Source organism: Hibiscus syriacus, unplaced genomic scaffold (assembly GCF_006381635.1).
Source record: "Hibiscus syriacus cultivar Baekdansim isolate YM2019G1 unplaced genomic scaffold, ASM638163v2 tig00117034_pilon, whole genome shotgun sequence".
NCBI classification, from domain to species: domain Eukaryota; kingdom Viridiplantae; phylum Streptophyta; class Magnoliopsida; order Malvales; family Malvaceae; genus Hibiscus; species Hibiscus syriacus.
Window position 1 is genome coordinate 7,231,236 of NW_024063533.1, and position 72,089 is coordinate 7,303,324.

Here is a 72,089-nt window from a genome sequence, read left to right on the forward strand (position 1 = left end):
ACCATCAACTGCAGCTCGAATTTTTCTTTCTATCTTATTCTTCATTTCTATAAATGTGATGTCTTTTTTGAACATCATATTTATTGGTTTTTCAAACTGAAAAACTACTCTAACCTCATTTTCCATAATCTGTCAATTATAATGGACAATCGTGAAAAAGTTGTTGCTCATTTTATCTACAAATAAAAAAAATAAATTTATATTAAAAAAATTAGATAAGATAATTTCATAAATCATTTAGTAATGATTACTAATAATAATGATTAGTTTGATAATATTTTTATTTTTTTTAAATATCAAACAAATTTGTTAATAATTGTTATAAAATTTAAGATTATATAATATAATATAAATTAAACAAAATATTTTTTTAAAACAACACTAAATATTTTTAAACACAATATTTTTTTAAATTGGAATAAAGTAAACAAATTAATTTTATATAATCTAATATAAAATAAACACTAAATATTTTTAACACAATATTTTTTTTAAACGGGAATAAATTAAACAAATTAATTTTATATACTCTAATATAAACTAACTAACTAACTAATTTACACATACACAACAACACAAAATGAACAACAAAAAATAATAATTTACCCCGTATTTATGCCTTCTTCCTTTCCTTTCCTTTTCTTTCTTGTTTCTTTCTTCGAATCAATCTGTACGTGGGAAAATATTGTGGAGTAATGCCCTGTACGTGTAAAAAAATTATTTCTTTAAACAACAATAAATTAAACAAATTAAATTTATATAATCTAATATATTATAATATAACTTAAACTAATAAACTATTTCTTTATTATAATATAATTTAGTTAAAATAACAAACTAACAAACTAATTAAGCACTAATTAACTTTTTTTATAATATAACTTAAACTTCAACAAACAACCTAATATACGTTTAAACACACTAACAAACTAATTAAATATTTTTTTACATTTAATAACTTAAACTAATTAACTAATTTTTTTATATAATCTAATATATAACTTAAACTAACAAATTAATATAATATAACTTAAACTAACAAACTGATAATTTATACTAACAAACTAATTAACTAAATTTCTGTTTTACCCTAAACTCTAAACTAACAAACTAATTATTTCATATAATAAACTAAATTAAACAATTAAAAATTGCCTCACGAACGATGTTTGAGCCTTTATCTCCCTTTATTCTTTTTCTTTTTTTTCCCTTTCTCTCGCCAAATTTTCTTTCTTTCTTATGATTCTACCCTAAACCCCTCATATCCAATATATAATGATCTTTGCACGGTTGGTAAGCTGCAATCAATTTGAGCTGTATAATTCACGTTGAAGGCTGTAAAATTTTCAACCGTTGAACGCTGCAATAATACAACACTAATTGCTGCATGCATCAGCTGATTTTACGCTGCAACAATGCAGCTATGATAACGAGAGGGGACAGTCTCGAAGCTATGGCACGAGGGAGCAGCTATGGCTCGAAGCTAGGGCACGAAGCTATGACACTTTGCAGCTCAAATCATGCTGCAATAATGCAGCAATTACAGCTGCATGCATGAGGTCTCCTGAGCAGCTGCAAGAGGAATCACGCGAGGAACATGAGGAATAGGTGCATGCAAGAGGTCTCTTGAGCGGCTGCAAGAGGAATCACGCGAGGAGCAAGAGTGCATGGCGACCTACAAGGTCGCTCGGAGGGCATGACGACCTATGCTTGGGGACGTTCGTTGGGAAGCTGGCCACGTAGTAGGTCGTATGGCGACCTACGGCCAACACTTTGGATTTCACCCTATTTGAGCAATTAATCTGTGGAGTGCATTATCTCTTGAATTAATTTATTTGAGAACATTATCTCGAAAGTTTTGCCCTTCTAATAGGCTATAATACTTAACTCTGCTGTGAAATTTGCATGTGAAAAATAAAATTTTACTATGAGATGAACATAAATTTACTTCAACTTCCATGTATTTTAAAATGATACTCTAATAAGGTGCATGGCAAGTAGTGAGTGAAGCGCACAAGGGGCTCAGAGGTTCAAGATTTTTCCAGTAACTCAAAAAATAATATTTTTTTGGAATTTAAAAAAAACAATATTTAAATGTTGTTGATCCATATCAGAGAACTTCTCAGGGAGCCCAATTAGAGTTGAAAAAAAAGGAGCAACTCATGAAGATGATTTCTAGTAGAAAACAGTATTTTGATTACAACTTATTACTCAAGAAAACTACAAGAGCATATAATTACTATTTTCAGAAAGTGGTCCCATTTCATGAATTTTCATTTTCAAAATTCCACCGACTCTTTTTTTCAATCCTCATTTATACAACTTTCCGAGATGAACAATGCAAAAGCCGGAATGGTAATTCAAACTTTACCATATTGTCAAGTTTTGATCATTCGATTTAAAATATTATTTTTTTTATAAATTTGAGTTGAATATAAAGTAATATCTGTTTAAAAACTTTAGAATTTTTGACAATAAATGTTCATATCCCTACAATGTGATGTTTAAAGCCCTCAAAATTATATAACAAATTTTTTAATAATTAAGGTTGTTTGATTTGTGCCAATTTACAATTAATAATACTGGAGAGAGCCCTTTTCCATGGATTATTCAAGGAGGTGAACCTTTGATCTTCACAAAGCATACAGAAACAAAGGCAAACGGTGACGTCGTTGCTGGATGATGGTCGGTGAACGGCAGTGATATGTATGAGAGAAGGTGAGCGGCTGGCATGGGAAGTTTAGGGTTAGGGTTTTATTAAGCTGAAGCTTAAACAAACCGAGAGAAATAAAGAGAACATTAAAATTTTACTCACGACAGATGGATCTAATTCAATACTAGCCCGATACAAGGAATAGATTTACATAACCCAAATGTATAATACTTACTACTTAGTTATCTGTCATAAACTAATATGACCCAAACAAACTCCAACTAATACAATCCAACAGTTCAATGATCACCATTCTCTAACATTAACTTTTTTTGTTTTCTTTTAATTTCATAAAAAGTCTTTCCAACAACAGCTGATGTGATGATACCCTAACAACGTGGCATGTTGGAGAGGATGAGCAACGTGGCAATTGGGGTTTGGGAAATAAGGGCGACTGTGATGGTATGACATTTTTCAGGAGTCAAGAATTGTTTGGTTTTTACTCAAGTAACGAAAATGGGAACGCTCTTGGAAGCAAAATTAAGGATAATTTGGAGAGATGATATCTTCAAGATTTCTATTGCAACAATGATGGGAAGGTCGAGGGCCTTAGTGATTTTAGGACAAAGGCGATCTAAATTTGAAGGTAGGTTTGGGACAGAAAAGGGAATAAAATCGACATGAAATAGAGGTTGGTGATATTCAACTACGCTGTGATGATTGATAAGTTTGCAATGTCTAAAGGTATGTGTTGTTCGTTAGTCTTTGGGTATGTGATATACTCATACTCATAGTCATATACATGTTTTCATTGATCCTTGGTGTTCTTATGGTGAAGTATGTTTTCTTTGGGTTGATGTTCAATAGATTATTACTAGACAGTCTTGTTTTGGTCTTTGGAATCTCTTGCTGATGGTATTAATAGTCATGCCTTGTAACCCGCCAATGTATCAGTCATGTTGGTTAGCTCATGATTGTTACATCGTGGCTTTTGCCTGTGATTTTTGCATCAATGTTTTAGTGAGGTGGGTCTGATCTCATTATTTATTCCGGTTGGTAAGTTTATAAGTTGGCGGTGTGTAGTGAAGCTTTGTAGGGGTAGTAATTTTTTTGGTTGTTTATAATTTTCAGATATCCGAATTTTCGGATTAAATCAGATTTAATATTCGAATTTACACACCCCTAACCCCTAATGATTGCTACAACTTTTAGCTATGTTCATTGTTGCTTTTAAACAACTTGTCACCAATCTTTTTACTATTTTACCTCTAGATAACAACCTTCAAAACTGTTTTGACTCGCTCAAAAAATTATGAGTTTTTCTATCTTCTCTTTTTTTGTTGTTGTTGTCATTTTTATTGTTGTTAAAGGAAGAACCACAATTGACTTTCGTTTCTCCTATTCGAATGTATAAATTTAGAAAATTTTGTATTAATTTGGAGCGTCTATCTTCAAATTATATCGATCAAAACAAAGTATTTCTAAGACAATGATCTCCAGCACAATAATGTCTTCTTGTTATCTCATATATTTCTTTAATTCTCATTGCAAACAATCTGTCTTTCCAGCAGTTTTATTTCTTACAGGTTCAACTTAATTTATTGGAAGCTTTAAATCAAGATTTAATATCACACCTCAAAACAACTCTCGTTGGATAACACCTCTACTTGTTATTATCGACAAAAATAGCAACTTCTTTCTTTATTTACTGGCTTAGCTATTCTTTACATACTGACGACGAATCTAAAGATAAAACGATAATATACATTTATATAAAAATTGGACCACAAAAACTGTTAAGACAATCATGCATGCTCTGTGAAATTAGTGAACTTAGCCCACCTGTTGTCATGATCTGTAACGTAAATCTTTAGATGCTGATGGGCTAATAACTGCGTCTGCAAGGTGTGTGTTGTTAATAATTAAGAAAGATTATGAATAGATACTACTATGTAATCACTCTAGACTATTAAAAAAAAGAAATGAGATAACTAAAGCTAGAGTAATTATAAGGTAGTATATATTTAGAATTGTCTTAGTTAATTGACAATGGATGTACACACACCATGCGACACAATTGCTCGAATTCAAAACCTCTAAAGAGAACAACACTTACTTTTATCATTAAAGTCGCTTAATGAGTTCCATATGCCTTATTTTTATATCTTTAACATATACAAAATGGACTTTTATATATATTCATAGGCAAACATCATTGAAAATATGTTTTATGGTGATCACCAACAAAAGTTAAAGTTAATTTTTTAATCATGAGTGTTTATCAAGCAAAACTTGTATTTATTCATGATCAATTGTATGCTGTTGTCTCACGAGTTATTTTTTAAAATGTTTGAAGATAATGATTGTAAATTCTAAAACTGATCATAATAGATATAAAAGAATATTATATATGTAGACACCAATTTTCTTAAAAGATAGAACTAGCAAGAGTTCATCTCTTAAGAGGACTCTTTCACCACCATATCTTTTAAAGCAACAACCACACCAACAAATGTGCAACAACCGAGCAATGAGTCTAGTTGCATTAGGATTCTATTGTTAGTTAGTTTTTTCCACTATAAATACATGTAATCCTTCCCATTTGTAAGACACGATTATCATACGGGATTACGCACACAAAAAAAATACCCAAAGCAAATACGCAAGAAGACCCAAATATTCGCTTGTAATTTTCAACAGAGAAATAAAAGAGGTATTTTTTACCTATATTGATTCGATTCTCGCTTGCATGTGGCTTGTTTCACTTCTTCTTTTCCGTTTTTACTTTGAAAAGGCCGATGAACACAAGGAAACCGAGATCTTTTCTCTTAGATCTACGCTTCCCCGAGGCTTATTTTGAAAAACCGGTTTGATTTTCGGTTAAAGGAGGGGAATAGCTTTTTAAAAATCTATATTAGTCCCTTTATTTATTATATGGATATTTTATTCATTTATTTTTATTATTCATGTTATTATTATTATACGTATATATATATATATATATATTTTAAATTATTTTCATTTTTTTACTATATTTTATTATTATTATATATATATATGTTTCTTTAATATTTTACTTATAAGTCTATTATTACTATATATATATTGTAATTATCTTTATCTAGTTATATATTTTTTTATACTTTTAATAGTTTATTTATATACCTATTATTAATATATATATTCTTAATTATTTTTATTTGATTATTTCTTTATTTACATAATATATCTTATAACTTTATATATATATATATATTATTTTTATTATTATTTTCATTTTTTTATTCATTATTATATTTTTTTTAAAACCTTGTGTCTTTATCATTATTATTATTATTAAACATTATATTATATATTACTAACCTAGAGGACCAATTTTTTTGTTTTATTTCTAACTAAAGTCTCTCCCGCTTTTCTCTTTTTGTCTTATTTCTTACTAAAGCCCCCACTTTCGGTGAAGTGAGAGGATAGCTTTTCTATTTTTAAATATTTGTTGTATATATATATAGCTTATTTATTTTATTAATACTTTGATGTATATATATTTTTTTTTTCATTTTTCAAATATTACTATATATAATTATTAATTTACTATTTTTTTCATTATCTTATTTATTTATTTTATTTATTTTATTTTTTCCCTTTTATTTTATTCTCTTTATCTTATTTGTTTTCTTAACCTTGTTTATCTAACACATTTCTCGATTTTTTAAGGATATTTTCAAATCAATCTAAGGTAAGTAATTGGGATCGTATTTTTACCTTTTAATTTTAACTTATAATTTTCTTAATTTAAGACAACTAAAAATTACATAGTACTGAAAGGGCAGTTAAAGGGTGCTAACACTTCCTTGACTGTAACCGACTCCCGAATCCGACACATCTTTGGTAAGACGCAGATCATGTAAGAAATAAGGTATCCGATCTACCTATTTATCTTAAAATAAAAGATCGGGGGCGACTCCAATCCACATTTTCCTAAGTCGAAGCCCAATTCTGGGGCCCAACAGAAAGACTGTTGCGACAGCTTGGCGACTCCGCTGGGGACACAGGTAAGTGAGTCAGGCTAAGGTAATTTCCAGTTGTCTTTTAACGAAAAGGGTAAGTTTAAATTTTAAGGTAACATTTCGATCCTTATTACTTACCTTTGATTATATTTTTTCGAGTAAATAGTTGAACTAACTGTTTTCTAGTGATTTCAGCTTTCCAAACTTTTTCATTCAAGGCTCTAAACCCGAGCTCCGAACTCGTTTTAAGTGGGGGTGAAAGTGACGCATTCGTGTGAATTTATTCACCGTATATGCCAAGCAAGTAGCCTTCGGGATTCATATACCTTATGTCTTCGTGTGAATTTATTCTCCGCATAGACATAAGGGAATGTGTCCTCTCGAGTTTAACTTAGTCCACACAAGCCTGTGATGGGTTTAGGACAAAGGGTCTGGTAAGCCCAAGGGGGCACCAGCAAGGAGAACTCGGGTACCATTTTTTTTAGAACCTAAACCGAGAGAATTTGAAGAAATAGAGCCTACCCCAAAACCACATTCCAAAACCTAGGACATTTCTTTCCTAACTATGTTTTTTTTTCTCTTATGTTTTTTTCTTGCCATTTATTTGTTTTTATTTATTTATTTATTTCTATTTATTTTTATTTACTAACTGTTTGCCTTTGTGTTTGTTTTTAAAACATTTTCATCATAACAAGAGGCCATTGATCCCTAAAAAGGTGTTTGTTACACAAAATAATCTGAATTAATAGATAAAGGTGTTGTAATACAAGAAATTAAAAACCCCGAGGTACGACTATGGTCCGAGAAGACTCAGAAGGACAATGGAGATAGTCTTCAAGGAAGCTATGTGTCAGAGCTGGTTAGCTACGCCTCTATCAGCCTAAAGCAGAACGACGTGCAAGAGCTTCGGGACATCTGGGACAGTTGGAAGAATGATCAGAAACAGAAGTTCAGCCAACGGTACAGTGACATTGTATTGTTGCTTCAAATCAAGACTGATGAGCCCTTGATCAGAGCCTTGGTTCAGTTCTGGAACCCGGGATACAGTTGCTTCACTTTTAATCAGGAGGACATGGTGCCCACTATTGAAGAGTACACTACACTGTTGCACTGTGAAAATATCAGACTGGAGCGAGCTTATATTAAACACATCAAAAGTCAGCCTTTCAAGAGTGCACTAGCCAAGGTTACTGGGGTTGACGAAAGATGGGTAACAGACCGAGCTTGATGTAAAGGCAGTGGGGAAGGAATTGCCTGGCTTCATATCAAGCAACTGATGAAGGACCATCCCGATGAGTGGAAGGCAATAGACCTGTTTGCACTGGGTCTGTATGGCCTGATTATATTCCCAAAGACTTTGGGGTACATTGACGCAGCCGTGGTGGAACTGTTTGAGCAAATTTCGAAACGAGTCAACCCAGCACCGACCATCTTAGCCAAGACCTTTCGGTCTCTCAACCATTTCCGAAGAGCTGTGGAGGTAGATTCATTGGGTGTGTTCAGCTCCTTCAAGTCTGGATTCACAGCCACTTCTAGAAGACTAATGGGGTTGCCTACCGCCGATTTAGCACTACATATTCCCCTTTGGGAGAGTTCATCACCATGAAATGACATGATGGCGCTTCAAAAGAGAAGTGGATGAAAGTCTTCACTCATTTTCAAGACCGAGATATTACTTGGAGAGTCCCCTGGTTGTTCCTCAGTGACGTTTTTTTTTTGATGTGGGGACTCTTACACTATGGCCTTACTTGGACTTTGGGGTGTAGTTGGGTATGATCCATTGTTAGCACTTAGACAGTATGGGGCATGTCAGTTTGTCCCAGCAACATGCAGACTAGCTAGATCAGAGTTTGTGTACCATGGTGACAGTTATAATAAGATGATCAAGGAAGCAGTCGATTCATGGAAAAAAGTATTCCGGATGGATGTTGTAGCTACCAGAGACATGCTTACTCCGGATTATATGGAGTGGCGAAGATTGAGAAAGAATGATAACATCCTGGTGCCAGACTTTGAAGATACCCGGACCATGGAGGAACATCTCAAACCTGCCCCTTCTGAACTTAAGATAGCCAAGCAGAGTTTGAAGCTGTGAATAACGAGCTGAAGCAGAGAGTTAAAGAACTTGAAGTTGAACGCTATCAATGGAAACTAGATGCTGACTCTCAGAGAGATAGAGCAAACAAACTTGAAAGAGAACAGAAAATGGTCCGTTTTGAGCTCGAAGACTTGAGAAAGGGGTATCAAGATAAAGTCAAGGATAACTCCAAGTTGAAAGTATCTTCTGAATATTGGAAAAACGAAGCTCATAGCCTGAAAAGAAAGTTCGAAGGGCTTGATGAGAGAGCTCTGAAGGAACAGATGAAGAATGCCCAGAGGTGCTTAACAGACAGTCAGCATCAAAACCAATGCTTGAGAATCCAGATGGCTGATCTGGAGAAACAACATGAGAGAGATGGCAAAACAATAGCTGAGTTAGAAGCTATTGTAGATGGGTTCAAGAAGAAAGTGAGCGAGCTTCAGATAGTGCTCTTCGACGGAGGTTTACAGTGGCGTTTCTATTGGGAGCAAGCACAACAAATGGTAAAGGCCAGAGACGCAGTCATCCGAGACTTCCTAGATCAAGTACAGAAGGCAGCTCGTCATCTACACGGCCTGGAAATGGAAGCTGGAATGGTCCGACAAGGCATACAACCAGTGACAGATGAAGACAGAAGACTTGTCAACCTACTAGAAGCTGTTCGGGGTCTAGAGGATGTAGTCCGAATGTACCTTTGATCGTTTTTATGTCTCTTACAAGATAAAACATTTTTGTCTAAGTAAAGATTATTTATAATAATGGACACTTTTCTGGATCAATGCCTCGAACATTTCATGCATTCTTGCATTTTGCCTTTTTGCCTTTTTGTATCTTCATCTACATTTTTAAGCATTTTCACAAACATGAAATTAAGTCATGAAGGACTCGACGAAGTGGATTTAACCACATGGAAGCAAGATTGTAACATTAAAGAGCCTGATCAGCTGATGGTAGGACAAAGCCGGCCAGGATGATCTAAGAAAAGAATCCCCATATCCTAAGGACTACGATGTTGAAGCTGTTAGCTATTACCACATAAGAAGCCCCAAACATTCATCTGAGAACTATAAGGCGCTGAAGCGCAAGATCCAAAATCTGATGGATTCAGGGGCATTAACGGCCAAAGAATGGGGCATGGCATATACCATTTGCACTTAGAGGATTGGTTTGTTTAAACACGTCTCTAATATCTCATCGTTTGCTTAATCTTTTAAAGGATTGAATTTATGCTACTGTCTAAGGTGGAGCAATTGAACAAATTCTAATATTTAGTTCTTCGAATATTAAATGAATTAAGGATTCTTTTAATTCTTCAAGAATTATAGATTTTTGACATATGGCAAGGTTAAACCTTTCTTATCGTATCTCAAACCCCAAAACAAAATACCTTGATTCTTTACCCAAAATAACTCATGGCCATTACCAAAAAGACCATATTTTGACATTACCTCCCTTTGAAATTCTTGAACATTACCTTTATCATTTTGATACACCCACACCTTTCTTTGAGTCAATAAAATCACACCATTGTCTTTTTAGACTCAGAATTGACATTTTTACACCATTAAAGCCCACAGCATCGAGTTGTTCATTTGAACATGAGCATTCTTCTAAGACATAACTTGGGGCATCTCACAGGGAGCTTGAACATTAAGACATCTGGGGGAAAAGAAGAAGAAGAATTCATCCGAAATAATTCTATCATGCATTAATTACATTGTTTTCATGTAAATAGAATTAATCCTGAAAATCTATCCCCCTGGGGATACCTCTTCTGCGAGGACTTCCATGTATGAAATGATGAACGACTTTCTTTCTTTATCCCTTCACAACAGGAGAAAAAATATATCCCTTGTGTCCCCTTTTGAGCCTATAGTATTTTTCTTCTGATTCAACCCTAACCAAAGGATCACCCTTCACAATAGGGGGTAAGGTGGAAGAAATCTGCTCACATGAGTGAAGACATCAATCCAAAGGAAATACAAAAAGGTGGGCCAAATACCAAGTGCGAAGATTCAATCAAGAACCAAAAAGAAAAGAAGCAAAAAAGAAAAAACAAGAACAAAAAAAGAAAAGAAGCAAAAATCAAAAGGAAAAGGGACAAAAAGCATATGCAAAGATTCCCTAAAGACAAATGGCACATCAAGCTTCAAACTATGAGATTGATCAAGCACAATCATTCTTGAATCACTGAATCACTTCGCTCGAAGATCATAGAGCATCAGGAGAAAGAGACATTTTGAGCAAGACAAGATCGAGGGCATCAGAATGAATTGATCATTGGTTCAATACCCTGGAACACTTATTTGGGCCTATTTATCCTTTTCTTTCATAACCATGAGCCCTGGACTACATTACGTGCCTTAAAAGTCCCTTCTAATCATACATGGATTTCTAAACAGAAGAGACTATCTTCAGATTTCATCCCGCCCATCAGGATTAATTTGCAAAAAAACAATGTAATTAATGCATGGTAGAGAAAAATGACAAAGGGGGGTTCAAGACGTAAATCCTGAATAACGTCTTGAAACCAAAGGAGGGTTCGAGTTGAAAACCTGAAAAGGCGGCTCGAATATAAAAATTGTGCAACTGAGGCGATCACACAAATTCCTTGATAAGGCATCGCACAATCCGAGTGCGACAACGAAGGTTGGGAGTCAGAGAACACTTCCAGCAGAGAAACATGCAAGCTACCCCATCAATCCTTTGAGCATAAAATGCCAAACCTTTGACCAAACACGATAATCTGAGACTTTTTTATCCGTTCCTTACTTAACCATTTCCCAAAGATAGCTTTGATATTGACACTTGTCAAATAGCTATAATTTATTGAAGGATTAACAATGTAATTAATTCTTTGATATCCGATGAACTCTAGTTTTATGATTCGTCTCAATTGTAAAACCGTGAAAGCGACAATATTTTCAAAACTTTTGGTTAAACATTTTTTGAAACTCTTTTAATTGATATTTTCATAACTTTGAAAATAAAAGAGAAAGAAAAACATTTTTTTTTCAAACAAGACAGTCTCTCTAGAGTGGATCTTGGTAAATGACATGTGACTCTTAGACACAAAGCTCGTGCTCAGAATCAATGCTGAAGCAAGAAATGAGGAACATTTGGGGCATCTTTGAAGATTCAACATCAAATATTGGGGCATTTTTGGATATTGGGGCATCTTTGGGGATTCAACATCCTAATACGAATTATCAGACCTTCTAAAGGTATTTCCTCCACATGCAAGAAGAAGCAGGCAAAAATGAGGCTCTATCCAAGAGATAAATGACATTCATTCATGTTGCATGCATCTTAGTCATACTTGAGAGCATCACATTTATCATTTTTAGCATACATAATTTTTGCAGCTTTAGAGTCAAGTTTCAACTTCAATGCGAAAGATACCTGATTCAAAAGAGTTTGTAAAAATTGAGAGTGGTTGCTTAACTCAGTAGCAAGGAGCTACACCTCAACTAATTTGATATATTGAAAGATCGACAGATCTTAGAATCAACTTCAGACGAGTCCGAGAGCTAATTCAGAACCGATCCAGTTCGCATTTTCAAGTTGGATTTCAACTTCATGACGAAGGATATCCAATTCCTAGCTCAACTTCACGGCGAAGGGGCCACCCACGGTTTCAACTTCACGACAAAGGGAATCGTGCTCACCATTGTCTCTCTTGAGATAGTTTCCCTTGAAACAAACTTTGTCTCTCTTGAGACAGTTTCCCTTGGAAAAAACCTTTGAAATTGTTTCTCTTGAAACACAAAAACCTTTTAAACATAAACATTGAAAACATTTCCTTGAAATGAATTTTGTCTATCTTGAGACAGTTTCCCTTGAAACAAAATCTTTGAATATGTTTTCCTTGGAACTAATTTAATCTCCCCGTGAGACAATTTCTTTTGGAACTAAGTTTTGTCTCTCTTGAGACAGTTTTTCTTAAAACAAAATTTGTCTCCCTTGAGACCGTTTCTCATGAAACAACAGATATCTTTGAGATCGTTTCCCTTGAAACTAATTTTGTCTCTTTTAAGACAATTTCTCTTGAAGCATCATCTGAACCGTTACACTCTCAGGCACATACTTGGGATGGTCGAAAGCATTTCTCAAATCAAAAAAATCGAATGTGCACATCAGATTTGAACATTTGAAGAATTCAAGATCAGGGATCAAAACTTGAAGATTCCAGAACTAAGATTCCAGAAAAACAATCGGAGATCGAGATTTCTCTCCCGAGCCCAAAAATAACATATGTTGCATATGCATTTTAGGCATACCTAAGAGCATTGTATCCATCTCATCACATATATGCATAACTTTTTCAGGTTTTAGCTAGAGTCAATTTCAACTTCGCAGCGAAGGATATTGAGCTCAAAGCTACACAATCAACTCGAGAGTAGATTTCAACTTCGTGACGAAGGATATCTAGCTCGAAGTCGAATTTCACAATAAAGAGGTCATCAACAATTTCAACTCCACGACAGAGGATATCGCGCCACTCGAGACAACACAAGTTCAACTTCACAACGAAGGGACGGCTGGTTGTCAACAAACCACTTTTCAGTTTCATTCAGAGTCAATTTCAACTTCACAGCGAAGGATATTGGACTCGAGACAACACAAGTTCAACTTCACAATGAAGGGACGACTGGTTGTCAACAAACCATTACCCAATTTCAGAGCCAATTTCAACTTCACAGCGAAGGATATTGGACTCGAGACAACACAAGTTCAACTTCACAACGAATGGACGTCTGGTTGTCAACAAACCACTTTTCAGTTTCATTCAGAGTCAATTTCAACTTCACAGCGAAGGATATTGGACTCAAGACAACACAAGTTCAACTTCACAACGAAGGGACGGCTGGTTGTCAACAAAACAATTTCCCAGTTTCAGAGCCAACTTCAACTTCACAGCGAAGGATATTGGACTCAAGACAACACAAGTTCAACTTCACAACGAAGGGACGGCTGGTTATCAACGAACCACTTTTCAGTTTCAGATCCAATTTCAACTTCACAGTGAAGGATATTGGACTCAAGATGACACAAGAAGGGACGACTGGTTGTCAACAAACAATTTTCCAATTTCAGAGCCAATTTCAACTTCACAGCGAAGGATATTGAACTCGAGACAACACAAGCTCAACTTCACAGCGAAGGGGCGGCTGACTGTCAACAAATAATTTCCCAGTTCCGGAGCCAATTTCAACTTCACAACGGAGGATATTGGACTCGGAACAATACTACCCACTTCGATTTCAACTTCACGATGAAGGATATCCAATTACCAGGCTCAACTTCATGACGAAGGGGCCACCCGCGGTTTCAACTTCACGATGAAGGGGAATCGTGCACACAAGCATCATCCATCTCTAGATTGGATTTCAACTTCACGACGAAGGATATCCAACTCAAAGAAGGGTTATCTATCATCAAAGACCTTCGAGTTCGATTACATTCAGCTCAGAGGTAAATCAAATTTACAGCATAGCTCAAGGCAAGAAGGGCTATTTGTCAGCGAAAATTGTCGAGTTCGATTCCATTTAGCTCGATGACACCTCAATCACACTATTATCCGGCTACAATCGAGGTTTTCAAGCCGAGAAGAAGATCTGGGTTAGCCGTGCCTTAGTAGCAAGAAGCCTTTTTTTCGTCAGCATAGCTTAAGTCAAGAAAAGCTATTTGTCAACGAAGACTTTTCGAGTTCGGTTTCATTCAGCTCGAGAGCATATCAACCACATTGTGGAGTCAAGGGATTACTTTCCAGTCAAATTTTTAGCCAAGGTCTTTAAACCGAGAAGAAGACCAAAGTGGACTACAACGAGAAGCCACATTCTGATTCAAATCATTTCAAGATGGACTCGACTTCGCGACGGAGGAGCCATCCGCAACTCAATTCGACAAGGAGTTATTCTTCAACTCCACTGAACGAAAATTTGTGTCTTTTTATCTTTGTCCTATTTTTCGTTCCACGAAAAAAGACAAAGAGGGGCAGTTGTAGACACCAATTTTCTTAAAAGATAGAACTAGCAAGAGTTCATCTCCTAAGAGGACTCTTCCACCACCATATCTTTTAAAGCAACAACCACACCAACAAAGGTGCAACAACCGAGCAAGGAGTCTAGTTGCATTAGGATTCTATTGTTAGTTAGTTTTTTTCACTATAAATACATGTAATCCTTCCCATTTGTAAGACACGATTATCATACGAGATTACACACAAAAAAAATACCCAAAGCAAATACGCAAGAAGCCCCAAAGATTCGCTTGTAATTTTCAACAGAGAAATAAAAGAGGTATTTTTACCTATATTGCTTCGATTCTCGCTTGCATGTGGCTTGTTTCACTTCTTCTTTTCCGTTTTTACTTTGAAAAGGCCGATGAACACAAGGAAACCGAGATCTTTTCTCTTAGATCTACGCTTTCCCGAGGCTTATTTTGAAAAACCGGTTTGATTTTCGGTTAAAGGAGGGGAAGAGCTTTTTAAAAATCTATATTAGTCCCTTTATTTATTATATGGATATTTTATTCATTTATTTTTATTATTCATGTTATTATTATTATACGTATATATATATATATATTTTAAATTATTTTCATTTTTTACTATATTTTATTATTATATATATATATATATATATGTTTCTTTAATATTTTACTTATAAGTCTATTATTACTATATATATTGTAATTATCTTTATCTAGTTATATATATTTTTTATACTTTTAATAGTTTATTTATATACCTATTATTAATATATATATTCTTAATTATTTTTATTTGATTATTTCTTTATTTACATAATATATCTTATAACTTTATATATATATATATATATATATATATATATATATATATATATATATATATATATTTATTTTATTATTTTCGTTTTTTTATTCATTATTATATTATTTTTTAAAACCTTGTGTCTTTATCATTATTATTATTATTAAACATTATATTATATTACTAACCTAGATGACCCATTTTTTTGTTTTATTTCTAACTAAAGTCTCTTCCGCTTTCTTCTTTTTGTTTTATTTCTGACTAAAGCCCCCCACTTTCGGTGAAGTGAGAGGGTAGTTTTTCTATTTTTAAATATTTGTTGTATATATATATAGCTTATTTATTTTATTAATACTTTGATGTATATATATATATATATATATATATATATATATATATATATATATATTCATTTTTCAAATATTAATATATATAATTATTACTTTACTATTTTTTCCTTATCTTATTTATTTATTTTATTTTTTCTTTTATTTTATTCTCTTTATCTTATTTGTTTTCTTTACCTTGTTTATCTAACATATTTCTCGATTTTTTAAGGATATTTTCAAATCAATCTAAGGTAAGTAATTGAGATAGTATTTTTACCTTTTAATTTTAACTTATAATTTTCTTAATTTAAGACAACTGAAAATTACATAGTACCAAAAGGGCAGTTCAAGGGTGCTAACCCTTCCTTTACTATAACTGACTCCCGAATCCGACACATCTTTGGTAAGACGCAGATCATGTAAGAAATAAGGTATCCAATCTACCTATTTATCTTAAAATAAAAGATCGGTGGCGACTCCAATCCATATTTTCCTAAGTCGAAGCCCAATTCCGAGACCCAACCGAAAGACGGTTGCGACAATACACCAACACATCTTTTAACAATCTACCTTAATTGGAAAGTTTGTTATTTTAATACATATACTGCTGAGTTGATTAATAAAAGTGTTCATCAAAAGTATCGTATATTTATTAAGGTAGTTTACATAAAAATAGTTTAATATATGTAAAAGTAAATTTTTTTTAACAAAGTGATTTTAAAATAATTTACAGTCATAAAATATTTAATAAGCCTCTATGTGTAGTTAATTAAAGGGTAAAGTATATAAATGGTCCGATCCCCATTATAAGATATTATGTTGTTGAGTCACTGATTATTAAAAGGTACATAATGGGTCCCCAGTATAAGACGTTACTTTGTTGAATCTTTCAATTATTAAAAGTTACAAAATGGTCACTTAACTATTCATTATGTTTCAAATTCGTCATTTTCTTTTAAAAAAATAACAGTCGTCTGAGTTGGACATTAACATATTGATTGATACATTATAATCGTTTGAGTTAAAAGGGAGCATAAAAGTAATGAAAATTTACAGGTAAATATATTACAATGATAAATATCAATCTAATATAATGAGAATTTTATCCTTTAATATAATAATAAAATATAAAAACCCATCAAGTGGTCTCAATGATAAAATAGAGTGTTATTCTTATTATAGGTTATATGTTCGAGCAGTTGTGTTTATAAGATGTGTGCATTGTCAATAGATTAAGAAAATTCTGAGCAAATATTACCTTATAATGACCCGGATTATTTAAAAATAATAATATAGATAAAAAAATATACACAAATAAAAAAAAGAGAAAATAACCTTAGTGACCGAAAATGCCTTATAATATATGATTTTAACCAACTTTTTTTAGATTTGCCAAAATGACCAACAAAATCGTAACGCGATCTTAAATTCGCAACGCGAACTCTAATTTTTCAACTCAGTTTCCAAATTCGCAACGCGAATATCCAGATTCGCAATGTGATTGTAAGATTCGCAACGCGATTTTGAAAAATATGTTGCGAGAGTTTGAAAAACGTGTTGTTGCGATAGTGAAAAAGTGTTGTTGCGATAGTGAAAAAGTGTTGCGATAGTGAAAAATCTAAAATAAGTTTACATTTTAACTATTCCAAATTCACGTGGAGTTTGAAACAATAAAGAATGTGTTACGATAGTGTAAAAGATTCCCAAGCCATTTGTAAGATCTTAGTTTGAAACAATAAAGAATGTGTTGCGATAGTGTAAAAGATTCCCAAGTGTTTGCAATGCTCAATCCCAATAGTATTGGAAACACTATTGGGAATGAGTATTTAAGGCTTCGATTTCCCACTTCCTTTTTGAGTGGAAGACAACAAGGGGGACTCTCGCGCACCGCCGCCGCCGCAGTCCCGTCCCGTCCTGTCTCGTGGTAATACATGTCTTCGACACGTCCGCGCGGATACTATCTTTTTAGAGAAAATTCTTAAGAAATCGCAACGTGAACTTGGACTATCGCAACGAATTTGGACTAATGTAAATTTGGAAAATCGCATTGCGATTTTGTATTATAGTATTGCGATATCGCGTTGCGATAGTCAGAATCGCGTTGCGATAGTCAGAATCGTGTTGCGATTTACATATTCGCATTGCGATTTTCTAAAATCGCAACAACGCGATTATGTATTATTGCGTTGCGATAGTCAGAATCGCGTTGCGAATCTGGAAACTGATTTGCGATACTGGAGATCGCGTTGCGATTTACATATTCGCATTGCGATAGTTAAAATCGCGTTGCGAATATGGAAACTGATTTGCGATACTGGAGATCGCGTTGCGATTTAGAGATCACATTGCGATTTTGTTGGTCATTTTGGCAAATCAAAAAAAAATTGGTCAAAATCGTATATTATAAGGCATTTTCGGTAAATGATGTTATTTTCTCTAAAAAAATAGTGTTAATTAAATTATATACCTACGTTAAAGAACTAATAAACGTTATTATGATGTTGAAACTAATAGCACCCATGGCCTAATGGATAAGGCGCTTGACTTCTAATCAAGCGATTGTGGGTTCGAGTCCCACTGGGTGTGGTTCTTTTTTTTTTTTTTAACTTTTTGTTTGATTCACGAAATCCAACGGCTAAAATCAGTGTAAGCATCGAAGAAGCACAACTGTAAGCCCCCGTGATGATATAGTGGAAGATGTTTGTTTCGGAAGAGGACATTTGGTGTGGGGTCAGGCATTGGCTTGTAAACCAATACGAAAGATAATATATTCATGTTTAGTTAGTTTGTACAATTAAATGAATAAATTTCTTCTTCTTCGTATTCGTTTAGTAAAGAATTTAATTTGTTCGTATTCATTCATTAAAATAATAAAAGAATGAGCATAAAATATAATTTTCTTTTAAATCAAATAAACATTCCTAAAAAATAATATAAATAAACAAATCCGAATGAGCATAAAATGTTTGTTTAGGAAGAGGACATTTGGTGTGGGGTCAGGCATTGGCTTGTAAACAAATGCGAGCGAAAATATATTCATGTTTCGTTAGTTTGTTCAGTTAAATGAATATAATTTTTTGTTTGTGTTCGTTTAATAATGAATATAGTTTGTTCGTGTTCATTCATTAAAATAATAAACGAATGAGCATAAAATGTAATTTTCTTTTAAATCAAATAAAAATTCATAAAAAGAAATATAAATAAACAAAGATAAATATAAAATTTAATTAAATAAACAAATAATCATAAACAAATGAACATAAACAAATAGATTATCGAGCGTTCATGAACGAATGGGTCCTTTATTCGTATTCATTCATTTAATTAAACGAACATAAAATTTGTTCATGTTCGTTTGTTTAAAAAATAAACAAACATAAACGATTTTTCCACCAAATAATTCATTAACCGTTTGATTCATTTACAGCAAGAGTCAGGCAGCAGGCTCGTTTACTTTATCATTATTATTATTATTTTGACAATAGGTGCGTTTACTTTAATGCTTATTAATTTTGGTTTTTTCGAATTAGTTTGTGAAACGTGGAAGATTTTATATTTTCTTTTATATTATTATTTAAGTTATGTTATTATTTTTTGTTTAATTAATCTCTATTTTTCGTATAAAAATAATATTTTTTATAGCATGTTATTGGTCTATTTTTATCGTATATATATTCTTTTAGAGGCTATTGTTGAAGTATCTTTTCACACATGTTGTAGAGAAAGAGCTTTATTAAATCGATTGATGATAGAGTTATACAAGTTGGACAGTGATGTTCTTGCTGGGCATAATATATCTGGCTTTGACTTGGATGTTCTCCTGCATAGAGCCCAGGTGGGAATCTCCACAAAGTGCTTTATTGTAGAAGAAATTTAAAGCTACATTTTATATATTCTTAGCCACTGGTATAATCATGGGCAGGCTTCAATCACCAGCCCCATAAATATATTTAAGCAAGAGTTGGCATTCAATGATATCTTTATGAGAGTCTCCTGCAGACAACCAATGTTTTGCCACCATTAAATTTTTATTTTCCTGATGTTCTAGTTATCTTTTCTGCATTATCAAATCTTTAGATGGCAATAACTGCATATAGTTGCTTCAACTTTCCTCATCCTATTCTTTAAATGCAATTTGCCTCTGAACCTATCAAATACCTGTATGATAATTTTCCATGGATCCTATAGCACTAATAATTTGCTCTTATTCAGGCTTGCAAAGTGCCAAGCAGCTTGTGGTCGAAAATTGGTCGTCTGAAAAGCGCTGTGATGCCCAAGTTAACAAAAGAAAATACCATATTCGGTTCTGGAGCCTGCCCTGGGATCATGTCATGCATTGCTGGTCGTCTTTTATGTGATAAATATTTTTGTTCCCGTGGCTTATTAAAAGAGGCATGACAACTGGTGCATTACACCCTTGATGCGATATGTGAACTTGGATAATGGAAACCTTAATTATTAAACATTAACTTTTGTTCTCAGGTTAGCTATTCTTTGACACCACTGTCAAAGACTCAGCTCAACAAAGACCCAAGGAGATTGCTCCACAAGATATTCCCAGAAGGTTCCAAACATCTGAATTGCTCTTGGAACTTGTAGGTTTTGGCAACCATGTCTTGTAGTAGTATGGTTTTGAATTTTTTTTTCCTAATGTCTAATTACATTTCAATGAGGTGACATCTAAACTTTAATAACATTATAGAGGTCATACCTTAAATTATAAAGGTCGTCGTTAAAACATGTTTTTGAAAATATAAATCTTAGCTGTAATTTGATATTAAAAAAAAACTATGTTGTAAATGAATTAATGACTTGCCAATTCCTGGCTAAGAGCTTTTAATGGACCTTACTGTTTGAGCTTGCGGATAATAAAACTCAGGGCATGTGCAGAAGCGCAAACTAGTCAATTGTAACTGGAAATTTGCTTCTGTTCTGAGCTATCATGCTTATAACTTGTGATGTGTTCAGATTGAATCTGGTGAGACTGATGCATGGTTATCTATGGAACTAATGTTTCATCTGAGTGTACTTACCCTTACCCGCCGGCTGACCAATATCAGTGGTAATCTCTGATAAAAAACTCTCCAAGTGAGTACTTCATAGTACCGTGGGTGCATTTGTTTCAATATCTGTTCATTGACTTGACATAAAAGCACATGTTCCTTTTCAGGGTGCTAGGGAACAAAGAGTAGAGTACCTTCTGTTCAATGCATTTCATGTAAAAAAGTATATTGTCCCAGACAAGTCTTCCCCTCACACTAAGAAAACAAAAGTTACGAAAAGGAGAATAACTCATGGTGTTGAGGATGGAAATAGGGATGGTATGGATAAAAATGATGTGAATTTTGAAGAGGAAGCCCTTAATGAACGTGGAAAAGGAAAAAAAGGTCATGACTTTGCAGGCGGATTGATTTTGGAGCCAAAGAGAGGACTGTATGACAAATATGTATTGCTACTGGATTTCAATCGCCTTTACCCGTCCATAATTCAGGTTAAAATAACTTCCTCATGTTTCATCTATTTACTATCAGATTTGATTCTTTTGCCTCTTGTTCAAGGTTGTGGTCATTTCTGCTGTTGTATACTTTTTTTAGTTAGTATGAGCTACTATTTGGTTCAACAGGAATACAATATATGCTTCACAACGGTTGAAAGATTTCCTGATGGATTAGTTCCTCGTTTGCTCTCTAGTAAAACAGCTGGGGTTCTACCTGAGGAATAATCTCCTTTTAACCTTCTGAATCCATTTTTGCTGGTTTGAACAACTGAATTGCCAAGTTCTGTCGAAACTTTATTACAGTCTGCTTCTTTACTTGTCTTATAGCTGTCAAAGTAAATTCTCCAACTGTCTGGAAGTGTGAATCCCCAGTAGAAATGCTCTAAGTTTAATGAGGGTTGTTGCCTTTGCCTTTTAGATATTTTAATTGCATTAATGTTTTCTCTTGTTATGGTTGATGATAAAGTTTACAATAGAAACATCAGCATGGAAGGCATTTTCTTTATAGTAATTTCAAAATGTTTGAGATCTTCAAAAATCGAAGTGTTTTGAGTTGTATCTTGATAAAACACAGAAATTCTGAGGTCTCCTACGGAAGCTGCTCTCAACTTAGTGTTGGGGGCAGCCTACTATCTTACCTCCCCTTACCCTATTACATATGGGAACAAGGGACAACCATTTAATTTTAAAACTAGAAATTATGATAAAATGAAATCTGAGATGGTTTAATGATACTCATGAGCAGTCTGCCTGATCATTGTTCAAAGAGCTACTGTCTTCTAAAATGCTTCTGCATGTTCAAATGAGACTTTAATCAAAGATGTGTCTTTATACTGTCTATTTGCTTCCAATCCTTCATCTGTAATATTAATAGATAATTTGTTTTTCATACCCTTTTGTAGTTGCTGAAAAATTTGGTTCAGAGGGGGAGAACGGTAAAGTCATGGATGAAAAATGCATCTGGTATCAATGTTCTGCAACTTGATATTCAACAGCAAGCACTAAAGCTCACTTCAAATAGGTTTGTGTGTATTTTAATTGTTGTTACTATTCTTTTGGGGTCATTTGGTTGAACTATATAAGACAGGTGTAACTATCACTGTTCCTTGAAGCTTCATAATCCTTTAATTTCTTTGAAACCTTTTATGTGGGTGCCAAAGCCTGTCCCGCTATAGATGGAACTTTCAAATTTACTTTCCAGCTTGCGGCATTTTATTGATGATTCTTAATTGTCATTTAGATGGAACCTCTTGCATATGACCTGATAATGTTTAATGTGCAGTATGTATGAATGCCTTGGCTTTTCCAATTCGAGATTTTATGCAAAACCTCTTGCAGAGCTTATAACACAACAAGTATGCTATTATGTAGCATACAAACAAATGCAAAGATCATCCTCTCAAGTAAAAAAATGTTGGTTTGTTGCGGATTCTTTTCTTGTGATTTGATCCAAGTTATATTTCTGTTGATTAGGGAAGGGAGATTCTACAAAGTACTGTTGATCTTGTTCAGAATAATTTGAACTTAGAGGTATTATCTTATGACTGATGCTTTGATATTCAGAAGCTATGATTAGGGCCAATGTCATGTCTATGTTACTGAAAGAATTATGCTCCTGAAGATGGGATTTTTGGTAATTGGCAGGTGATATATGGTGATACAGATTCTATTATGGTTTATAGTGGATTGGATGGCGTTGCAAAAGCAAAAGCAATTGCAGAAAAAAGTCGTCCAGGAGGTGAGGCTCTGAGAATGTTATTTCTTTTCACTTATGTGGACTATATCTTGCATACTCAAAATGATTAAATTCATAAAAGCTTCAATGTTACTGTGCTGTTCTTGCAATGTGATGCAAGCACATTGATTGTAGCTAGGAATGTGGTTGATAAGATTTGCTGCCAGGGTTTAATCCAATACCTTTAATAAAGAAGAAAATAGTCCCATCAATCATGTATAGGCTGTATTGTTATTGTCCTTTTTCTTTAGAATTTGATTGGATTGTTGCCAGTATTCAAAATTTTGATTTCCTTATTTCAAATGTATAGATTTCCCTTTGCGTCTCTAGAAAGGATTACAGCTGGCTTTAATGTTCCATACATTCTTCAAGGTGAACGAGAAATATAGGTGCCTAGAAATTGACCTTGATGGTCTGTACAAGAGAGTGCTGCTTCTGAAGAAGAAAAGTATGCTGCTGTGAAGGTGCAATTCAAGGATGGGATATCATGAGGTAATTTTGTTTTTATGAGTACATTTTCATTAACTATAAACTCTTTAAAGAACTGGAGGGATAACCTGTTAGCTATAGGTTATTGAGCGGAAAGGTCTTGATATGGTTCGTCGTGACTGGAGCTTACTGTCAAAGGAATTAGGTGACTTCTGTCTTGCTCATCTTTTCAGGAGGGTAAGTGATATCCAATTAATTTTAAATTTTAAGTTGTATAATTTTCTTACCATGTATCCAATTCATTTGATGGATATTACTTGAACCAATTTATAGGTGGCCCTCAGAATGAAGCAAAGTGATTATTCTACTGGTTGCTCGGCTGGCGACACTATTCCATATATAACACCCTGATGAGTTGAAAAAGGACGAGGGGGAATGGATGATCGACGTTGATTATTACTCGTCACAGCAGATCCATCCATTTGTTTCTAGATTATGTGGTTCAATACAAGGAACAAGCCCAGAACGGTTGGCTGATTGTTTAGGACTTGACTCATCAAAGGTAATCCCTACATGCTAGTCTGAATTTGAAGGACATCAAAGTTCTATCTTGCACACAGTTCGGCAATGATATATTATTATCTGTTGGTTTATTTCCCAGTTCCAAAGAAAATCAAGTGAGGCTTCAGCAATGACACTGGTAATGCTCTCATGTTCGCTGTAGATGATGAGGACAGGTAACGACTTTCTACTATATTTATTATTCCTTCACAAAGGAATCTCAAAATAACTTTCTTATAGTTGATCATCCTGGTTCCCGGGGATGGAACAGAGCCACACCCTTTAGAAATTTTAAATTCCCTTATTTATTAGGTATTTGTTTTGTATTTTATATAAATTATTTGATTTCGCACCCTTGACGAAATTCTTACTTCCCTCCCTGCTGGTTCATATACAAAAACTCTTACTGAAATTAACTAATTGAGTATTACTATGTAATGAATGTACTTCCCTGAAACAATATATGTATTGGTTTGCATCGCATATATAAGGGATGTGAGCCACTGATATTGTCATGTCCGAGCTGTTCAGGCACTTTTAACTGCCCAGCCGTATTCCGCTCGATCCTTGCAATCGGTCAGAAACTAGCAAAACAGCAACAAGAGGAATCTACTTGCAATTTCTGGCGAACGCTGTGCTGCCCCAAATGTTCAGAAGGTGTCATGGGTAGAATGTCTCCTGGAATGATAGCAAACCAGGTATTCTGTTGATCTTATGTTAAAAAATGACATCACTTGTAATATACAGTCATGGTAAAAGATATGTGCTTTGTCCTCCGTCAAGTTAAAGGGTGAAGTTCTGTTGTGTGACGGTTAAAAAACGGCTAAAAAACGGCGTGACCGGTTAAACAAGTGACCGGTTAAAATTTTGACCGGTAATGTTATATCATTTAACCGGAAATATTATCAAGTACAATAATATATTAGATAGCGCTTATAAAATGTAATAGGTAGCGCTTATATAATGTAATAGGTAGCGCTTATATAATAAAATAGGTAGCGCTTATATAATAAAATAGGCATTTAACCGGAAATATTATCAAGTACAATAACATATTAGGTAGCTCTTATATAACGTAATAGGTATCGCTTATATTGACCTATTTTTAAAGTAAACCGGTATATTTATACCGGTAACATTGCAAATTTACCTATTACATTATTATTATCGGTTACGATGTTTTTTAGATCGATACAATTTTAAATGTATCGACACTTTATGCTTGCACCTGGTTGGGCATTCATATTTCATTCTGGAAAAAAATATCGACACAAACTAACAACGTGTCGATACAATATTTAGACCTATTCTCTCATAAAACCGGTATATTTATACCGATTACATTGAAAATTTACCTATTACATTATACTTATGAGTTTCGATATTTCCGGGATCGATATTTTTTATAAATGTATCGACACTTTATGGTTGCACCCTTTTTAGTATTCATTCTGGACCAAAAGTATCGACACAAATTCAGCAAGTGTCGATACTTTATGCTGACCTATTTTATCATAAAACCGGTATATTTATATCGGTTACATTGTAAATTTACCTAATACATTATAATTATCGGTTTCGATATTTTTGGGATCGATACTTTTAATAAATGTATCGACACTTTATGCGTGCACCTCGTTTGTGCATTCATCCTGGACAATAAGTATCGACACAAATTACACAAGTGTTGATACATTATGTTGACCTGTTTTCTAATTAACCGATATATTTATACCGGTTACATTATTAATTTACCTATTACATTATAATTATTGGTTTTGATGTTTTTTGAGTCGATACTTATATAAAATGTATCGACACATATTTAGGTAGTTATTGTACATACCTAAATATGTACTGTGAATTTAATGTTTTACCCACCCTTTAACTACCACTACCAATACCACATCCTATTGAAAGCAACACGACTGAAACATATTCAATGAACCTTTGCTTACATCTCCATCAACTCCGGGACCACTGAACTTGCACAACAAAATTTTTGCCATAGATCATACTGATGCAGACAATGTTAAGCCAACCGAGGAATGTCATGAAGTATATAATGTTGATAAATCTGACAGATTGGTTGGCCAGCTCTTCTGTTCACGTGATCAAGCTTGGTACTTTTACAAGGGATTCGCACCGGAACATGGGTTTAGTGCACGTAAGGGAACAACACGGCTTGACGTGGAAGGGAATGTGAAGACACAAGAATTTTGTTGTTCCAAAGAAGGGTTTCGAGCATCAAAAGTCAATAATGTTAATCATCAACGTGCTCATACGCCAGTCACAAGAATAGGATTTAAGGCTAGAGTCGTAGTTACAACAAGAAATACAAACGATCAGTGGGTTATAAGTAAGTCTTATCAGGAACATAATCATGCATTGTGCACACCTGCTATGACACCATTTATGCGTTCTAATAGAGCTGTAAGTAAGGCTGATATCGATGAGGCAACAACATTGAAAGAGGTCGGTGTTGGCACGTCATAAGTAATGAACTATTTAACGCAGTAGGTAGGGGGCTATCATAATGTTGGATTTACACATAATGACCTCTACAATGCACTTCAAAGAGGTAAAGCAAAGGAAATCGTCGATGGGGATGTGAATGCGCTTATTGCCTACTTTGATTATAAGAAACATGATGATCCCGGGTTTTTTATGACATACTCAGTAGATGAATCAGGGGCATTGTATAATCTTATTTGGTCGGATTCTACATCGAGATCGGATTACACATGCTTCGGTGATGTAATTGCGTTCGACACAACGTACAAAGATAATTTGTATGGTCGACCAATTATGCCTATTGTCGGTGTCAATCATCACCATAACACAATTGTGTTTTCCACTGCCATAATCGCTGATGAGACGTCTCAATCTTTCGAGTGGGTGCTACAGATTTTTTTAGAAGCCATGATGAATAAATCACCTATTTCAGTTGTCACTGATGGGGATAGAGCAATGCAGAGGGCTATCAAATATGTTATCCCGTATGCTAAGCACATATTATGTTCTTGGCATCTTTCTCGCAATGCACAAGCTAACATTGGTTACCCAAAATTTACAGCAGCATTCTCAAAATGTATGGCTTCCTGGTGGACAACCAAGGAATTTGATATTCAATGGCGTTCGGTTGTTTCAGAATTCAACATCGAAAAACATCCATGGGTGATTGAGAAGGGAAATACACGGCACTTATGGGCACAAGCATATCTAACCGGTCATTTCTTTGCCAATATTCGCTCTACACAAAGGTGCGAGTCTATGAATGCTTCACTAGCGATTGCACTGAAACACAAGAAGACATATTTAGATATTTTTCGTGCAATTGAAGATGGAATTAGTAGAATGTGTATGAACGAGTTGAAAGCGGATTACTTAAGTTCCCATACAAAGCCCTTCCAGATCACAAAACTGTTCGACCTTGAAAGCCATGCTGCTGCGATTTTTACCCGCGAATCTTTTCGTGCATTCCAAGATGAACTTCTACGGGAGACATTGTACCGGATTGAGGCAGAGATTCAGTCCTTATCAGATGAATGTCAACATTATATTTTTTCAAAGTACAAAAAAAAATAGGAAATTTGAAATTAGTTTTGATTTTCGTACGAAAACCCTAATTTGCTCCTACAAAAAATTCGAGACCGTTGGACTTTCGTGTCGCCATCAACTTCACATTTTGAAGCACTTGGATTACACATATTTGCCCGGGACTTTGATTCAAAGTAGGTGGACTAATGATGTGAAGGCTTCTGCACCTAGTTATGTTGACTTGAATGTGTCTCTAGAAGTCATGCAAATGGCACGGTTCGCTGCTCTACCTTCAACGTCAAGTAGGTTATGCTACATTGCATCAAAGATAGACGAGTCTTTCAAAACCGCAAGAGATGAGATGAAAAGACTAATAGAAGAATTGGAAAACTCATTTGGTTTGAATGATTCAGTCAACCAGAGCATTGTAGTAAACAACGTTCGTGACCCTCAATGAAAACAACGCAAGTGAAAAGAAGTACCGAAGAACAAGGTCGAGAAGATAATTAGGCGAGTGGGTACTGCAACGGTGAGGGACATAACAAACTAACATGTCCTCAAGTCAAACTCAGTTTGAGTATAATGTAAATTATACAAAATTAACCCTATATTTACAAAATTTACTCTCTTGGTCTATTTTTATTGTGGATTACAAGACCATTTAATATTTCATCCGCATCATCACATAAATGCCAAAAAACAATCTGTAGAGTATAGTCTCCCGCAATCATGACCGGAATCAGTTTTGTAACTGAGATTATCCAGGTTAATCATGTTGACAGCATAGCCAATAAAACCTGGGGTTTTTCAACAAAGTGTCGATACATGTTGTATACCTATTCTCTCATAAAATAGGTATATTTATACCGGTTACATTGTAAATTTACCTATTATATTATAATTATGGGTTTCGATGTTTTTGGGATCTACACTTTTTGAAAATGTATCGACACTTTATGCGTTCACCCTTTTTGGCATCCATTATGGACAAAAATTATCGACACAATATTAATAAGTGTCGATACATATTATAGACCTATTCTCTCATAAAACCGATATATGTATACCAGTTATATTAAAAAATTACCTATTACATTATAATTATGGGTTTCGATGTTTTTGGGATCGACACTTTTAATAAATGTATCGACACTTTATGCGTGCAACCCTTTTGGATCGACACTCTATGAAAATGTATCGACACTTTGTAGATTCACCCTTTTTGGCATCCATTCTGGACAAAAAGTATCGACACAATACTAATAAGTGTCGATAAATGTTGTAGACATATTTTTCATAAAACCAGTATATTTATACCGGTTATATTGAAAAATTACCCATTACATTATAATTATGGGTTTCGATGTTTTTTGGGTCGTTACTTTTTATATATGGATCTGCACTTTATGGGAAACTTTAAGTTTGGATACATTATAAAAAACGATTATAAATATACCGATATTTCTAAGTATGAAAACTTTGTTGTGGAGATCATAGAAAACATTTCTTTAATAACGTGTTTCGATACATTTACACGCAGATGTAAAATACAATAATGTACCGACAACGAAATTAATCCGATGAAAAAGGGTTATTTCTAACGAAATCCGGAACATTAGGCGCCTTCAACAAATTTTCCAAATACTCTCGTATGTTTCCGCCTTTTTCTGAGGACATGCATAAATAATTTCAATTATCAAACTAATGAGGTGCAATATTACTAACAATAAACTAAATTCGCATAAGCATGAATAAATTTGTGTCATACCTAGAGCACTGTCGTTCGAATGGGAAGCAACGCCAAAGGTATGTGGACATATGTAATTGTATTTCTATATAAACACATAAATTGTTAAAATAATCAATGTATGAACACCTGTTTAACTAGAAAAACAAATTGCATAAATGCAACTTATCGGATTATAAATCATTTTTTCCGTTGAATCATCGACCAAAAGTGTATTTAGCTCGTTAAAATCAGGACACGCGTTCCAAACATCATTGAGATCTTTACAGTAGGTAATATTATCGTATGTTTTGCATTTTGCTTGATCCTATTCACAAACAGTCGAACATAAATATGTAGGAATCATAGATAAAGAAAAGTCAGCAAACTATAATAACATTCATCTTACCCAAACGAATATAAAATGCTCAGAAAATAAAAGTAGTTTCTCAAGTACACGGTCGACGTTATGCCTGAGATTGTAATCAAGTTTGAATGATAACATTCAATTGTATATTAACGATTTTGGCTACAGTAATTCAATTGCTCAATAGTTCTAACCTCATCTTGGAAGACCAAATAGCAACAACAAAATTGTCCACACAAAATTGCATAAATTCAAATAATCCTATTTTGAGGACAACATCTACAACATGAAGAAAATGAGATTAAAGTTCTACGCTTATATGTTAAAATAATGGATACAAAAGAACAAAATTAAAACCTGCAGGCAGTCTTGGGATGTAGGCAATGACACCATTGAGATCAAAAAATTAAAAGTTTTCTTGAAAGCGGCGTTGCAGACACGATATACTTGTTTGGATCATCATCATCATCATCATCGTCGTCATTTTCATCTTCATTGACCTCTTGGTTGTCCACATCTGTTAAAACAAAATAAAATACATTTCAGAACGTATAAATGTTTAGAACCATAAATAATGAATTACCTAACTCGTTTGATGTCGTTGACGTAATTCGTCACACAACATGGAGACTTCATCGCGCAATGATGAAATATCGGCTTGCATTCCACTCACAAGGGAATCAATATGCTCCCGAAAATTAAACATGTATTCCATCACGGTCTTAATTATGCCATCCTCTCCAACTGGAGCTTCTTCCATCATTGCGTCTCCAATTAGTTGCTCGTCTTCATGGCCAATGGGGTCCATTTCCTCCCTCTCTTGATCTAATCAGACCTCTTTGACACGCTTCCAACCGAGTTTTTCAACAAAATCATATCCCACTTTTTTAATAAATAACATGTCAATCCTCCCTATTTTATTCTTCATATTTTTTCAGTTCATCGTATTTTTGCTCTACGTAGCTCTTCATCTCTTTTATTTCACCCTTCAATTGATCTCCTTCATCCAAGTGTTGATCAACCACCCCCTTGACCCCCGTAAGTTCACTCCTCAATTCCACAACCTCCTTCACCACTCCATCAAATTTTTCACCCGTCGCCATCTTAAGATCACCCCTTAACACCTCAACTTCTTTTACCACTTCACCCCTCAACACCTCTACTTATTTCAGCACTCCATCTATTTTTCCTTCCACTTCCCCCTTATGCCTCTCAAGTGTATCTTGGACTCTCTCAAGTTTCTCTTCGACTCTCTCAAGTTTCTCTTCGACTCTTGATTTTCTTTGCATGATATCAAATTGGATTTTTTTGATATCAGCCAATTCAGACATCAAAATGTCGAAGTTACTCTGTTTTCCCTCATCATCATCCCCCAATACAACCATATCTTCTTTCTTCTCCTCTGCCTCCACTACCTCCTCTACCTCCATTGCCTCCTCTACCTCCTTGCCAATAACCTTCAAAATTAAATTACAATATTAATACATTGATTATATTCTTAATATTATTTAATTACATTTATTACCCTTTTGTGCTTCCTCGGTCTATCCAACTTCAACTTTGCCATCACTCTAACCACCTCCTCCTTCCCCCATGCACGGATGCGTGCCACTCCGGTTCTTTCATAAGCCGGCACTGTCTCACAGCCCGACCAAAAATCGAACAGTGCAACCTGCATTTATAATAAAATTTATAATTTTATATAATAACTATACTATCATTTTATATAAAAACAAAAAAAAAGTTGTTCAAGTCATTTACCTCTAAGATTGCTATGCACCCTTTGAGGTATCTCTGGCTGCCCTTTTTAAAGGTGATTATTGATTCAATCAATCTCGAATGGACATATTCAACCCAATTGAATTCACCCTTCAAGCATTCATTGCAAATGAGCTTCATATAGTCCTTGTTCGTTGACGTATCACTCGTTGGACAAAGAAAGATACCGACAAGGTACAATAGAACTCTGGCCTTTTGCTCATCCCCCCCGTAAGATCCACTTTTTGTTTCCTCTTCAAGTTCAGCATATGTCACCTTCTGCTTCAAACCATATTTGGAGGCAAGTGCTTTCCAGTTCTTACTCTTACAGACTTCTACAACACTTTTGCCTTCATTTTCTACCCCCAATATGGCTGCAACACATGGGATCCCGAGAGGAAATGAAAAATCACCATACTTAGCAATACATTGTTTGACATCAAATTGCTCCATCAAGGATCGACACAATTCCCTCCGAATAGGTCGATCCCTTACTCCTACCAACGATCCAAATCCTATTTCTCCCAGCACATTCAACTGACCCTTCTCCTTAAGGTGTTTAACTAATGAATTCACCCTTTTAATGATGCACCTTGTCAACACTTCCTACATTTTTTTAACAATATATAATGTTATAGTTCTTATATATTTTGTATCAATGTATTTACAAGTTTAATGAATACCTTATTTTCATGTGCTTTCCTCCGTTCTTTGTATTCTTTATTATCATTCCTTGACTGTGTGATGTAAGGTTCCTTTTCAGCATCACTCATCAAATTCCATTTGGACCTCACATCTTTTGTTGCCTAATATTAAGCATAAACATTTCTTAATCAATACATTAACACTAAATAATACTCAATGTCAATTTCATTTTATATACCGAACCGCTCTGTGTGCCATCTTCCTTCATCCTTTTGCATTCGACCATACTGTCAACATTTAAAATTTTTCATCAATTTAAAGTTCTTAAATACTTTAATCCAATTACCATTTGAACAATAATAACAAAAAGACATTGATACTTACTAGAAGTACATATATCCACCCTTTGGTTGCTTTCGAGTCTCGACCTCAATTTCAAAGTCATCTACGCTACCAACAATTTTTCCACCCATTGACTCCATTTTTCCTTCATATATCAATTTACGCAAATCAAATCAAATACTTGTTACATACACTTTATTCAATATACAAATATAGATAACTACTCTTGTGGTAAAACGGTTTTCTTCAAAAGAATTTGAATGGCCACTACAAAATGTGTCGGCACATTTATACAACCTATAATATCATTTTCTACCTATAATATTTAATAAAAGTATCGACATTTATATTTTACCTTGAATATCACTTTCTACCTGTAATCGGTCCCAAATGCTTCTTTACTCCAAAACCCCAAACAACACATAAAAACCCTATTTGCGATTACTGTAATAATAAAAAACTAGGGTTTCGATAACATACTTTTCGATTCGACTGCAACAACAAACAAACAAACTTCGCTTTAGAAACACTTTATGAAATGCAACAACAATTACGCTTCGATTTCAAAAACTCATCTATTTTATCTATTTTCAGAGGATATTTAGCTATGGCCTTTATATTTTCATCGGATATGTTATTTATATTTAATCGATACAACTACCAAAGTGTCGATACTTTTATGTCAGGTGTCGATACTTTCGATAGGATAATTACCTATTTCTTTGAAAGTATCGATAATTTATTACATGTACTTATTAAAGTATCGACACTTTCAATATATTCGGTAGCGCTTTACCGGTTTTATCATATTTTTACATGTTATATCGTTGTGGATCGATACATTTTTATAAAGTATCGACACTTTATAGGCGCTAAAACTACTTCTCTTTTAAATTCACAAAGTGTCGATACTTATATTAAAGTATCGACACTTTAAATATATCCGGTAGGGCTTTACCGGTATTGTCTTTTCGTGACCGATTTTGTCATAATTTTACCTGTTATATTGATATGGATCGATATATTTTTAATTTGGATCGACACAAACTGACAAGTTAAGTTTGCCGGTTGCCAAATTTTTTAATATTTCTTCATGATTTAGACCTACTACATTATTATTACTCAACATTTCCGGTAGCGCTAAACCGAATTTGTTAAATATCTTTTAATGTATCAGGAAACGTCGTATATTAGCCGTATATTAACCCGCCTTTCATGAGACAATCCCGGTTAAACGACAGTTGATGGGTTTATTTGAATGTACTGTAAAGGCTTAATGACGACAAAATATTGTCGTGTATATATATATATATATATATATATATATATATATATATATATATATATATATATATGCGGCTGAATATCCAAATAAATGATCAAATTATAACGTTTTTTTCGAATAAGTGTCTACAATATTTTTTGGATCATCTTGGTGCCTAACGTTGCAGGCGTTACCACTTTAGGTGTTCATGCCGTCAACGACGTTAATTTCCTCCATTAAGTGACACATGTCGCAATATGATAATTTTAAATTTTTTTATAAAATTTAAAAAAATATATATATATATATATATATATATATATATATATATATATATATATATATATATATATATATATATATATATATATATATATATATATGTATATATTTTAAAATAAAACACAAAATTTGAAATAACCTCAAACTTTTGAAAACCTTCATTTCAACCTCTAAATCCACATCGATGGCATCCTTTGCCGTCGACGAAGTTCAACCCAACCTCACCTCCCCCCGACGACTAAAATCCCTATGAAATCGTGACCAATCGATGACGAATCGACGTTAACCCTAAGATGAAAATTGTGATCCCACGCAATTTCGACGGCTAATCGGAGATAACTACGACGATATATAACTAGGATGATGGCAGAGACTACGTTGGAGGAGGTGGTCATGGTCAGAAAGGGTGCTTGCGGTAGGTTAGTGTCAGGATTTGAGAATCTTAAGGATTTTGAGGCATTTTTTTGTAATTTAAAAGAAATTAGGGTTTTGTTTTATAAATATAATAATACTTTTAATATTAAAAAAATCAAAATTATCGGATTGTAACAAATGTCACTTAATGGAGAAAACTAAGTTGTTACGTCCCGAGTACCTAAAGTGGTAATGTTTGTAACTTTGGGCACCTGGATGATCCAAAAAATACCGTAGGCATCCATTCGGGAAAAAAGCAATGTTTTTAAAACCAGATTGGACATTGAACCGGTGAAGGTACTGGCTCACTGGTTCAACCGTGGTTGAATCGGATTTTGTATAAAATAATATATATATATTTTTTAATTTTACATAATATTCAAAGCAATATTAATATATATGTAACACTTTTTTAAAGTTTACAATATTAAAAGGTATAAAAATATCACAAGTCATAACATATATAAATTAAAAACTATAAAATCAAGTGAAACAAAATGATTCAAATCAATTACAACATAATATTTAAGGTAAAACATATTAAATAATAAATATAATTATATAACTATAATAAAAAAAAATTGGGACTTAAAAAAATCATGACAAATGATGTCATTTTTTTTAAAAACAATCCCACATGGCTAAGAAACATAGAAGAGCATTCCAAAAGTTTAAAGAGTAAAAATATGAGAACAAAACAATCCCACATGGCTAAGAAACATAGAAGAGCATCCCAACTTACTTCTATAAATAATAGAGTTAATTTGACATTCAAAATCATGGAGCCTTTTGGTGAGCACAGAGCGAACTATTCTTTCACTTCAATTGAGATCAAATTTTAGGCTTCAATCGAACTTCTAAATTTTTTTTGAGTTCGAGCTTTTTCAAGTTCAAGTTTTAATATTATATTTCGAGTTCAAGTTGAACTTGATAATTTTTAGCTCGTGAGTTTTTGAGTCGAGTTGAGCTTACTTTTAAAATTTTCGAGTTCGAGTCGAGCTCAGCAATACTCGAATTTGACTTGGCTCGATGAACAAACGACGTCGTTTGGTTTAATTTTTTATTAAAAGAAAAAAAGTGAACCGGCGGTTCAAACCGGTTTTGCCGGTTTTCAGCCGGTTCACCCCGGTTTTACCGGTTTTCAGCCGGTTCATTGTCAGACTGGTTTTGTGAGGTAACCGGACCGGACAGGCTACCGGTTCACGGTTCAACCGGTTGAACCGGCCGGTCCGATTCGGTTTTGATAACCATGGAAAAAAGATATAGATTGTACACTTATTTGGGTGTTAAGCATATATATATATATATTAGCAGTAATTAGATGTGATAACATGTTTGATTTTGGTTTCAGTGTGATGAGATATGCAAACATACTACACGTAGTGTCAACCTGCGGCTGTTTGGGGATTCTGAGAAAGGTCCAAACTATCCCAGCTGTTATGGGCGTCTTGTGAGAAAGGTTTGATGACCAATACAATTTCCCCCCCTAATAAGCTCTTTACAATTAAGGTGACAAGTTTTTTTCCCCCCTTGAAATTTGTAGTACAGGAAAGCATATCTTTACGAGAAACTTGCTTATTCTGTTATCTCCTGGATATCACAAACTGCATAGAGAAGGTTGTTCATTTTTAGTTTACAGTGGCTGTTAAATAAGGGCAGCATCTGTTGAGCAGTGAATTTTCTTTGTTTTGGTTGTAGATGGAGACAAATGCGAGGATAGCAGTAGAGAAAGAGTTGGCCAAGAGTAGGGCAGTGGTTCGTTTGGCTGAATCCACAGTTGAAAGAATTAGAGAACGGTGTGCCTTTGGTTGGGTGCAGATGAGCGACCTTATCGTCACTTTTTGAATAATTATTTTGCCTTGTAATTATCATGTAATGGCCACTAACAAATGTAAAGGTTTTGACGTAAAATCTCAACTTGAAATGTAAAGGTGTTTTTATTGAAGAAACAGTGGTAGGCGTGTGCATCAAAAACCAAATTTGAAATTACGTGGGTCTGCAGGAGGCCGGTGGAGGCACAACTAAGACGTGCACAAGATAAACCAGAATTTGCAGAGAAGAGAAAAAGCAATGCTTTATTTCAGTATGTAATGTGAAAATACAATGAATTATTGCTAGGCATAAAGGTAAAGGCAATCTTTTGAAGTCTAAAACCCCATTGGAATCACTAATTGTACACTACTACCATGCCCTCCTTTTTCTTTTCCGTCTTGGATTATCACTGCAGCTCCCCAACAGGTGCCTCGTTTAGCCATAGGAAATGGATGAAATCATACAGTTTTGCACTTACACTCACCTGTTTATAGATAATAATAAACAAATTTCTTGTGTCAGCAACAAGTTCAACAATATATAAAATAAAACCTGTTTTCCCCCCTGCAATACCTTATATGGTGTGGGATTTAATCTCCGAATATGATCAGGTCTCATTTGCTCAAGCTGTTTGATGCAATGGCCCCTAATGTCCTTGAGAGCTGGCAACTCCTCTCTTACTTTACCTTCAGGAAGAGCACAAGAAAAAAACTTGTTTTAGACAAATTGCGGACGAGCCCCTCTTCTGTTCAACAGCAAATTACTAAAAAGAAGTGAACAGGGAATAGTGTTTCTCATATGCTTTCTTTTCAACAGAGTGAAGACACTGCTAAGAGACAGCTGAACTAATAAATAAGCTTATCAGTTCTACTCGTTATAGGAGCTGCTCAATTAGTCTTACATACTGATTGATTTCATGATGAATATTATGAGCTTTTACCTGACTTCCCAGGCCAGTAACACTTCAGAAGCTCTTCCACGCGCTGTGGCACCACATATGCTCTTTTGGATTCATTAAAAGGGTGACGGCATAGAATTCGTTCTCCCACCTGTGGATTTAAAGAGAGTCAATATGAGGCCCCAATGGAGTTAAGTCTATATGTTGGTGTTGTGTATAATGCTATTATTTGCTGGTGTGTAACAAAGGTACTATAAAACAATCCAAGTTAATGTACATAGATATCAAAATAAAGCAGCAGTTTTAAGAGTGCATTTTCATACCCCATGATAAGTACACCAACATACTACAAAGTCAAAATGGTTACAGGTGAATGTTATAGAACTTCATTGACTTTTGACATTATGTATCACAGTATCAGCATTGATTTTAGGATGCGGATAACTGATAAGATCATTGATCACATGTCCAAAAGGAACTGGTGTACAAGACTTTGATATCCAGATAATGATGGCAAGAAAGATTAGCATTTATATAAATTTAAAGGATAAAATAATAGTATCTTTTTACGTTGAATTCTTAGGTTTGCTAAAGTTAAAATTATATCAGACATTTATGATGCCACAAATACAAGAATAATGGGAACTACCTTTGGACATGGTTCATTTTCCCCTGTCAGTATATCCACCAGGGAATATCCTTCCCTTCCATATAGCCTGTAACATCGTTTTTTGCATGGTATAGAGACCTAGCAGTTAAAAAAGAAAACAAAAAGATGAGAAAAAGAAAGAGGAAATGTGTTATATAATGATGAAAGTTTGCCGTTAGAACTTCTAGGCTACCAGATCAAACCTTGGATACATCTTCTGAAAGCTTGATGCGTGGTTGATTATTGATCTCAACAAGCTTGAAAACACAGCCTAAAGCTGCTTGAGCATAACAAGTGACCAAATAGGTTCCTATTCCATAACAGTCCACCTCATGACCCTGTGAAGAAACATACAGGTCTCTCATCAGTCGATGTGCACAAGAGTGAATCAAGGAGGCATTGTCATCCTGATACAGAGTCAAATAAATTATTCAAAGAAATCTTAGTTAGACTGAGTACCTGCTTGTTTAGTGCATCCAGAGTTTCTTCATTCAAATCATTACTAGCAGTAATGCTCGTCTTTCCAAAACCAGGCAGCCCAAACTCTTTCTCAATTGTGTGAAAGATCTTTCGGGCTTCACCAGATAAGTATGCAAGGTCACCAGAGTCCAATCTAATGCCAACTGCTTTATACCTGCATATTGCATATTTAAGTAATCACTGGAATTGAGCAGGACCAAATGCTTGCTCGTATGGATGACATCACAAAAAAGTGTAATCCCTTCAGATGATAAATTGAGAACCCAATAAGAATGCCTTTTGACATAACTATAATTATTCACATAAAATGAAAAAGAAAAGCTGAAGCAGGGGCAGTATCTGCTGATGCATGGCACATAAAGGCATGTTACTTGATGCCTTTCGTCATATGACTTTGATATCAATTTAAGTGTACCCATACGAAATAAGCATATATAATCATACACAAATTCATTTTCTCTAAATCCATCAAACAAAGAATCCTACTTATACAATTAATCAGCTTGTGAACATAAACTTGTCTTAGAAAATCATTGAAATAAAAATTCACTAAACTGAATATCGACACATATAATATCAAATGGGAACAAAAGAAATTATTTTAACCAATTTTGGGCATGTGGCAAACGGTTCTTATAAGAAAATAAACCGCCATATGTATAAGCCTTTGCAACATACCCCAAGTCATTAAGTGCCAAAGCAACTGCACAAAAGTTGGGGACACCACTCCTCATGACCTAGTAAAATGGATGGCAAAACTGCAACATTAGTGCTGATATGCTTTATGATAATATAGACTACATGAAATTTGTTTTTAAGCTAAAACTCAAGGAAGTTGTACTTACATCGTATGTATCTACAAGGGCAAGAAAGTTGTTAGGAAACGCCAAGGCATATGACATGAAAGCTGCCAATTCACTCTGATTGGTCTCACCAAAAATGCCACTAAGAGATTTTGACCACTAGAAAATATGCACCAATGGGACAAGTTAAGGTAGATGAAGCATCCATTAATCATTAATCATTAATCAGCTAGCGGCAATATTGCAGAGAAAAGATAGGAAAAGCATTGAACTCTCCAATCCAAATTCCTTATATATCATAATCCATATTTTTAGATTAACATGGCTTTCAAGAACTAAATGGAAATAAATCCTACAATAATGCTTTGAGCTTTCTATTGCAGACCTTTGTTCTTAAATGGGTTTTGACTTTTGAGATGGTGATCTTTAGGATCTAAGATTACTACAGTTGGCCATTGGTGTTCTTGGAAGAGAAGAAATACAAGTTTTAATACCCGAGTTTGATGAACTTGCATGGGTTGCACCGGTGGATTTCAATTGATATATTTGGAAAATATTACATATCTCTAGCTAGACATAAAAACAAATTAAATAATTGTCAACAGCAATGTAAAGAGTCAATCCAGAACACCTGTATTTTGCTTAACCATGACTGAACAAGACTGACAAAGTCCTCGCAAGTACTTGAACCATCTGAGCTATGCAGTGATCTGTCTAGGATCTCATCAGGGCTCTGCAAATTAAACATTGAATAACTTCATAATCAAAGATGCATAAAAACTCCAGGAAGACATCAATAATATTCAAAGTACGAAAATAACATAAGAAAATGGTCAATAGAACGACATACAGAACATTGATAAAAAACAATAAGCAATTTTGAAAGCTGGAGTGAAATCCAAGCTTGTTTCTAAACATTGCATTATACGGACTACGGACCCATTTACTAAGAGAGAAGAAATCACCAAAAAGTGAAGTGTCAATGAAAACCATTTTAGATATAAACAAAGAGAGCCAATAGTAAAGTTAAAATCAAGCATGTAACATGAAACTAATTTTTTTTTTGATAAAAAGGAAGGCCTCGTTAAAACTCCCCTTCATAACCGTCAAACAACAAAGACTCAACGGACATTGGAAGGAGGAAAAGAGTGCCTTAGAAATTTTATTGCACAAGAACCAAGTACAATAAGATCATACTACCACCCAAAAAGGATGGCAGCCCACTCAACCCATTGCAAAACAGCAGTACCTACATGAATATGTTTATACCCTACAACAAAACTAACTCATATGACGATCAACCAATTACAAACAAAAATCATTCCCTAATGTTCCCGAAATACCAAAAATAGAAAAACAACAACCCGATTAATTCCCCATCATTTAACCAATCCCTTGTTTGGCAAGTTTATCCGCTTCATATCATTCATTTAACTAATAACTAAAATATCCAAAGTAAAAGCTATATACGGGTAGAAACTATATTTTCCAGTGAAATAACCTACCATGAAATCACCTCATTCATATCTTTTTTTGATAGGAATAGTAGGCCTCACTAAAAACCCCTTCATGATTAACGGAACTTGAAAATAGTTCCTTAATCAGCAGAAGGAGGAAAAGAGTGCCCTAGGAATTCATTAATCTTAAAACATTACAAAGTAATACAAAGTCTAATCTCCCTCCAAAGATAAAAAGCCAAAAAGAAACAGCCCTTAACAGAACATAATTCTCAACCAATACCAGCCTTAGCTAGAACATCCGCCTCTATATTGGCTGTTCTACTAACCCATTTAATAAGACCTTCATAAACACTAAGCTTTTGAATAATTTCCTTAACAACTTGAACATAAACGACAGGACAAGAACCAACATCCTTGACTCAACCAATTGCCACCTTACTATCACTCTCGATAATCAATCTCTCTTTAAATCTGTGGCGAATAGATTCATAATAATATAACCCCTTTAGGATAGCTTTCAATTCCATCAAAGTTGGAGGTCCCGGACCAGCAGGGTCTTTGAAGGAGCCAAGAATCGAACCAGAAATATCTTTCAGAACACCACCTAAACCACTCCTCTTCCAATCACTAGAAGTAGCCGCATCCACATTAAGTTTAATAAAACCCTTTGGAGGAGGGGACCAAGGAACCTTAGTTGAAATCCGATTAGTATGAGACGAGCAAGAATCCACTAAGGACGGGTCGGCAATAAGAGCATCCTTGGAAATAGAAAACTGAGTTTCCATAGCTAGAAACCATGAAGCAAGCCTGCACCTTGCTAGAAAGAAATTTCTGCTCGATCAAACTTCCCTCCTTCAAACACTATATAATTCCTAGTTTTCCATATTGTCCATAAGACCACTCCAGGGATAAATGACCACATCAGAGAGTTGGTCTTTAAGCTAGTCCATGCTACTAGGAATTTTTTTGCATCTTCATGAAAAACAGACTGAAAATTCCAATAACCCATGAATTTAGTCCATATTGGCCAAACAACCGAACAGGAAAAAAATAGATGAGATGAAGACTCTTCTTCTAGATTACAAAAAGGACACATAGAATCATTTATGCCCTGAACACCTCTCTTAACCAGAGCTGTCTTCACTGCCAGCTTCTTTAAGATAACTTGCCAAAGAAAAGTCTCCACTCTTGGAGGCAGCAGGCCCCTCCAAACAATAGATTTCCAAAAATTAGCTTCCTCCAAATCGGAAATACCCAAATAATATAGATTGGCACATGATTTAACATTGAAAACCCCTTCTCCATTCCTCTTCCACAACAGTCCATCAACAACATCAGCAGAAACAGAAAAATCTGAAATAACAGCCATCAAGTTTGACCATTGTTCAAATTCCCAGTCATTCAACTGCCTTCTCAGCTGGACGTTCCAAAACCAGCCCCCAGAACTGTAATCCCCAAACTAAAATAATCTTCCAGTTTTGTTCACTGCAATAGAGAATAGTCTAGGGAACATGACCATCAAAGGATGATCCAATGCCCAATTGTCTTGCCAAAACCGAATATTCCTCCCATTGCCAATTTTATAGCTATAATTGCTTTTGATACTACAGCCCATCGAATCAGCTTTAAAATGATTATTCACCAAAGATCTCCATATCCAAGAAAATTTAGGAGAAACCTTACTGTCAAGCTGCATCAATGAAGAATCCATTTTGTATTTAGTGCAAATCATTTCCCTCCAAATCGCCTTCCTCTCAATAGCAAACCTCCAAGCCCACTTTTCCAATAGAGCCCTATTCATCGTATTTATATTAGGAACTCCCAAGCCTCCTTCAATTTTTGGTTTACAAACGCTGGTCCAGCTTACCCAATGGATTTTCTTCCTCCCACCTCCTCCACCCCATAAAAAATTTGACATAATAGAGTTTAGGGTCTTGTATACTGAAGTTGGAACCTTAAACAATGACAAATAGTATATAGAAAGTGAGCATAGGACTGATTTAATCAAAACCAACCTGCCCGCCAGTGACAAAGAAGAGCCTTTCCAACCTGCTAACCTCTTATTGAAGCTTTGAACCACTGGATCCCACAGAATGTTAGAGTTCCTGTGTGGACCAAGAGGGAGTCCCAAATATTCTGAGGGAAAAGAACACACTGAACATCCAATCGTAGCTGCCCAATCCTTAATTTCCTCTTCCCTTAAATTCACCCCAAACAATTTGCACTTCTTCAAGTTTAACTGAAGTCCAGAAATAATCTCAAACACTCGAAGCACCCTCTTCACATTCAAGATCTGTTTTTCGACGCACCACAGAAAATTATAAGGTCGTCAGCAAATTGTAGATGTGTTAAATTAAAATTCTTCTCCTCATTTCTAATCATCAAACTCGAAAAGAGACCCCCTGAAACAGCCTTAAGTATCAATAAATTCAAGAGTTCCCCAACTATATTAAACAAAAACGGAGACAAAGAACAGCCTTGACGAAGACCCTTAGCCATTGGGATTTCCTCGGTTGGAACCCCATTCACCAAGACTGAAACAGTTGCTGAAGTGATGCACTTCGAAATCCACCCTATCCATCTAGAACCAAAGCCCATTTCCTTCATAATTCTGAACAAAATAGGCCAGTCAAGAGTATCATATGCCTTCTTGAAATCAGTTTTAAAAACACATCATTTTAAACCATTCTTCTTCCAAAAGTCTATCCCTTCATTGGCTATAAGGGAACAATCCAAGATTTGTCGACCGGGAATATAAGCAAATTGACATGGACTGATCAAATCTGAAATGCAGCTCCTAAGTCTCCTTGACAGACATTTAGAGAGGATCTTGTACAAACCACCAACTAAGCTAATAGGTCTAAAATCGTCCAAACCACCAATGTTTGAAATTTTCGGAATAAGAGTGATGAAAGTGTGATTTATTCCATGTTCCCATTCCTTCCCCAAGTAAAAATTCTTAAAGAATATCATAATATCTTCCTTAAGGACCTACCAAAACCTCTTAAAAAAAACCATATTAAAGCCATCAGGACCCGGAGCTTTGTTACTTCCACAAGACTTCACAACATCCCAAACTTCCTCCTCTGAAAATTCCTGCTCTAAGAACTGATTCTGCTCCAAAGAAATTCTGGAAAAATCCAGATTTAATTCATCAATTTCTAGAGTAGATCGGTTATTGTAGATCTTAAAAAAATAATTCTTCACAATGTCCTTAATTGCAAATGGGTCTTCAACTGTTTCTCCTCTAAAATTAAGTGCCACCAGTGCATTCCTCTTCTTCCTAACCGTAGCACAGGTATGGAAGTATTTAGTGTTGCGATCCCCGTCTTCAATCCATTTAGATCTCGAATACTGAAACCAAATCTGCTCTTGGATCTTGTGCAGCTTCCACAATTCTGCTCTACAATTATTCAACTCAGTTAATACCTCACTATCGAAAGCACCATGCTTTTGTTGAATATCAGCCTCTATCCTCGAAATTTTCTTCTCTAACTCAGAAATCAAGTCTCCTGGATACTTATCTCTGTTTCCAGACCACTTTTTTATTGCATGTTTGGCACTCCTTAAAAGACTAAAAGCACCTGCCTTCTTCTGACTTTTCTTAGAACTCTGAATAGAAGAAATAACTATATCCTCAAAACCCTCCTCATCCATCAAATAGTTGAACATTCTAAACGGTTTTTGACCCCAGTCCACTCCTTTATTCACAAGAATCATGGCATTGTGATCTGACAATGATCTTGGTAGAAGAGACTGCAAAATGTCCGGAAATAACTCTAGAAATTGACTGTCAACCGAAAAACGATCTAATCTTACAAACGTGGGATTCTCTTGGTTATTACACCAAGTGAACCTTCCCCCATTCATAGGAAGATCAATTAAGCCCGTATGAAGAATGAAGTCATTAAAGATCTCCATCGAGCTCCTACTTTGACCTTTGCCCATCTTCTCATCTTCTTGTAAATAGACATTGAAGTCCCCTCCCACACAAACGGGAAAATTCTGTCCACTAAGAAAACTGCTTGATTCTTCAAAAAAACCAGCTTTCTCTTCCTCCACTGCTGGACCGTATACATTGATGAAACCACAACTGAAGTTTTTATTCCGAAATTTACCAAAAGTAGCTATAAATCTCCTACTAATAAACTGACTCTCCAACTCAAAGATATTGTCATCCCAGCAACACAACAGGCCCCCCGCTGATCCAACTGAAGGAGATTCCAAAACTCCTTTAAGCTTATTAATCCCACTTCTCCTAAAGAAAGACCTCTTAAATTTTCCAGTCTTAGTTTCTTGCAACCAAAGGAAAGTAGGATTTAAGCTAGTGACTAAATTCTGAACAACCCTCTTTTTTTTTCATTTTTCCCCAAACCCCTAACATTCCATGAACATATTACTAACTTTGGCATCTTCATAAAGGGAAAAAGGTACAAACAAAACCCTCAATCAACCAAACCTTGATTAATCCCAATCAAGCCTTTCTCTAGATCTATGATTTTTTCCAAAAATGCTTCTTTCCCTTCCTTAAAAGATACTCCCAAAAGCTTACTAATCTCCCAAGTTTCTACAGCTTCTTTCAATAAACTCGAGAAAGCTGAGGAGGATGCTGTATCAATGCTCACCTGGTCAAGGGCTTCTCGAAACAGGATCCTTCTAGCTCTCCTCTTCCTTCTAATTAACAAACCAGATTTGGGTCTTAAGCATTCACCTTCAGAAAAGTAACCTTCAATCTCCCGCTCTGCGGTTCCATCCCCAAGACCATTAACAAAACTAGGAAGAAGACTCCCATCAGCAATGAGCTCTGCTGAAAAACAAATCTGTTTTGCAGTGCTGGAATCCACATCCAACTTCCTCTGCCCAACCTTGGTGCCATCTATTTCATTCGTAAAGTTCAACAAATCTCCATACCAATATCTTCTTTCCCTCGACCTGCTATAGACCCTTTTGCAACTGCTCAAACTTCTAGTTTCCAGCACCTCACTCTCAGATGAGACCTTTCTTCTAGAACGGTGTAACTGTCTCCCCCTTGAGATGTTTCCTAAATTAGTTGTAACCGGTTCAACCAACCTTAAACTTTCTTCTTCAGCCTCTATTTCTGCATTAACCAACTTCTCTGTAATTGGGCTCGTCTCCAATACTATAAACGTTTTCCTGTTTTTTCCTGCTAAATTAAGGTTCTCCATAAAATCCCCACTTATTAATTGTATATGCTGGCCCAGAAATGAAACCCGAAAAATCTTGACCCAGACTGCCCAGAGTCTTCAGAATGGGCCTGAGATCCATCAGCCGAATAATGTTGACTTCTAATCCCCAAACCTGCAAACTCACCAACTTTTAAACTCCCAACCTTTTGACTTTCTGGCAGACTACAATTAATACCTTTCCTATCTAAGGAAAGCCTTGCTAGCTGTCTATTCTCACTAACTCCTCCAGAACCACTGAACACACCCTGATCAATCCAATTGTCCACTGACAGACGATTTTTCCTTGCTGCACATGCCTCACCTTCCCTATGATCTGACAACAACCTGTCTACATCCTCCTCAGACCTAATTTCTTAAGAAAATGCCTCATCGGAATCCTCCACCGAAAAATTACTGAAAAACGAACTTGAATTCTCACTTGTTGATCCAATCTTAATACTTACTTTGAATGATCTTCCATAAGATCCAAGAGTGATCACCTCTGGAACATCAAAGGGGCTTTCCACCCTCAATAAAATTCTTGCCATTGTAAGGTCTTCTCTTTTCCTTGTACTCTCATGAATACCTACCACTTTGCCCCATCTACCAGCCATCTTCTCGAAGAAAGATTCATTCCAGCATAACAAAGGAACCCCTATTAATTCTGCCATGCAGAAGGCCGTGGGAACTCCGGCCTCATTCAGTAAAGGTTCCACTCGTTCAAACCACTGTTTTAAAACCTCTTCCTTTTTGCTCCACAAATCCAGCATCTCCTCATGGGAATTAAGAATTAAAACGCAAGAGTTCCAAACATAACCCTATCTAGCAATTTGAACATCATAGCCTTCCTTAAATAAGGCATTCCGAATGAACTCAACTTGAAACGAGTATTTGATAATCCCTGTTAACGACCTCTTCACCCAATTGGCACTTTCTGATGGAATATGCATCTCCATAATATTTTTCTTGACATTCCTCCTTTGGATATCCTCAGACAATAGTTCTTTGTACCCCCTTGTAATCCCATTTGACATCAGAGCATCCCTATAAGTTCTATCGTCCCTTCTACTTCTGATAATATTTTCTCTTTCTCTTGATTTCGAAGAATCTGCATTAATCTGACCAGAAGCCTCGTTTGAAGAAGTATGCACCACCCTTGACCTTGAACGTTCATCCTTAAATCTGGCAGGACTAACTAAGATTTTCCTTCCATCAATCACAACCACGTTTAACTCATCAACAACCCTCCTTAAATCTTCCTCCCTCTTAAAATGAACAAAAGCAAAGGTGGAAAATCTGTACTTAGGATTTCTAATTTGATTGGGAATGAAAACTCTCATAACCGGACCATGGACTAAGAATAATTCCCTAAGCGTATGACGAGAAACCCTCCTACTCAGGTTGTCGATAAACGCCGACCAACACTCATCGGGAACTGACTTTTTTTTTTAATTCTCTCTCTCTACGTTTTTCTCTCTCTCACTCATTTTGTATAATATTGTGATTCTTGATTATCTGCTTGCTTTCCATCACCTCATTCATATCATTCATATTTAACTTGGCATTACTTCACATTTATGACTGAGTATGACAAACAGTGTCGACAAAAAAGATGAAATTTAATCTGGCTTGCTCTTAATCAAATAGTTTGACCTAAAAACAAATCCAGACACATACAAAGATTCCGAATTTATGAGAACATATAGTGGAGGGAGAGAATTAGCAGGAATAGAACATAATTTCTGACAAAGAACACTGCTGCAACATACAAAGTTATAGGCTACCTATGGATGAGCTAAAGTACTTCCAAAAAATAAATAATAAAATATTAAGATAATTGGTACTGAACTTGAAAGCTTCTAGAAAAAGTTACTGACCATAAATGAGCTAACAAAAGCATGGGAATGTGTCCCACGAAGTGGTATCCCAAATAACCTTCCAGCCGCAACATTGCTAGTTAACACACAGCATAAGAAAAGAAACAAGCAGTACAAAACATTAGCTTAGATTAAGAATCTACATTAGTGAACTGTGAAGAATAGAGAAGAATCATAAACTCTGAATAGCTTCAATATCAAGCAGAGGACAAACTAACTCTACTTTATTTTAATCAACTGAAAGACATGATATATGAAGCCATGAAAGCAGTGTGCAACAGGATACAAAAATGTTAGCAATCCACCTTGTAGCATCAAAACCTCCAATATAGCAGTACTTTGATGCCGAAATAGCGCCATCAGGTCCCTGCAATTAACATGAATGTAAATGTTTGACAGAGAGAAACTCAAATATTAACATTTATAATAAGAAAATAAACAAGAAAAAATCATTAACCTGAGCCCGTCGAAGCCCAAACTCAAGCAACATTTTAGATTTTCCAGCAACAAGCCTGTGTCTAGTCGCATTTGTAGCCACTAAAGATGCAAAATTTACAAGATTCAGAACTGGAGTCTCCAGCAATTGAACCACCTAAAAATTAAAGTGCATGAATCAAGAAAAATGAATATAAAAACAAAATACCAAATGCAAAGGGGAAAAAAACAAGTCTAATAGCACTCACAGCAACCGGCCCTTCAACTCTAAGCAGGGGCACCTTTGGGAAAACAACTGTTCCCTCTGAAATAGCATAAACTTCAACATCAGAACAGTCAATGTTTCTTAGATAATTGACAAAACCTTCCTGTCAAGTGCATAAATAATGGATAAGTTAAACATCCAATTACAAGCGCAGACAAATAAACAGACAGCAGAATATTATTAATTGAACCATCTGAAAAGGAGTTAGCTTGCCTCACATGAACCAGGCAAGCTTTCACAGATGAAGGAAATCTCTTCCTCGGTTAACTTGAAATTAGCAATGAGCTTTATGCATTCTTCCAAACCAGCAAACACAGTAAATTCACCACCAAATGGATTCTTCCGAAAGTATAGATCGAACCTGAAAGGATGTTATAAAACTCTAAGCCGAAGCTCAAGACATCCAACTTTCAAAAAGGAACATTTGCACTTTCTCAAATTTCATTTCTGAAACCAACAAGTAACCAAACGATTATCAGATAGATAACTAACTTTGGAACATTGGAAGCCCTGATTTCCCAATAACTTCATATAATAATAAACCGAGTACAAACAACTACAACTTCAAATAATGAAGTTCAAAGGAAAAAATAACTCTACTGAAAACAATAACTATGAAGCATCAGCATCCTATTCTCAATCCGATTTTCGTAGTAGTCAAACAAAAGATTAGATAGGAAAGAGAGAGAGAGAGAGAGAGAGAGAGAGAGAGAGGAAAATCATTCAAAAGGGAACGAGATTAAAGGTTTAAGAAGAAATCGAAAGTTACACGGATCGATCGTTGTGTTTGCCGGCCTTCCAATAAGCGTAAGCCATGGTGAACTGATAAAGATCGGTTAGAAGAGGGGTAACCATCGGGTTCGTAGGGCCATCCGTTACCCGACCCCCTTTGAAACTCGGACCATTGGCTTTCGCCTCCATTATTAATAGTTTACCAGCGTGAAGGTGATAGTGTATGGCTCACCAAGAAAAACAAACAGATCCTTGAAATGAAAGCGTATTTCTTACTCTTAGTTTTTACAATTAAAATCTAAACTGGAAAACAGCAAATCGGAGCGAATATGTGACCTCACTCAACCCCTTTAAAGTAGGATGACGTGTGCAAACCAAATGGGGATCTCACTTACCGATAATTAAAAATTACAAAATAATTATTTTATTATTTATATGTAAATTTGCCATTTTTATTAAAAAAATTGATGATAAAATTAGTTAAACATTAATATATTGATTAGAATATATTAAAGTTTGATCCTAAAATCTTAAACGATTATCATATCTCATCATGTTACGTCTAACTCAGACGACTGTCAATTATTTAACTAAAAAAAATAAATTTGAAACATATGAATAGTTGAGTGACTATTTTGTAATTTTTAATAGTCGAGACTCAATAAAGCAATATTATATTGTCAGAAAATTGTTCGCGTGTTGTGAGTACTATAAAATATACGCAAATAATGTGCAAGTATACACAATCGCTCAAGTAATATAATGATGAGTGAGTATCGTCTCCACAGGGATTGGGTGAAATCACAAAAGTCTAACCAAAGCAATGCAATATTCTATCTAAGTATAGTTAGTCTTGATATATACAAATGTCACGGCAATGGATATGTGTATGCTGGTGGATGCGGATTGATGGTGTAATGGTGTAACAAATGGAAATGCAGTGGCAATGATGGATGTTTAATATTGAGTATGGTGAAATGTTGAGGCAATGAGAAATGGTAAAGACAGTGAATAAAAAGATAAATAAAATAAGAAGAAAATAATCCTCACGTGACAAGCTTCCAATGAAATGAATGGTAAGGATTGGTCTAAGGTTGCTAAACTTATTTCTCAAGTATATTTAAGCTATCTTGTCTTTACTTACTCGACAGGGTTTTCCTAAGGTGTTCAAAAGAACCTAACAGAATAGGATGCCAAGGCATCTGCTCTCACTCAACGATGTTGGACAGCCTATCCTATTGATAAAGACACCCTTTTTGGTCGTTGAAATCCTATCCTAGTCTCTTCCGAGATCTAAGGGATTAAGTTATAATATTCCTAGGCCGGTTCAAAGCCCCTTGAAAATACCATAACCCATTGCTTATGAGGATCTTATCTTGCGTTTCTTCCGAATACTTACAAGTATTTTTAGCTTAGGATTCTTCCGAATACCTAACCTTCATATAAGAGATGGACATTTCCATGCCTCTTACAAGCATAGATGGTGAAGCATTCATAAGCAAAGCAAATAAGGAACAAACTATTGAAAATAAAGTTCAAATAACCATTCAACCAACCACCACCAAATAAGTTAGTTCATGGTGGGGTTCGAAATATCCAAACACAAAGTCATGAAAATATTCGTTCCAACAACCCACAAAATAATATAAAAATAGCAGCAAAAAGGGAAGTGAGAAGAAGCCTTCGACGCGCCACCGGAGGTCTCTTCTCGGCCACCACGAACCACCTAGCTCACTAGCTCCTTTCGGCGCCTAGATTGCCACTCCTTGGAGCTTTATCAATGGAGGAATATTCCAAGGAAAAAGAAAGGAAAAAGAGAAAATAAAAATCTGATTTTTCTGCTCTATGCGTGTGCTCACCGTCCTTGTATCTCTCTCTCCCATGAGGTGTCATATATAATAAATAAAATATCTAGGGGTAATGATGAGTTTGTTGGGTGCAAAATACCCCTCATACCCCTAGAATCACATGTTGTGCATGAACCTTATCCTCCACGTGGCAGTGGTCCATTGGCAGCTCTGGCAGGCGGTTACAACAGTCCTCCACGTGCAGAGACAGCTGTCCAGTGCCAGCTGTCCTTATGCAGAAATATCTTTTTGTCTTTTTCTGCGCCAGAAATGCCAAGGCATTTCAATCTGCTTTAGCAACGTGTGATGTCGCGGCATTACTTCCCAAAGAATCCTTTTTCTTGCTATTCCCTGCACACCATAGACAAACTGCACCTTTTCCTCAAACATCACCATTAAGAAATAAAATAGCACAGCCACCACAAATGCAACTATATGCAACTACATGATCCTAAAATGACTAAAATGAGCTTTTAAACAAACAATAACTTAAGTGAAAAAGGCTTTAAAAGTAGCCTTTTTAGGAAGTTAACACACCCCCAAACTTAAGCTATTGCTTGTCCTCAAGCAATGGATAGCAGTTACATAAGCATAATGTCATGGCAAAGTTTGATAGTAAGACAATAGGACAAAATTGAATTTCAACCCTCAGAACGATAGGCTTCAACATGCTAGACTTATCAAGAATTCAAGTACTTTTCCCTAAGTCAAAATCCTTTGTGGTAGTGTGTGTGCGTGATTGTATCCAATCTATACTTAGTGAATTTAGAGAATTTCTAATCAAGTCCCCTAGTTTTTGTCAAGGCATTTACTTATCATTAAGCACATTTTTACTCCCTTTTCTTCGATTTTTTTTAACTGTTACGAAGGGATTCAGCTCATCACACCTACTCTCCCACACTCTAGATGAAAGGGAGCATACCTTCCATCCCCGAGCTAGTTAAGTAGAGTCATCCCGTGACTTCTTTCATTCACTCATATGCACAAGGCTTCCATTTATTAAAGAAAGTTCCAGGAAATGCCGCGGCAAAGAGGAGTGTCCCTCTACAGCTATGCTTAAGCATTTATTCACAGTTTCATTTCTAAAGGAGTTTGTTTTTGATTTTTCTTTTAAACACCATACTATATTTCAATGCCAAGACTAACTAAAGTTCCTTCATAAAAATTTCCTAAATTTTCTAAGTATAGAGAACATACAAATCGTGTAAATATTTTTCACAAAGCATCAAGCCCTAGAGTGAGTTCTATCATTCTCAACAGTCATTTACATTCAGATTCTAGCCTAACAAAATTATCATCATCGGGTATCCTCAAAACATTTCATCTAACTGTCCTACCATTTACTGATGCCATGGCATAATACTATGCTAATGCTATCATGCATATTACCTACTAAGAACAATACCTCCCCCAAACTTAAGGGAAACATTATCCTCAATGCTTTAAAGAGAACTAAACTAACTATAAACTATATGTTATGCAATAAAATACAACTAAATGAAAATGGATGCAAGAGAGGTACCTCAGTGTTTACGTGGTGGTGGTGCTTTGGAGGTGCTAGAAGCTCCTCGTCGGGTGCGCTTTCGGATAGGTGTTGGGCTGGACTCGGAAGAAGTGGAGTAATAGTGCGCAATGCGTCCAGCCGTGGTCTTGGTGCGGTGACCACTACGTTGTGCATGAGAAGGATTGGGTGCTGGGACGGGGCTGGGTGTTTCTTCGACAGGGACAGTGGGCGGATATTCAGGAGTCTCGGACCGGTGTGTATCAGGAGTAGGGTCAGCAGCAGGAGGATCAGGTGCATCGTGCTCAGGCTCTGGAGATGCCTCGGCATTGAATGCCGGCAGAATTTCGTCTGGGAATCCAGGAAAATTCCGTTGTCCGTGGGGAATGATTTCTTAAAAGAATGATTCCACCACATCATCTCTATGCTTCACATATCCAAAGAAGTTACGGATGTCACCGTGTAAAGCATGCATTTGAGCTTGAGTCTGCATCACAGCTTCCTCGAGAGCAAGTAACCTTGCCTCGGCATTCGATTCTGTAGCACCTGTAGATTGCTCATGAACAGAGTCGTTAGACTTGAGATTTTCAATTCCCAACAACAGTGGAAGTCTAGCCCTAGTAATGCCCGATAATCCAGGTAAAATTTCATCAAAAGCATTTTCCTCAACCTTTTTCTTACGACATAAAGCGGTAATTAAATTAGGAAACACCAAAGCACTTGCCTTTTTACCCAAACAGTCGTGAACTTGCTGAACAATGATACGACCCACATCGATCGGACGGGATACCATTATAGAATGTAAAAGCAATAAGCGTGAAAAAGATACCGTAGTGTTGTGGGAGGTGGGCATGAGTTTATGCTTGAGGAAGTGATTCCATAATTTGGCACGCGGCTGAAGACGTTCCCGGTTGACCGAGTATCGGCTCGTCTGGCGACCATTCCACTCAGTGTTTTCGAAACAAAGGTCCTCCAAGACCCCATCGTATGTGTTGCTATCGGCTTCCTCTTCGAACGTGGCATGGTTATCCACAACATCCTGCAAATGAAAATAACGATTAATAGCAGTGGATGTAAAACAGATTTGCTTACCTTGAACGAAGATGGAGTGTTGATTGGGCTTGGAAATGTTCGCATAGAACTCCTTAACTAATGAGGCGTTCACCGAACCAAGATGACGGGCAAACTTCTGCCACTTGAGCGGCGTCACGATGTCCATAACATCGGGTCCAAAACCACCATTGGTTTCCTCGGTAAAAATAAATCCTAACTCAAAAAAGAGTTTTCGGTTCTTGAAGTTTTGGAACCGAGCCTTGGCCTCATCGTTCTCAAACTGTTGCCAAGCGGTCGTGTCGGTTGAAGCCGGTCTTGAGCGCACAATTTTCAGTGTTTTTGATGTAAGAAAAATGAAAAAGGAAGAATCTTTTGAAAGCTTTAAAAAAACTTGGATGTATTTCGGCTATGAAGAGAATAAGGGAAGAAGATGAGTAAAAGAGAGAGAAAAAGTAAAAGTTAACATGAAAGAGAAAAATTAATAATGAAAGATAAAAGAAAAAGTTAAAAATTTGGGAGGGAAAAGGGGTGATAGGACGGTTAAGAGAGAAATTAGTGGGTGGGGGTTGTGCGTGTATGGGGAAGGGAAAACTGCCAAAAAGCAATGATGATGATGGGACAAAAACTGTGGAAAGAGAAAAGTAAATGTCAGAAATTAAATTAAATAAAAAGAAACAAATCAAAAGAATATCTCTCCAAGTAATGCTTTGTCATTTCCTCCCTTTGGTAACCGCTCCTTGTACGATTTGCAGCAATGTAGTCCCTACAAATCAGATCAAAAATTAATTACAAAATAAAATAAAATAAAACTAAAGAAAAAACTTGAATGTTAAATTTTATTTATGCACATACACAAATTCAATGCCGAGGCATCAAATTTTGGTTCTCCTCTGGGCACGCTTCAGTATCGTGCAACCGTAACACGTCCTTGTTGTGCGGTGGTGGAATTCCATTATAGGCTTTCAGACGCTGGCCATTGACCTTGAAGATCTTCCCATTGTCTATTCTCTTGATGTCAACAGCTCCATGGGGATAGACATAATGCACCTCAAATGGCCCTGACCATCGAGATTTTAGCTTCCCAGGAAAGAGTTTAAGTCTGAAGTTGTAAAGCAAAACTTGGTGCCCCACATGAAAATGCCGTGGCATCAGTTTTTGGTCATGCCACTTCTTGGTTTTCTCCTTGTATATCCGAGCATTCTCATATGCTTGTGCTCTAAACTCTTCCATTTCATTAAGTTCTAATAATCTCTGCTCCCCAGCTAGTTGAGCATCGAAATTCAATCGCGTGATAGCCCAATAAGCTTTATGTTCAAGCTCAACCGGGAGATGACAAGCTTTACCATACACTAACTTGAAGGGTGACATCCCCAAAGGAGTTTTGAATGCTGTTCTGTACGCCCAAAGTGCTTCATCCAACTTTGGCGACCAATCCTTTCGCTTTGGGTTCACCACTTTCTCTAAAATCTGCTTGATCTCTCGATTAGATATCTCAGCTTGGCCATTTGTCTGCGGATGATATGCCGTGGCAATCTTGTGTCGAACTCCATATCTCAGCAATGCCTTGGCAATCAACTTGTTATCAAAATGGGTTCCTTCATCACTGATGATAGCACGAGGTACTCCAAACCGAGTGAAAATATACTTGTGCAAAAACTTGAGTACGGTCTTGGAGTCATTCCTTGATGTTATTATTGCTTCCACCCACTTTGACACATAATCCACAGCAAGCAATATATATAATTTTCCTTCAGAAGATGGGAATGGTCCCATGAAGTCGATGCCCCACACATCAAACAACTCTATCTCCAAAATATTTTGCAGCGGCATCTCATGTCGTCTGGAGATGTTTCCAGTCCGTTGACATCGATCACATCCTTTGTAAAATGCTTGGGCATCTCTAAACAAAGTTGGCCAGAAAAAGCCTGATTGCAGGACCTTAGCAGCAGTCCTTGCTCCACCAAAATGGCCTCCACTTGGGGCTGAATGACAATGGTACAAAATATCACTTTGCTCCTCTTCGGGTACACATCGTCTAATGAGCTGATCGGCACAATGTTTGAACAGATATGGCTCATCCCAAAGATAGTGCCTTGCATCATGCTTGAACTTCTTTTTAGCCTGACTATTCAAATCAAAAGGCACAATTCCACTAACAAGAAAATTAACAAGGTCAGCGTACCACGGGATTGCCACGGCATATAAAATTTTCTCATCAGGAAATTCCTCTTGGATATCTACATTGTCATGGCATTCAAAATTGTTCTCTAGCCTAGATAAGTGATCAGCAACTTGATTTTCAGTTCCTTTTCTATCTACCACCTCTAAGTCAAATTCTTGCAAAAGTAAGATCCACCTAATAAGTCTAGGCTTAGCATCCTTTTTGTTCACTAAGTATTTTATAGCCGAATGATCAGTGTGAACAATAACTTTAGTGCCTATTAGGTAAGGTCTAAATTTATCAAAAGCAAATACTACAGCAAGTAATTCTTTCTCAGTGGTGGTGTAGTTCAATTGTGCTTTATTTAAAGTGCGGCTAGAGTAATAAATAACATGAAAGATTTTACCTCGGCGTTGCCCCAAAACAGCTCCTACGGCATAATCGCTTGCATCACACATCAGCTCAAATGGTGATGTCTAGTCGGGAGGGACTACAATGGGTTCCGAGATCAGTTGTCGTTTCAGCTCAGTAAACGCGCCGAGGCATAATTCGTCAAACACAAAGGGTTGGTTTTGTTGAAGCAATGTGCACAAGGGCTTGGAAATCTTGGAGAAGTCTTTGATAAACCTTCTATAGAATCCAGCATGTCCAAGAAAATTTCTTATTCCCTTGACCGAAGTTGGTGGTGGCAACTTTTCAATCACTTTAATTTTCGCCTTGTCTACCTCAATACCCTTGTGTGAAATTTTGTGGCCTAATACAATGCCTTCAGTCACCATGAAGTGATATTTTTCCCAGTTTAAGACCAACTCAGCCTCCTCGCATCTCTTGAGAACTTTTGCTAAATTGCCGAGGCATCGTTCAAAATCATCCCCACAAATAGAAAAATCGTCCATGAAGATCTCCAGAAAATCCTCAACCATATCTGAAAATATAGCTTGCATACAGCGCTGAAACGTTGCCGGGGCATTACAGAGTCCAAAAGGCATCCTCCTAAAGGCAAAAGTGCCATAGGGACAAGTAAATGTAGTCTTCTCCTGGTCCTCTGGTGCGATGTCAATTTGATTATACCCCGAGTACCCATCCAAAAAGTAATAGAATGATTTGTCGGCCAATCGATCCAACATTTGGTCGATGAAAGGTAGAGGAAAGTGGTCATTCTTCGTAGCTTTGTTGAATTTTCTATAGTCCATACATATCCTCCATCCGGTCATAGTGCGAGTGGGTAATTGCTCATTATCCTCATTCGTAACCACCGTCGTGCCTCCTTTCTTCGGAACACATTGGACAGGGCTCACCCATGAGCTATTGGAGATAGGGTAGATCACTCCAACATCAAGCCATTTCAGAATTTCTTTCATCACCACTTGCTTCATAATAGGGTTAAGTCTTCTTTGTGGTTCAATTGAATTGTCGTGGCAATCTTCTAGCAGAATCTTGTGCATGCAGATCATGGGACTAATGCCTTTCAAATTGGCCATAGTCCAACCAATTGCTTTCTTATGCTGCATCAAAACACTTAACAAACTTTGCTCTTGGTTAGCAGTAAGGTTAGCGGAAATAATCACCGGTAAAGTCTCATCGCTACCTAAGTAAACATATTTAAGATGCCCTGGCAAAGTCTTAAGCTCTAGATTGGGTGCATGCAATAATGAAGGCTTAGGAGAAATGAATTCATCAAAATTCAGAGGTTCAAAATTCATACCTGATCTAACTTGTACTAAGCTAGATTTCTCCTCCAAAATTGGAAAGTCGTCGGACTCCAGTAAGCTTTCATCATCCACCCAATATTCATTTTCTGCTAGCTGAATGAAGTTGTTCTGGCAAAGATGTTCAGTCTCTTCTTCAATTACTGAGTTCAATTCAGAAATGCCTTGGCATTCTTCAGTGTCATCAACATATTTGAGCGTTCTAAAAATATTGACAGTCACACACTGATCAGCCACTCTCATGGTGAGTTCACCTTTTTCACAGTCTATCAAGATACGTCTAGTGGCTAGGAAAGGTCTTCCCAGAATGATTGGTGCCTTAGCATCAACTTCACAGTCCAGAATTAAGAAGTCGACTGGAAACACAAACTTGTCCACCCTTACTATGACATCCTCGACTCTCCCTTTAGGTTTAACATGGGATTTGTCGGCAAGTTATAAAATAACTGAGGTGGGTCTTGCATCTCCTATGCCAAGCTTCAAGAATATCGATTTCGACATTATGTTGACACTTGAACCAAGATCACATAAAGCCTTTACAACGAAATTAGCTCCAATTGAACAAGGAATAATGAAGCTGCCCGGATCATTTCTCTTTGGCGGCAACTTACTCAATGAAGAACAAAATTCTGTTACCGTGGCAACAGTCTCTACTTTCCTCTTCTTGGTACAGATGTCCTTCAGAAATTTGGCATACATCGGCATCTGTTCAACAGCTTCCAAGAGAGGTATATTGATATGGAGCTGATCAAGAATGTCTACGAACTTCTTGAACTGAACTTCATTATTGTGCTTCTTCAATCTTTGCGGGAAGGGTGGGGGAGGTCTAGCTTCCTTAGCTATTGGAATAGAATTTTCTTTTGCCTTGGCATCAGAATCTGGTACCTTGGCAGAATCCTCATCCTTGTCCTTCTCAGAAACTCTATCATCTTGTAATTCAGCTTCAGTAGTGGGATTAGAATCATCTTGTTGTGGCCCACTATCCTTGACTTGTCGATTGATTTGTGTTCCACTCCTAAGAGTTAACACATTGCAGTGCTTTTTTCCAGGCCCTTTAGTGACTTCAGTATCACTTGGCAAACATCCTTGCTGACGCTCTTGCAATGCTGTAGCAATCTGACCAACTTGACCTTCCAAAGCTCTCAGAGACGAGCTATGGCTTTGAAGTAAGGCGCCTTGACTATGAAGTAAAGCTCCTTGATTCTTAATTGAAGTAGAATGGTCTTGCAGCATTGTCTTCGTAGTAGATATGAATTCTTGAATTGTAGCTTCTAAGGAACTTATGCTCGCTGAAGATGAAGCTCCTTTGTTAGCATTATGCCATGTCATAGCATTTTGGTAACCTTGAGGCTCATTGTGATTCTGCTACCTAGTAGGTTGATTAGCATTGTGGGCTCCTTGATTTCCCCATGAAAAATTAGGATGCTGACGCCATCTAGCATTATAAGTGTTTGAGTAAGGATTGTTGCTGCCTCGCTTGTAATTACCAACAAAGTTTATGGACTCATGGTTGGTTGGGCATTCGCTCTCGTGATGATTGCCTTGGCATAACAAACATGCCAAATTAGTTGTTTTCACTTCCTTCACATCAGTAGAACATTGTAAGTTCTTCAACATATTAGTAATAGCGGAGAGTTGAGCGGACACCGAATCTTTGGCTTCTAACTCGAATGCTCCAGGTGCTCTCTTCCCACTCCCAAGTCTTGAGGAAGGAAATTGATAATCATTATTAGCAATTCTGTCCAAGATAGTAAACGCCTCCGTAGGTGATTTGTCCAGCAATGTCCCATTTGCCGAGGCATCCAGTAACATTCTCGTGGGTGCATTGACTCCATTATAGAACATGACTACTTGAGTCCAATCATGAAAACCATGATTTGAACACTTTCGAAGCAAACTCTTGTAACGATCCGAACACTCATACATGGATTCGTCGTCGCCCTGACGAAAAGATGATATTTCATTCCTTAGCTGCGTATTCATATTCGATGGGTTGTACCTCAATAAGAAGCTCTTGCAAAGATCGACCCATGATTCCATCGAACCGACTGGTACACCACTCAACCAAGCTCTTGCTCGGTCACGCAATGAATACGGAAAAAGCTTTAATTTCAGAAAATCCTCATGCACTCCTTCTTGGCGGAAAGAATCACAAACTTCCAGAAAATTACGAATGTGCTGCCTGGCATCTTCAGTTGGCATACCCCCAAACTGCCCAATGGAATTCAACATGTTGAACATGACTGGTTTCAGCTCGAAATTTGTAGCTTGAATTTCGGGTGCACAATCCCAGAATTCAGATCATCCAGTATCGGATTTAAATGATCTCGAATAACACGAGGCCTGATAGCAGGTTCAACATTGTTTAATGCCTCGGCATTCTGATTTCCGTCATCTTGACCAATGCCTTGGTTTCCAATCTGATACATATTTCCTTGAGCACGTCTTCTTCTTCTAAAGAGTCTTTCAATCTCAGGTTCTATCGGTTCCAAAGGCTCTTCAGAATTTCTTCTAGGCATACACTAAATAAACCTGAAAAATAAAACAAAAATATCAAGTAAACTATACAAAAAATAAAAATGCAAAACAAAATAAAATGCTCTGGCAAAACTAAATAACTTCAGGCTGCCATTCCCCGGCAACGGCGCCAAAAACTTGTTCGAGTGTTGTGAGTACTATAAAATTTAAGCAAATAATGTGCAAGTATACACAATCGCTCAAGTAATATAATGATGAGTGAGTATCGTCTCCACAGGGATTGGGTGAAATCACAAAAGTCTAACCAAAGCAATGCAATATTCTATCTAAGTATAGTTAGTCTTGATATATACAAATGTCGCAATGGATATGTGTATGCTGGTGGATGCGGATTGATGGTGTGATGGTGTAGCAAATGGAAATGCAGTGGCAATGATGGATGCTTAATATTGAGTATGGTGAAATGTTGAGGCAATGAGAAATGGTAAAGACAGTGAATAAAAAGATAAATAAAATAAGAAGAAAATAATCCTCACGTGACAAGCTTCCAATGAAATGAATGGTAAGGATTGGTCTAAGGTTGCTAAACTTATTTCTCAAGTATATTTAAGCTATCTTGTCTTTACTTACTCGACAGGGTTTTCCTAAGGTGTTCAAAAGAACCTAACAGAATAGGATGCCAAGGCATCTGCTCTCACTCAACGATGTTGGACAGCCTATCCTATTGATAAAGACACCCTTTTTAGTCGTTGAAATCCTATCCTAGTCTCTTTCGAGATCTAAGGGATTAATTTATAATATTCCTAGGCCGGTTCAAAGCCCCTTGAAAATACCATAACCCATTGCTTATAAGGATCTTATCTTGCATTTCTTCCGAATACTTACAAGTATTTTTAGCTTAGGATTCTTCCGAATACCTAACCTTCATCTAAGAGATGGACATTTCCATGCCTATTACAAGCCTAGATGGTGAAGCATTCATAAGCAAAGCAAATAAGGAACAAAAATAAACTTAAATATACTATTGAAAATAAAGTTCAAATAACCATTCAACCAACCACCACCAAATAAGTTAGTTCATAGTGGGGTTCGAAATATCCAGACACAAAGTCATGAAAATATTCGTTCCAACAACCCACAAAATAATATAAAAATAGCAGCAAAAAGGGAAGTGAGAAGAAGCCTTCGACGCACCACCGGAGGTCTCCTCTCGGCCACCACGAACCACCTAGCTCGCTAGCTCCTTTCGGCGCCTAGCTTGCCACTCCTTGGAGCTTTATCAATGGAGGAATATTCCAAGGAAAAAGAAAGGAAAAAGAGAAAATAAAAATCTGATTTTTCTGCTCTATGCGTGTGCTCACCGTCCTTGTATCTCTCTCTCCCATGAGGTGTCATATATAATAAATAAAATATCTAGGGGTAATGATGAGTTTGTTGGGTGCAAAATACCCCTCATACCCCTAGAATCACATGTTGTGCATGAACCTTATCCTCCACGTGGCAGTGGTCCATTGGCAGCTCTGGCAGGCGGTTACAGCAGTCCTCCACGTGCAGAGACAGTTGTCCAGTGCCAGCTGTCCTTATGCAGAAATATCTTTTTGTCTTTTTCTGTGCCAGAAATGCCAAGGCATTTCAATCTGCTTTAGCAACGTGTGATGCCGCGACATTACTTCCCAAAGAATCCTTTTTCTTGCTATTCCCTGCACACCATAGACAAACTGCACCTTTCCCTCAAACAACACCATTAAAAAATAAAATAGCACAACCACCACAAATGCAACTATATGCAACTACATGATCCTAAAATGACTAAAATGAGCTTTTAAACAAACAATAACTTAAGTGAAAAAGGCTTTAAAAGTAGCCTTTTTAAGAAGTTAACAAAAAGCATTCTGTAACTTTTAATAATCGAGAGACTCAACAAAATAAAGTCTTATAACCAGTGGACCTCTTGTATATTATATCTTTTTAAGAATATTTTATCTCATTACAAAAATAGTTATAAAGATTTTTTTAGAATATTTTATTTTGTTGCATAAATTATTAAAAAGATAATAATAATTTTTATATTTTAAACTTTTACTTTAAGAAAAAGTTTAATACAAAAATAAGTGCTCAAACTATGCTTTGAAAAAGTTTTAGTGTATAAAGAAATTTTTGTTAAAAATAGATGCATAAAGTTTTCTTCATTACTATTTTAGGTACCCGAGCATTAATCGTCATTAAAAACTCCGTTAAGTGACGCATGTCACGTTCCGGTAATTTTGAGAATTTTTATTTAAAATAAAAATATTTAAAAAAACCTAATATTTTTTCAAATCTTAAAAAAACCCCAAATTTTTTAAAATCTTAATTTTAATCTCTTTGTCACCACCGACCACCACCAACGCCGTCAATCTGCCGAACACCCAATGACATGTGATCAACTAACCACCCACGACGAAATCCCCCATATTTTCGCAACCTATCGAACACCAAATCCCCCTAAATCTATAAATTCATTCAAAACCCTAAACTGAAATCTTTCATTTACACCATTTTTGGGTGTTCAATCAATTGCAAAATTATGGGGGGTTTTGGTCGTGGGTGGTTGCCGACCACACTCATTAGGTTTTCGGTTAATTAACGACATTCGTGGCGGCCGACGTTGGCAAATGGATTAAAATTAAAGTTTTAAAAGTTTTGGGTTTTTTTTAAGATTTGAAAAAAATTTAAGGATTTTTAAATATATTTTAATTTTTTATTTTAAATAAAATTTCTCAAAATTACCAAAATATGACATGTGTCACTTAACAGAGATTTTTAACGGCAATTAACGTCCGAGCACTTAAAATGGTAGCATAGAAAACGTTAGGCACCTATTTTTAACCAAAATTCTTTAGGCACTAAAACATGTTTCGATGTATATTTTAGACACTTTTTTTTGGTATTAAATATTAATAAAGTAAGAAGAATTTTGTTTTGAGTAATATGAAGTACAAGATAGTTCTGTCAAAAATAACTCTCAACCATTTGACATTGAACGCTCACATCCTTGACATTCATGATACTCAAACTCAGAACCTCAAAAAATAATATCAATTCTTTTATTACCGAGGTCACTTGGCTCTTGCAAGATTTTTTTATTTTAAATATTAGATGAAATAAGATAAAATCATATGTAATTACGTCACAAATGTCATCTTATTTCTTTCTATATCTAAAATTAAAAAAATAAATTTACGTGTAATTATCATAAAAGTTATATGAATTACAAAATTTACTATAATTTTTTTACCAATTTATGTAATCACATATAATACTATAAAAGTCTAAAAAATAATTGTTTGTAATAATTTCATAATCACACAAAGACCTTTATTAGCCTTATTTTAGCAAATCTTACCCTAAAACTTCCCGTCCCTGGCTTCTTACTGACCGTATAAAATTTTAGGGTAAATTATGTTTAATACCTAAATTATTATTTTTTTTTGCTTTACTATCCAAATTTTTTTCTTTTAAAATCATACCTAACATTTAGTTTAAGTTTCAATTTGGAACCTTACTGTTAAAAAAATTAATATAATTGCTTAAGTATCATTTTTTTTTCAATAATGGTGTGACATTACCTTATGGTGACACGTCAACATCATGTTAAGTTTTTAACGGTGGGGGTACCAAAATGAAACATAAACTAAGCGTTAGGTATGATTTTGAAAAAAAAATGAAGTTTAAGTACCACAATAAAAAATAATAGTTTAGATGCTAAACATATAGTTTACCTAAAATTTTATTATTATATTCCATTTATATTTTTATTGCCTCATTTTTTTTCATTTTTCTTCATATATATATATATATATATATATAGAGAGAGAGAGTATAGGGTTTACTTTTATCCTTGTCAAAAAAATACTTTTATTTGGGTGATCGTGGATAGATTCATCAAGTGTGCGTAATTTTTGGTGAATATCAGTATCTCCTTACAAAAGCTAGCAGACTTGAATATTGTTAAAATTATGTGATTTCATGATGTTCTACTATTGATTATATCAATAAGGATTATTGTTTTACTTCAAGGTTTTGAAAAAAATTGCATTCAACTTTTAGGATGAAGTTGATTTATGATCATTTAAAAGCTATTTTTATCAACAAAAGTCATATGCGGATTTGAAAAGGAAAGATATCGAGTTTCAAGATGATGATCATGTGTTCTTAAAAGTGTCACCTTGAAAAAAAGGTGTTACGTTTTGGAGAAAAGGGTAAGCTTATTTTTAGATTTATTAGTCCCTTTGAGGTTACTAAGAGAGTTGATTTGGTTGTTTATCGTATTCTCTTACCAAGTGAGCTAGATATATAATGTATTTCATATTTCTATGTTTTTTTTAAGTACCATTCAGACCCGTCTCACATTGTTTAGTTGGATGATGTTGAGGTTTGTCCTGATCTTATATATGAAAAAGAGTTCATTGAGATTCTAGCACATGAGGTAAAGGTTTTGTGCAACAAAAGTGTTCTATTAGTTGAAGTGATGTGGAAAAATCATAAATTAAAAAAATCAACTTGGGATTTTGAAGAAGTAACGATACATCAATATACATTGACCTAAGTTTGAGTTAGATTGGGCATGGTTCGAGCCCAATTAGAGATAAAAAGGGTATTTTTGGTTGGTGATCAAAGTTAAAGGGACTAAGGAGACAATAAACCCATGAACTCTTGTAAAGGTTGAATTTCGTTAATGAAGGATGATGTTAATAGGGGAAAAAGCTTCGTTTCTCTTTGTCTTCATTTTTCATTTAAACTCTCTCTTGTTTCCTTTTTATCTTGAGAAATGTAGCAACTTTGTGATTTAACAATCTTAGTCCGAGATTCTAAAGGTATGAATCATAATCTCCTTACCCTAAGCTTTCATTCAAGCCCTCAAACCAAAGGTTTTGCTATGGTAGCCATAAGTGAGAGTTTTAGTGGGGGTTTAGAACCCATGTGTTCTCATTTCGTTTTGGGTAGCTTCAAGTTTTAGGGAGTGTTCTTAACTCCATTACAAGTTCTTGGATGAGTTAGTAACTCATTTTTATTGTTATGATTAGTGAAAGAGATTAGAGAAAACTCCAAGACCTAAAGTAAGGAGAAATTGGTTCTTAGTTGAGTAAGGGTGTTTTCTACAGCTTAGAATCAATGTAACACATTTCTAACTCATATATACCACTTGTGTGTCATGGTATGTACCTAGTTAGCTTGTATGAGTTTATGAGGCATGTATGTGCACACATGGTAAATTATGGCATTTGATGTTATACAACATGAAAAATGACACTTTATGATTCATTTAAGCTTACATAAGATTTAATTAATGTTTAAGGGTAGTACTGATACCCTGTTCAAATAAGGAGTTTTGGTTGGGTAGTACCGATACCATGTTCAAAGGGTATCGATATTGTTCATCAGGTACCGATACCCAAGGGTGGGGTATCGGTACCATCCATCAGTCACTGATTCCATAATACAAATTGGTTATTGGTACCCTTGGAGGTATCGATACTATACAAAGCAAAGGTAATGATACCCTAAGTAAGGGTATCGATACCGAATCAATTTTCTAAACATCGAACTGAATTTTGGTATCAATACCCAGGGAGGTATCAATACCCTATTAGAGAAGTATTGATATTCCAAGTCAGGGTATCAATAATATAAGGTCATCCCATATTTCAAAATGCAAGTTTGGTATCGGTACCAAGAGTGGCTACCGATACCCAGAGTCAATATCGATATTAACAGGGAGAGTATCAGTACCCTTATGTAATTTTGGGTAAAAAATCTAACTTGGACAACATAAAAACTATAAATGAGAACAGTAAATGAGTAAAGTAATAGTTAAAAATCTACAGATCGGCTAACATACAACTAGTATTTTTATGACGCTCGAGAAATGGCTAGGACACCCTAGTTACTTTAGTAGCATGGCGATCGTCTTATTTTTAGAATATCCGAATATAACACAGCTAGTGCCAAGGAACTTCAGTTGCTAAACAGGAATAGATGTCCCTTGTACTCACAAGGAATAGGTTAGCCGGGTGTTGTTTCTGACGCTATAAATTCTTAATCTCACTCTAGGTAGGATAGAGGGATGTGAATCCTGAGATAGAGCGAAACCTCTGACCTTACCACGATGCCTACCTCGGTATGTATGAATCGTGTAGTTTTATGCGTATGTCCTTACTTGCTTGCATGGTCATAACATGAACACATGTAGTATACTACAATTATTAGTGTAACACTGAGCTTGTGAGCTCATCGTTCAAAATTTATTTTCGTGCGTAAGTTCTTAGGAGGAGCGTTTGAGGAGCGTATCATATAATTTGCATTTTAAACAGACCAAAGCATCAAAATACATCTTGAGTCATTTTAGAGGGCATGTATTGTTCATAGACCTTCATGTATTGAGTCATAACTCTATTTTGAAATATTTAACTGATTTAATTTGTAATGTATTTGGGGATCCCCATTTTGTAAACTTGATTATTATGATTTAAATCTATGCTTTCTATGAGTGATACTTGAATGGTGATTTGCATAATATTTTAAAGCAAATTTTGGGTTAGCTTCTTCGACGGTCCCGTTTAATACTTAGTCAGTGGATCTTCGGGTTGACTTGAGTTATGGTGTTACATTTGGGGATATCAGAGCATCAGGCTCAGTCGTTCCTAAGACCTATGGGTTAGAGTCAGTAAGCGTATGAGTGAGTACATGCCTCTAGAGTGTTAAGAGTACTTAAATGATTGGAATGACTATAATGACCCCTATCTTCCTTAAAATTGCAGAAAAACATAACCCATAGACAATAGTACAACTCCTAGTCATGAGGGTAGAGACGAGAGTCGAGCCTCCCTAGCAGATGATACCAACAATGATTTCATTCCAGATACAAGTATGAGATTTCGAGTGACACAAGGGTTGATGAGGTGACCTTTAGGGATTTGACAGCAGTGCTTAGACATATCGTTAGTGCAATCCCAAGGGCACCAGTTGTGTTGCCTACCCAACACCTCTGCCAGCCCCTCTAGTAGTAGCACCTCAGTAGTCCCTCGTCGAGAGACTCTGTAGATAAAAGACCATATATTTCTTTAGTTATAGGGATGACGACCCCACTACATACTCCGTCAGCTTCACCTTACCCTTGAGGATAAGCTTAAGTGCGTCATTACCCTATTGAAGGGTGACACCATAGATTGGTGGGAGACCATTGAGATGGCCTTAGAGCTAGAACAACCGTCATGGGAGTACTTTCTTGCTGAGTTCTGTCAGAAGTACTTATCAGAGGTCACACTGAAGACTTGAGGGACCAATTTCTGTATTTGACCTAGTAAGACTGATACGTGTTTGAGTACGAGAGAGAGTTCCTCCGCTTGAGTGGGTATACACCAGAGTTGGTGGTAATTGAGGACCATTATTGTAGGAGATTCAGGAAGGGCCTTTTGATCACGTGTACAAGTATGTGTTGTGGCACGCAAATATGTACAAGTATACACAATCGATGCAAGTAATATAGTAGTGAGTGAGTATCATCTCCAAAAGGATTAGAGGGCTTTTAAAAGATTGCTACAACTAGGAATAGGTGTCACTAACTAATACTAAGTATCTAAGTCTAATGATATAAACAAGGAAAATATGGAGTGGCGAACGGTATGAACAGATGGAAAAAGTTTGCCGAGGCAAGAAAAGTGTGAAGTGAAGTAAGCGGATAAATTTTTTCGTGGAAATAAAATATGCGATAGTAAATAAACAAAAGTTGTTAAGGCTAAAGTTATCAAACCTATGTAAATAGACTGGCAACCTCACACAATCAGACTTCTAACAGAGTACTTGGGTTGGATTTGCTACTGCGAGAAATTATTCTATGTCTAGGATGATCTTAGTACACTATGCCTATGTTTCCCGACAGGATGTACTAAAGTGTTTCAAGAGTATCTCTAACACAGAACCTGATAAACTATTGCTACGACAATAATACTCAGCTTTACCTACAACCCTTGGTTTGTCAATTTGCTACTATGACAATACCCCTCAGTGTAAACTATAACGTTAGCCTATCTACTCAAGCATTTATCCTTTTTAGTCGAATGAAACCCTTTCTTTATCTATAAGGCAAATTATAACCTCACTATCCTGGATTAGTTCCATTGTTCACGTAGATCTAACCTTACTTTTTCGATATTAGGTATCAACTCCTAGAAAAATGACAATCTTTCAAAGCTCTTACAAAAACTAGGAATGTTTTGTCGAGGCACCATGATCTCATTCAAAAGCTCTTACAGTGTCCAGGTAAAAGATTGAAACAACGAACTAAATAACATTTAACAAAAACATACATACTTATCCATCAACAGTAAAATAAAATATCATCCAAGCATTTCCAACTCCAAATAAAACATTTTATGGTATGGTTAACATCATCCCAAAAATATCCATTAAGTACAAGCCCTTAGAAAAATAAAAAATGAAGAATAGGGGAAGAAAAACTCCCAGAACAGAGCTCTGTCGTGACATCAGACCACCACCATGACTGCTCTAGCGCACCAGCCTCTCTCGAGGGCCTGACTGCTACTCTGGTTAAGCCTGGCTATGAAGGGCACTAAGGACGGATTAGAGAGGGACGGTGGAAAAGAGGTGCTGCAGTCGCCTTTCTCCAAGCCTTTTTTAGGGTATTTTTTCTCTAGAGAGGTATAATGAGATATTTATAGTGAGAATTTCTAGGGTTTAGTGCCCTTGGAAATTCCCTAAATACCATTGGTTTTATACCCATTATGTGAATAAAATGACAGCTAGCAGTGGTCCCAAATTCTTAGAAGGGGCAGGGGTTCACGTGAGGTGTATTGGAAAACTGACCATGTTACGTCAGTAATTTTATCTCGTACTACTTCAGACTGGTGAGATAAAACTCAACTAGGTAAGAAAATTTGTTCCTCATTGTCGTCGTCTTCTATTCCACTGGCCCTAGTAAATTAATTTGTCTCGACAAATAAATTCTTCCTTAGTCATTTCCTACATTATCACAATCAACAAACAACCCTTCTCCTCCGTAACATCAATTTAGTCAAATAAACTTTGCCTCGGTAAAACCGATCCACCATATGCAAATATGTCCCAAATGCAACTATATGCAACTAAAATACTATGTCAATGACTTTTAGATAATCAATAAGTTAAATAAAAAGACCTAAAATATAGTCTTTTTATGAAGTTATCACACCCCAAACTTAAGCTATTGCTTGTCCTCAAGCAATGAGTAATGAGCAATAGAAAAATGAAATGCTATGGCAAAGTCTAAATCAGGACAATCAAGTGGTTTAAAATTTCAGCCCTCGGCAACAAGTTTTGCCTCAATATGCTAGACTGAACTAGAAGTCAAGTACCTTTTTGTAGCTCAGGACTCTTTGTCATTGTGTTTGCGTGATTGTATCTAGTCTATTTTAACAAATTTAGAAAACTCCTAAGAGAGTTCTTTTGGTTTGCCAAGGCATAAAATTATTCATTAAGCACAACTTCACTCCTGTTTATTCAACATCTAACTTCAGGTTTTTTCTACACTGCTTCAAGGGGAGTCAACTCATCACACCTACCATCCCACACTCTAGGTGAAAGAGAGTATACCTTCCACCCCTAAGCTAGTCAGGTAGAGTCATCCCGTGATTGCTTTCATTCATTCATGTGCTAAGGCTACCATTTATTTAAGGGAGTTTTTGAGGTAATGTTATCACAAAAAGGAGTGTCCCTCTACAGTTATGTCGAGGCATTTATTTGCAATTCATAACACTGAGGAGTTCAACTTAATCTTTTTAATCATTTGATGCCACGACGCGCAAAAGTTCTATCCTAAAATATTTTAAGTACCTTAAGCATAGAAAACATACAGTCGTGTTAAAAGATTCACAAAGAATGTCATTGTTTGTGCCAACACCAATTGAGTCTTCTTTCTAAGTGGGTGCAATATCTATAGGGGCTTTACCTTTGTCCATATCCTTGGGAGCCTGTTCTTCTAAAAACTAATATTAAAAGTAATTAATTAAAGAAATAAAGCAAAGAAAAAAACACACAAAAAAATTGTCATGACAAAAAAAAGAGGGTGGAAGGGATACGAACTCCAAACATCCTGAATTGATATGACAATTTTGTCGCGTTCGATCGGAACACCAATATAGACCAAAATGAATATAACAATTCCAACTTCAAAATATTTTGCCTTGGCATTTGATGTCTTTCACATCTAAATTGTAGGTCCTTTGTAGTAGTCCTTTCTCCTTTAAAGTTCTCTATGAATAAAGCTGAATGGTAGTGGAATGAGTTGTCTTTTTGATTCTCTTTTCTATGGAAACTTTTAAACGTTTGTGCATCAAATTCTTCGATGAGGTAGGGGTCATCCCAATGACCGTAGCCACCATCGTGTATGACCTTCTTCTTGCCCTGGCTATTCAAGTAAGGAAGCAAAACACCACTAACGAGAAAACTAACAATGTTAGCATATCACAAAATTGTTGTGGAAAATAATAATTTCTCATTAGGGAATTTTTCCTTAATCTCCATTTTATTCCTTAATTCTTTCAGAACTTCTTGCCTAGACAAATGGGCAACAATTTAGGGTTTAGGATGAGTAAATTCAATGAAATCCAAAGGTTCAAATTTCGTACACTGGTCTAGATATAAGTAAGCTAGACTGACTCATTTCCTTTGAAATATCTTTGAGTTCCTCTTCATCTTCTTAATCGAGCTTTAAGTGATCATCAGTGCATAAAAATTTATTGTGGTAAAATTTTGCAGCTTTCCTTTAGTCATCAACTCCTACTGGTGGGGGGTTTTCTTTTTCCACGAAAACATTTTTCTTATCTTCATTGGTTGCACTCTTCGAACCCTCATCCTTTTTTTCCATCAAATATAAATATTCTTGCATCTCCAAATCTTCGTGCACAATCTCATGACTGGGCTCTCTGAGTGTCTCCCCCCTAAACTTAGTATCTTTGTAGATTTTGGTGCCACTCCTTGAGGTGAATACACCATAATGCTCCCTGACTTGAGCCTTAGTGACTTCAGTATCACTAGGTAAACTGCCATGTGAGCGTGCATGTATTGCCACAATGATTTTTTTCAATTGGATTTCCATGGCTTGCAAAGATGAACTATGACATTGCAAACAAGCCCCTTGGCTCTATAATAATGCTCTCTGGCTCTCAATAGATGTGGTGTGATCTTTTAATAGAGTCTTGGTAGTTTCCATGAAGTCTTGGAGAATAGTTTCCAAAGAGTTGGTGTTCGCTAAAGATGCTGACCACTGGTTAATATATTTCCACGTCATCTGTTGATGCTAAAGAATTGGAGGTTCAGAAATATTTTGTTGTGGCCTGTTAAGGTGCCTACATGGTTGTTATTGGTCCCTTGATTACCCCACGAAAAATTTGGATACTGACATCATCCAGGGTTATATATATTAGAGTAGGGGTTGTTGTTGCTTATATTGAAATTACCCACGAAATTAATAGACTCCTGATTTTATGGGCATTCACTTTCATGATGGTTGTTGTGGCAAAAAATGCATGTTGAGCTTGTTACCTTGACTTTCTTCACCTTGCTAGAACACTATAAAATTTTCAATATATTTGTTATGGCAGAAAGTTAGGGAGACACTAAATCCTTGGCATCATGTTCAAATGCCCCAGACATTTTCCTTCCGGTTCCAAGCCATGTAGAAGGAAATTGATAATCGTTGTTGGATATCCTATCAAGGATACCAAAGGCTTCATCAGGTGATTTGTCAAGTAAAGTACCATTCGCCGAGGCATCCAACATCATGCGAGTGGGTGTGTTGACTCTATTATAGAATATCAGAATTTGATTCGAGTCGTAAAATCCATGATTGGTGCACTTGCGAAGCAAACTTTTGCATCAGTCCCAGAACTCATACATAGACTCTTCATCGCCTTGGCAAAAAGATGTTATGGCCTTCCTAAGATGGTTGTTTCATATTGGGTGGATTATGCTATAACAAAACTTTTTTGTACAAGTCTATCAGGACCTTATCCAGCCGATAGGTAGTCCATTAAGCCATGCCCTAGCATGATCTTTCAAATAATATGGAAATAACTTCAATTTCAACACATCTTCATGCATACCTTGTTGTCGAAAGGAGTCACATACCTCAAAAAATGCTAGAACATGTTGCCTTACATCCTCATGAGGAGCACCACCAAACTGTCCAATCAAGTCTAACATGTCGAACATAACCAGTTTGAGCTCGAAGTGGGCTACCCGAATCTTGGGAGCTACAGTAGAAGGTTGTAATTCGTCTGA

The 72,089-nt window shown here is 35.8% G+C and overlaps 2 protein-coding genes, 1 long non-coding RNA gene and 1 other non-coding gene across 4 annotated transcripts; 3 read left to right on the top strand and 1 right to left on the bottom strand.

The window, feature by feature from the left end:
* The first annotated feature begins 18,378 nt into the window (after window positions 1–18,378).
* TRNAR-UCU lies at window positions 18,379–18,451 on the top strand. Its single transcript has one exon. It is a non-coding gene; the product is annotated as a tRNA-Arg (tRNA).
* A 2,627-nt stretch (window positions 18,452–21,078) lies between these two features.
* Window positions 21,079–23,583, top strand: LOC120196529 (DNA polymerase alpha catalytic subunit-like). The gene is made up of 7 exons (XM_039198321.1): window positions 21,079–21,356; window positions 21,489–21,581; window positions 22,265–22,383; window positions 22,645–22,717; window positions 22,836–22,892; window positions 23,007–23,100; window positions 23,470–23,583. Exons 1-7 carry the CDS (start codon window positions 21,189–21,191, stop codon window positions 23,484–23,486), a joined length of 621 nt encoding a protein of 206 aa, XP_039054252.1. The 5' UTR covers window positions 21,079–21,188; the 3' UTR covers window positions 23,487–23,583.
* Window positions 23,584–23,672: 89 nt separating this feature from the next.
* Window positions 23,673–24,262, top strand: LOC120196969. The gene is made up of 3 exons (XR_005523231.1): window positions 23,673–23,763; window positions 23,860–24,088; window positions 24,188–24,262. It is a non-coding gene; the product is annotated as an uncharacterized LOC120196969 (long non-coding RNA).
* A 12,378-nt stretch (window positions 24,263–36,640) lies between these two features.
* Window positions 36,641–49,264, bottom strand: LOC120196968 (nicotinate phosphoribosyltransferase 2-like). The gene is made up of 15 exons (XM_039198634.1): window positions 49,060–49,264; window positions 48,504–48,651; window positions 48,274–48,393; window positions 48,048–48,182; window positions 47,896–47,957; window positions 47,591–47,666; window positions 39,699–39,800; window positions 39,110–39,226; window positions 38,943–39,001; window positions 38,244–38,418; window positions 37,988–38,122; window positions 37,785–37,883; window positions 37,178–37,286; window positions 36,811–36,923; window positions 36,641–36,721 (listed from the first exon to the last, which is right to left on the bottom strand). Exons 1-15 carry the CDS (start codon window positions 49,209–49,211, stop codon window positions 36,644–36,646), a joined length of 1,680 nt encoding a protein of 559 aa, XP_039054565.1. The 5' UTR covers window positions 49,212–49,264; the 3' UTR covers window positions 36,641–36,643.
* Between the last annotated feature and the right edge of the window lie 22,825 nt (window positions 49,265–72,089).

What these genes read in the sequence shown, in the direction of transcription:
- LOC120196529 (XM_039198321.1), top strand. Translation starts at nt 21,189, where the DNA reads ATGGATAAAAATGATGTGAATTTTGAAGAGGAAGCCCTTAATGAACGT. An exon ending in TTTACCCGTCCATAATTCAG is followed by an intron (nt 21,357 to 21,488) that starts GTTAAAATAACT and finishes TTGGTTCAACAG; the next exon opens with GAATACAATATATGCTTCAC. An exon ending in AGAATAATTTGAACTTAGAG is followed by an intron (nt 22,893 to 23,006) that starts GTATTATCTTAT and finishes GGTAATTGGCAG; the next exon opens with GTGATATATGGTGATACAGA.
- LOC120196968 (XM_039198634.1), bottom strand. Translation starts at nt 49,211, where the DNA reads ATGGAGGCGAAAGCCAATGGTCCGAGTTTCAAAGGGGGTCGGGTAACG. An exon ending in CTTTTGTTAGCTCATTTATG is followed by an intron (nt 39,801 to 47,590) that starts GTCAGTAACTTT and finishes TTTAATTTGCAG; the next exon opens with AGCCCTGATGAGATCCTAGA. An exon ending in TTTCAGAAGATGTATCCAAG is followed by an intron (nt 37,884 to 37,987) that starts GTTTGATCTGGT and finishes TTTAACTGCTAG; the next exon opens with GTCTCTATACCATGCAAAAA.